Source organism: Pelophylax lessonae, assembly GCF_965119305.1.
Source record: "Pelophylax lessonae genome assembly, chromosome: 9".
Classification (NCBI taxonomy): Eukaryota; Metazoa; Chordata; class Amphibia; order Anura; family Ranidae; genus Pelophylax; species Pelophylax lessonae.
Genome location: NC_138776.1, coordinates 1762811 through 1834899, shown reverse-complemented (window position 1 = coordinate 1834899; position 72089 = coordinate 1762811). Strand labels below are relative to the sequence as shown.

General features: G+C 48.1%; 2 protein-coding genes across 2 annotated transcripts; both read left to right on the top strand.

The window, feature by feature from the left end:
• Positions 1–29141: 29141 nt before the first annotated feature.
• On the top strand, positions 29142–43119 carry CD4 (CD4 molecule; the record flags this gene model as incomplete). Its single annotated transcript, XM_082267665.1, has 6 exons — positions 29142–29286; positions 29437–29598; positions 37622–37759; positions 39084–39320; positions 42886–43044; positions 43091–43119. 6 exons carry the CDS (start codon positions 29142–29144, stop codon positions 43117–43119), a joined length of 870 nt encoding a protein of 289 aa, XP_082123791.1.
• A 5-nt stretch (positions 43120–43124) lies between these two features.
• Positions 43125–58128, top strand: LOC309564628 (uncharacterized protein). The gene is made up of 5 exons (XM_082269289.1): positions 43125–43206; positions 52190–52432; positions 54182–54312; positions 54820–54887; positions 58088–58128. Exons 1-5 carry the CDS (start codon positions 43134–43136, stop codon positions 58119–58121), a joined length of 549 nt encoding a protein of 182 aa, XP_082125415.1. The 5' UTR covers positions 43125–43133; the 3' UTR covers positions 58122–58128.
• Positions 58129–72089: the final 13961 nt, after the last annotated feature.

Genomic DNA, 72089 nt, shown 5'->3' with positions numbered 1-72089 from the left:
AGAAGCAATTCGCAGCATTATGCGGCATCGCCTGGCCCTGAGGAGCTCTGAAGTTTAGAGATGATACATAATACTGACTGCACAGAATAAGAAGCCATCGGGGGGGCAAAATCAGCTTTGTATCAATGTTCAAGAAAAATAACTAAAGCATGAAAAGAAACCATGGAAAAGAAGGTGCTAACACGATCCAGGAAATAAAACCTAGAAATAAACTTTATTGAATGAAATTAAATCCATGTAAAAAATCACATGGATGCAATAAAAAAAAAAAAATTGTACTTAATTTTCACCTGTGAGCGCCATCTAGTGGAAGGAATGCGGCACTAACTAGTAGTGCCTATAAATTGAATCTCCCTAGCACCCCCTACTGTTCCTGAAGAAGCCTTCATACACACAGCAGGTGAAACACGTCATTAACAGTAGGGATGATCGAACTGTTCGGGTCGACCATCGGTTCGACCCAAACATTGGCTGTTCGAGGTTCGGCCGAATTCCGAACTTTTTGCTGAAAAAGTTCAGAATTCGGCAACCAGAACCGACCAAAATGCAATGGGACAGGAAAGGGGCTTTAAAAGCCCGTGATTGGACCAGAACCACCAATAAAAGCCAATTGAGGGGGCAGGAGAATGCTAGGAATGTGATTGGAGTGACTAGGGGGTCCATAGGCCAATCATTAGTGAATACGCCCCCCAGTATATAAGATTGCCCCGCCAAATTCCTAGCATTGTAATACAGGGACGTGGAAGAGAGTGGAAGCAGTTCTGTGACTTCTGCTTCAAAGTGTCATTTAGCAATTATTAGTGTGAGGAAAGGGATATCTAGTGTAGTTAGGGTGCTATTTTCAACTATAGTTAGATTTAATAATCTAATTTCTGTAGGGAAAGTGCTAAGTGTCAGGGGACCGTAGTGTAGTGTAGGGTGAACTGACTCTGACTGTTATGGCAGGGTGACCAAACCCTTCCATGTCAGGATGACCGCTATAGAGAAAAGATAATTTCTCTTAGGTGACTTATAGAACCGGATAGTGGCTTCGCGCCTGTCACCCGGCTTTTTGCTGCAGGCGTTTATAGGGCTTTTTTGAGGACATGTTTGGAGTCAGGCATGACATCTGAACTTCTGTGTAGGGGTATATATACACACACACATATAGGTGTGAAAATAGCAGAAACCTATGCTTGCGCTAATGAAATAATTAACACCCATATGGCTTCACTGCTATAACACCTATATATGTGTATGTGTATAAATACATATAAGTGTGTGTGTATATATACCCCTACACAGAAGTTCAGATGTTATGCCTGCCTCCAAAGACCCCCAAAAAATGCCCAAAAAAACCACCTGCAACAACACACCTGGGCGTTTTTTTTTTTTTTTTTGGTGCAGGCGTTTTTTTGGGGTCTTTGGAGGCAGGCATAACATCTGAACTTCTGTGTAGGGGTATATATACAGAAACACTTATATGTATTTATACACATACACATATATAGGTGTGATAGGAGCGGAGACATATGCCTGTTAATTATTTCATTAGCGCAAGCTTAGGTTTCTGCTACTTTCACACCTATATATGTGTATGTGTGTATATACATATGTGTGTGTGTATATATACCCCTACACAGAAGTTCTGATGTCATGCCTGACTCCAAACATGTCCTCAAAAAAGCCCAATAACACGCCTGCAACAAAAAGCCGGGTGTAAAAGTAGCGAAGCTACTAACCTGTTCTATATTAATTCTAATACAAACAAACTTTTTTTTGTAGCATTGGACATGCTACATAGCTGAAACTTCACAGTGGCTGTGCAGTTGATTAGGAGCAAAAGAAAGGCGTGGTTAAGCAAAAAGGTCATTTTTTAAGGTTTGGCATGCTATAATTCTGGTTCTGGACATGCTACAGAGCTGAAACTTCACAGGTACACTTTTTAGACCCCCCAGACACTAAATCCAAAGAAATCTCATTTTTTTTTTTTTTTTTCGATAATTTTTTCAATAATTGGCTCTCTATCAAAAATGACAATTTTTAAGAACTTTTTGTGTGATTAATAGTCCCTGGGGTATCACCCAGAACCCTAGGCACTTTTTAGGGGCATTTATTGGGGTTTAGGGCTTCAAAATGGTGTTTTTTCATTACCGAAGTTCGGGTCCCATTGATTTCAATGGGGTTCTGAAATCCGGGCCGAACTTTCGGGAAGTTCGGGTGTTCTGGTCGAACCGAATTTTGAAAAGTTCGATCATCCCTAGTCCAGACATACATTTTTATTTTTCATAAAAATTGACAGTCAAAACGTTTAAAGCAATTGTTTAATCTTGGATTTCAGTTCCTTGTAAATAATAGTTTGAAGCTCATTTAGGAAGGTTTTCTGTCAACCAAAGCAACTGTTATGATGGCCCCTGGCTGGGGATGCGGGCTGACCGGAGGCACAGAATCTAAGAGGCAGTTGTCTTCACCAGAGCTTCTGATAGTGGAGATGGGCCAGGACCCCTAGCCATCCTGGTTTACTTTGCTGCAAACTGCCAGCAAGTTACAAGCCTCAGGATTGCCAACCAAGGGCAGTGGCTGGAATTGAAAGTCTACACTACAGAGACTGTTCTCAGGGCTGCAGACAAGATTTCTTGGACAAGGGTTGAGGGAGGCAGCATGCAATAGAGTAGTCAGGTCCAGGCGAGAGTCACAGCAGACAAGAAGGGAGTTGTCAGGTCCAGGCAAGGATCAAGTCGGGTGTCAGGCAAGAGAGAAGTTTGATCCAGGCAGGGGTTTTGGATAGTGGTAAGTAGGAGAGTAGTCAGGTCCAGACAGGAGACTTTGGCAGGTGGCAAGCAAAAGAGTAGTCAGATCCAGGCAGGAAGCTTTACAGGTGGCTGGCAAGAGAGTAGTAAGGTCCAGGCTGGGTTCTTTGCAGGTGGTAAGCAGGAGAGTAGTCAGGTCTAGGCAGGGGTCTTGGCAGGTGGCAGGAGAGAAAGCAGTCAGCTCCAGGCAGGGGTTGAGGAAGGGAAGAGCGTAGTCAGGTACAGGCAGGGATTGAGGAAGGGGAGAGAGTAGTCAGGTATAGGCAGAGGTGGAGGAAGGGGAGAGAGTAGTCAGGTCCAGGCAGAGGTGGAGGAAAGGGAGAGAGTAGTCAGGTCCAGGCAGAGGTGGAGGAAAGGGAGAGAGTAGTCAGGTCCAGGCAGGGTTGAGGAAGGGGAGAAAGTAGTCAGATCCAGGCAGAGGTGGAGGAAGGGGAGAGAGTAGTCAGGTCCATGCAGAGGTGGATGAAGGGGAGAGAGTAGTCAGGTCCAAGCAGTGGTTGAGGCAGGGGAGAGAGTTGTCAGGTCCCGGCAGGGGTTGAGGCAGGGGAAAGAGTAGTCAGGTCCAGGCAGGGGTTGAGGCAGGGGAGAGAGGAGTCAGGCCCAGGCAGAGGTGGAGGAAGGGGAGAGAGAAGTAAGGTCCAGGCAGGGGTTGAGGAAGAGGAGAGAGTAGTCAAGTCCAGGCAGAGGTGGAGAAAGGGGAGAGAGTAGTCAGGTCCAGGCAGAGGCGGAGGAAGGGGAGAGAGTAGTCGGGTCCAGGCAGAGGTGGAGGAAGGGGAAAGAGTAGTCAGGTCCAGGCAGAGGTGGAGGAAGGGGAGAGAGTAGTCAGGTCCAGGCAGAGGTGGAGGAAGGGGTGAGAGTAGTCAGGTCCAGGCAGCGATTGAGGCAGGGAAGAGAGTTGTCAGGTCCAGGCAGGGATTGAGGAAGTGGAGAGAGAAGTTAGGTCCAGGCAGAGGTGGAGAAAGGGGAGAGAGTAGTCAGGCCCAGGCAGAGGTGGAGGAAGGGAGAGAGAAGTCAGGTCCAGGCAGAGGTGGAGAAAGGGGAGAGAGTAGTTAGGTCCAGGCAGAGGTGGAGAAAGAAGAGAGAGTTGTCAGGTCCAGGGAGAGGTGGAGGAAGGGGAGAGAGTAATCAGGTCCATGCAGAGGTGGAGAAAGAAGAGAGAGTAGTCAGGTCCAGGCAGAGGTGGAGGAAGGGGAGAGAGTAGTCAGGTTCAGGCAGAGGTGGAGGAAGGGGAGAGAGTAGTCAGGTTCAGGCAGAGGTGGAGGAAGGGGAGAGAGTAGTCAAGTCCAGGCAGAGGTGGAGAAAGGGGAGAGAGTAGTCAGGTTCAGGCAGAGGTGGAGGAAGAAGAGAGAGTAGTCAGGTTCAGGCAGAGGTGGAGGAAGAAGAGAGAGTAGTCAGGTCCAGGCAGAGGTGGAGGAAGAAGAGAGAGTAGTCAGGTCCAGGCAGAGGTGGAGGAAGGGGAGAGAGTAGTCAGGTTCAGGCAGAGGTGGAGGAAGAAGAGAGAGTAGTCAGGTCCAGGCAGAGGTGGAGGAAGGGGAGAGAGTAGTCAAGTCCAGGCAGAGGTGGAGGAAGGGGAGAGAGTAGTCAGGTTCAGGCAGAGGTAGAGGAAGGGGAGAGAGTAGTCAGGTCCAGGCAGAGGTGGAGGAAGAAGAGAGAGTAGTCAGGTCCAGGCAGAGGTGGAGGAAGGGGAGAGAGTAGTCAGGTTCAGGCAGAGGTGGAGGAAGAAGAGAGAGTAGTCAGGTCCAGGCAGAGGTGGAGGAAGGGGAGAGAGTAGTCAAGTCCAGGCAGAGGTAGAGGAAGGGGAGAGAGTAGTCAGGTCCAGGCAGAGGTGGAGGAAGAAGAGAGAGTAGTCAGGTCCAGGCAGAGGTGGAGGAAGGGGAGAGAGTAGTCAGGTTCAGGCAGAGGTGGAGGAAGAAGAGAGAGTAGTCAGGTCCAGGCAGAGGTGGAGGAAGGGGAGAGAGTAGTCAAGTCCAGGCAGAGGTGGAGGAAGGGGAGAGAGTAGTCAGGTCCAGGCAGAGGTGGAGAAAGAAAAGAGAGTAGTCAGGTCCAGGCAGAGGTGGAGGAAGGGGAGAGAGTAGTCAGGTTCAGGCAGAGGTGGAGGAAGGGGAGAGAGTAGTCAGGTTCAGGCAGAGGTGGAGGAAGGGGAGAGAGTAGTCAGGTCCAGGCAGAGGTGGAGGAAGGGGAGAGAGTAGTCAGGTTCAGGCAGAGGTGGAGGAAGGGGAGAGAGTAGTCAGGTTCAGGCAGAGGTGGAGGAAGGGGAGAGAGTAGTCGGGTCCAGGCAGAGGTGGAGGAAGGGGAGAGAGTAGTCAGGTTCAGGCAGAGGTGGAGGAAGGGGAGAGAGTAGTCAGGTTCAGGCAGAGGTGGAGGAAGGGGAGAGAGTAGTCAGGTCCAGGCAGAGGTGGAGGAAGGGGAGAGAGTAGTCAGGTTCAGGCAGAGGTGGAGGAAGGGGAGAGAGTAGTCAGGTCCAGGCAGAGGTGGAGGAAGGGGAGAGAGTAGTCGGGTCCAGGCAGAGGTAGAGGAAGGGGAGAGAGTAGTCAGGTTCAGGCAGAGGTGGAGGAAGGGGAGAGAGTAGTCAGGTCCAGGCAGAGGTGGAGGAAGGGGAGAGAGTAGTCAGGTCCAGGCAGAGGTAGAGGAAGGGGAGAGAGTAGTCAGGTTCAGGCAGAGGTGGAGGAAGGGGAGAGAGTAGTCAGGTCCAGGCAGAGGTGGAGGAAGGGGAGAGAGTAGTCGGGTCCAGGCAGAGGTAGAGGAAGGGGAGAGAGTAGTCAGGTTCAGGCAGAGGTGGAGGAAGGGGAGAGAGTAGTCAGGTCCAGGCAGAGGTGGAGGAAGGGGAGAGAGTAGTCAGGTCCAGGCAGAGGTAGAGGAAGGGGAGAGAGTAGTCAGGTTCAGGCAGAGGTGGAGGAAGGGGAGAGAGTAGTCAGGTCCAGGCAGAGGTGGAGGAAGGGGAGAGAGTAGTCAGGTCCAGGCAGAGGTGGAGGAAGGAGAAAGAGTAGTCAGGTCCAGGAAGGGGTCTTGGCAGTTGTCAGGCATGAGAATAGTCAGGTCAATCCGGGTTGGCAAACAAACAGGCCATTGTCAGGTAGGTATTATAGCACTCTTAGTTATCAGGTAGCTGCAACAAGACATAATACCGGCCATTGTAAAGGTTGGAGCTTACAGTAAGTACCCTCCAATGCACAGCTGAATGTACACAAACACTGACCGGACAGGAGAGACTTATAGGGTTTCTCCTGACATATACTGTATATCCTACCTGTCAGCATTTCTTATTATTTTTAGGTTTAATTTTACCATAACATTCAGTTCATCCATGATGCTTGGTTTGCATTGCATGCTAGGCCTAATAATAAGAAAGCCCAGCACTGCCAGCTTCATTGTGGGCATCCTATGGCTACCCGGCTCAACTAGATGGTGTTTTTGCTTTGAAAAAGGACAAAGCATCCTTCCATTGTAAGTCACTCTTAGGACTTGTCTACACGTGCAGTTCAGGAGGGCGGTAAAAATAGGCGCTTGAACCCTGGCCCACAACTATTCCACTTAACCTACAAAGGCAGCCAGATGGGATTATACAGATGCCACAGCAACAAGCAAATATATTACCCCTGACAATATTACCCCTTCATGACCATCTGTCTCCCCCAAAGGGGTGAAAGGGGCCACACTGCAACCTCAAGCCAAACACCTTGCTTGAGGCTGTGGAGCACTTGATTTTTTTTTCTAATTTGCCGCACAATTCGCATTTCTTATTTCAAACTTTACAAACTGAACTCCTCCAGTAAAGTCGGTTTTTCTGTGCCAAGTATTGGGACACCAACAATAGTCTATTAGGTCCGATGTCTTCTTTGCCACAGAATAATTTTCAAATACTATGGATTCTGATGCTAATAAGTTGTTGTTGGTGTGTGTATATATCTATATACATACAAATATATATATATACTGCGGTGCGTGCGGTTAGGGGTCTTGTGTCAGGAGGTGGATATCTATATACATACAAATACAGTGGGTACGGAAAGTATTCAGACCCCCTTAAATTTTTCACTCTTTGTTATATTGCAGTCATTTGCTAAAATCATTTAAGTTGATTCTTCTTCCTCATGAATGTACACATAGCACCCCATACTGACAGAAAAACACAGAATTGTTGACATTGTTGCAGATTTATTAAAAAAGAAAAACGGAAATATCACATGGTCCTAAGTATTCAGACCCTTTGCTGTGACACTCATATATTTAACTCAGGTGCTTTCCATTTCTTCTGATCATCCTTGAGATGGTTCTACACCTTCATTTGAGTCCAGCTGTGTTTGATTATACTGATTGGACTTGATTAGGAAAGCCACACACCTGTCTATATAAGACCTTCCAGATCACAATGCATGTCAGAGCAAATGAGAATCATGAGGTCAAAGGAACTGCCTGAAGTGCTCAGAGACAGAATTGTGGCAATGCACAGATCTGGCCAAGGTTACAAAAAGATTTCTGCTGCACTTAAGGTTACTAAGAGCACAGTGGCCTCCATAATCCTCAAATGGAAGATGTTTGGGACGACCAGAACCCTTCCTAGAGCTGGCCGTCCGGCCAAACTGAGCAATCGGGGGAGAAGAGCCTTGGTGAGAGAGGTAAAGAAGAACCCAAAGATCACTGTGGCTGAGCTCCAGAGATGCAGTCAGGAGATGGGAGAAAGTTGTAGAAAGTCAACCATCACTGCAGCCCTCCACCAGTCGGGGCTTTATGGCAGAGTGGCCCGACGGAAGCCTCTCCTCAGTGTAAGACACATGAAAGCCCGCATGGAGTTTGCTAAAAAACACCTAAAGGACTCCAAGATGGTGAGAAATAAGATTCTCTGGTCTGATGAGACCAAAATAGAACTTTTTGGCCTTAATTCTAAGCGGTATGTGTGGAGAAAACCAGGCACTGCTCATCACCTGTCCAATACAGTCCCAACAGTGAAGCATGGTGGTGGCAGCATCATGCTGTGGGGGTGTTTTTCAGCTGCAGGGACAGGACGACTGGTTGCAATCGAGAGAAAGATGAATGCGGCCAAGTACAGGGATATCCTGGACAAAAACCTTCTCCAGAGTGCTCTGGACCTCAGACTGGGCCGAAGGTTTACCTTCCAACAAGACAATGACCCTAAGCACACAGCTAAAATAACGAAGGAGTGGCTTCACAACAACTCCGTGACTGTTCTTGAATGGCCCAGCCAGAGCCCTGACTTAAACCCAATTGAGCATCTCTGGAGAGACCTAAAAATTGCTGTCCACCAACGTTTACCATCCAACCTGACAGAACTGGAGAGGATCTGCAAGGAGGAATGGCAGAGGATCCCCAAATCCAGGTGTGAAAGACTTGTTGCATCTTTCCCCAAAAGACTCCTGGCTGTATTAGATCAAAAGGGGGCTTCTACTAAATACTGAGCAAAGGGTCTGAATACTTAGGACCATGTGATATTTCAGTTTTTCTTTTTTAATAAATCTGCAACAATGTCAACAATTCTGTGTTTTTCTGTCAGTATGGGGTGCTATGTGTACATTCATGAGGAAGAAGAATCAACTTAAATGATTTTAGCAAATGGCTGCAATATAACAAAGAGTGAGAAATTTAAGGGGGTCTGAATACTTTCTGTACCCACTGTATATATATATACTGCGGTGCGTGCGGTTAGGGGTCTTGTGTCAGGAGGTGGATGTGAGCAGTATATGTATATTCGGAAGTCATTGGTAAATCAGAAAATATCTCTGGTGAAGATGAAACCTACCAGGAACCCACCACAAGCCCTCCGAATATCTCTAGAGATAGGCATACATCCACCCACACACACACAGATCTATGCACAGATCTATACCCCTTTATACACAGCCTTCTATGTGCCTGAAAAGTATATGTATGTACTATGAAGAGACGGAGAGTGCGCTCCTTCTGTACTCCACCATTGTATGGGCAAAGGGCCGGAGCCTACAGCAATTGCTGAAAGATCTTTTATGATTAGGGTTGAGCGAACACCTAGATGTCCGTGTTCGACGGGTTCGGCCGAACTTTAAAAAAAAGTCCGGGTCCGTGTCCCGGACTTTTACCGAACTTTTCCCGGACACCGAACCCCATTGAAGTCAATGGGGACCCGAACTTTAAGGCACTAAAATGGCTCTAAAACACCAAAGGAAAGGGCTAGAGTGCTGCAAATGGCAGCAAAACGTAATTAAGAGCATGGCAAGTGCTCTGCAAACAAATGTGGATAGGGAAATAACTTAAAACAACAAAAAAAAAACAGAAAAATAAAACAATGTTCTTCTTCATCTCTGAAGGACGAGGCCCATATGGAGTAGGAGGGAGGTTGAGGTGGTGGTGGATGTGGCGGTGACATAGGCGTGCGCACAGGGTGTGCTGGGTGTGCCTGGGCACACCCTAATCACCTAGGGCACATAGCATTGCCAGTGAGGAGATGGGAAAGATCTCCCTGGGACCTGCTCTGCTCTATTTCTCCTTGCCTACAGGTACATGGCCCCGATACATTACTCTCCCTGCTGGCAAACACATGCATGTGTATTTCAACTTTGGGGTGCACACCTTAATGCAATAGGCTGCGCACACCTATGGGCGGTGTAGGTGGAAGCGGCGGTGGAGGAGGACCAGGGCCGGATTAACAGCATCATGGGCTTGGTGCTGAGGATTTTGAAGGGCCTTAAGGGCCGTGCCTTGCCATGCACCCAGAGGAGGAAGGGTGCAGCCATGCATGCCTAATTCAACATGGGATGCTGTCTCTGAAGCCCATAAACACATCCATGCATCGCCAACTGTCCCTCCTTGTCCGGCCTTCACGCTGTGTGGGGAGGTTCTGAGGGTGCTGCCTGGGGAAGCGAGCATAGAAGCCAGACTTCTGTGTTTACAAGTGACAGAAGAGCGGTAACAGTGAATATGGCCAACCCGGGGCCTATATAAAAGGTAGGGGCCTGGAGCTGCAGCTCCAATAGCCCCTACATTAATCTGGCCCTGAGGAGGAGGACGAGGTAGCCAACACTGCTTCTTTTCAAAAATTTTAAATGAGGGTACACCCCAAAAGAGTGAGAAAGAGCAAAAATGGAACAATGGGTGGGTAAGGTCGGTATCCATTGCTATTCTGCATAAGGTACGGAAAAGTCCCGTGGGATCCATGCCTGGTTCATTTTAATGAACGTGAGCTTGTCCACATTGTCTCTGGACAGGCGGCTGCGCTTGTCTGTTATAACGCCCCCAGCCGTGCTAAATACCCGTTCAGATAATACACTGGCTGCAGGGCACGCCAGCACCTCCAAGGCGTAAAGGGCAAGCTCAGGCCATGTGCCCAATTTGGAGACCCAGAAGTTGAAGGGGGCAGACCCGTCATTCACTACATGTAGGCGTGTGCACACATACTGCTCCACCATGTTGGTAAAATGCTGCCTCCTGCTAAGACGTTCCATCTGAGCTGCTGGTGCTGCTGTTTGTTGTGGCGTGCTGACAAAGCTTTTCCACATTTCGGCCATGCTAACCCTGCCTTCTGAGGTGCTGGCGGTGCCCTGGTTGCGTTGGCGACCTCCTCCTCCTCCTCCTCTGCCTTGTGCTTCCACTGTGGCCCCGCTGTCAGATGGGAATGCCAGCAGCATGGCGTCTACCAGCGTGCGCTTGTACTCGCGCATCTTGCGATCGCGCTCCAGTGAGTGAATTAAGGACGGTACGTTGTCCTTGTAACGGGGATCCAGCAGCGTGGCCACCCAGTAATCAGCACAAGTTAGAATGTGGGCAACTCGGCGGTCGTTGTGGAGACACTGCAGCATGTAATCGCTCATGTGTGCCAGGCTGCCCAGAGGCAACGAAAGGCTGTCCTCTGTGGGAGGTGTATCGTCCGTGTCCTCTGTATCCCCCCAGCCACGCACCAGTGATGGCCATGAGCTGGCCTGGGTGCCACCCTGCTGTGAACATGGTTCCATCTCCTCCTCCAGCTCCTCCTCCTCCTCATCCTCCAGAACTGTGCCCCTGCTGGACAATTGCGTCCCTGGCGTTTGCGTGTGCAGGAACCCACCCTCGGAGCCCCTTGCGAATGACTGCCCTGAAAGCCTTGGAAATGTTACCTCTTCATCCTCCTCCTCCTCCTCATCCTGTGCCACATCCTCTTCCATCATCGCCCGAATTGTTTTTTCAAGGAGGCATAGAAGTGGGATAGTTAAGCTGAGAACGGCGTCATTGCCACTGGCCATGTTGGTGGAGTACTCAAAACAGCGCAACAAGGCACACAGGTCTCGCATGGAGGCCCAGTTAAATTAAATAGCGGAATAGAAAATATGATCCAAAAAAAGTGTATGTATATCACACGTACACAACCACACTGGGCCCCAATTACTATTGTTTGTACCCCTAAAAGGCTAGGAGTAGGGGGAGTATGGAACAGGCAGCACCCTCAAACCTTCAGAAGTATGAGATGAACCCCAACAACTTGGAAAGGTGGATCTCTCTCACACGTACCAACACAGACTATCCCCCAATTTAACTGATCCCCAAAGGTTTTTGATTAAATAGCGGAATAGAAAATATGATCCCAAAAAAGTGTATGTATATCACACGTACACAACCACACTAGGCCCCAATTACTATTGTTTGTACCCCTAAAAGGCTAGGAGTAGGGGGAGTATGGAACAGGCAGCACCCTCAAACCTTCAGAAGTATGAGATTGTGTTCACTGTACCCCACAAAGATTGAGTTCACTGCACCCCACAATGATTGTGTTCACTGCACCTCACAAAGATTGTGTTCACTGTACCCCCCAAAGATTGTGTTCACTGCACCCCACAAAGATTCTGTTCACTGTACCCCACAAAGATTGTGTTCACTGCACCCCAAAAAGATTGTGTTCACTGCACCCCAAAAAGGATGTTGTTCACTGCACCCCAAAAAGGATGTTGTTCACTCCACCCCAAAAAGATTGTGTTCACTGCACCCCACAAAGATTGTGTTCACTGCACCCCAAAAAGATTGTGTTCACTGCACCCCAAAAATGATTTTGTTCACTGCACCCCAAAAAGGATTTTGTTCACTGCACCCCAAAAAGGATGTTGTTCACTCCACCCCAAAAAGATTGTGTTCACTGCACCCCAAAAAGATTGTGTTCACTGCACCCCACAAAGGATTTTGTTCACTGCACCCCAAAAAGATTGTGTTCACTGCACCCCAAAAAGGATGTTGTTCACTGCACCCCAAAAAGGATTTTGTTCACTGCACCCCAAAAAGATTGTGTTCACTGCACCCCACAAAGGATTTTGTTCACTGCACCCCACAAAGATTGTGTTCACTGTACCCCCCCAAAGATTGTGTTCACTGCACCCCAAAAAGATTGTGTTCACTGTACCCCCCAAAGATTGTGTTCACTGCACCCCACAAAGATTCTGTTCACTGTACCCCACAAAGATTGTGTTCACTGCACCCCAAAAAGATTGTGTTCACTGTACCCCCCCAAAGACTGTGTTCACTGCACCCCACAAAGATTCTGTTCACTGCACCCCACAAAGGATTTTGTTCACTGCACCCCAAAAAGATTGTGTTCACTGCACCCCAAAAAGGATTTTGATCACTGCACCCCAAAAAGGATGTTGTTCACTGCACCCCAAAAATGATTTTGTTCACTCCACCCCAAAAAGATTGTGTTCACTGCACCCCACAAAGATTGTGTTCACTGCACCCCAAAAAGATTGTGTTCACTGTACCCCCCAAAGATTGTGTTCACTGCACCCCACAAAGATTCTGTTCACTGTACCCCACAAAGATTGTGTTCACTGCACCCCAAAAAGATTGTGTTCACTGCACCCCAAAAAGGATGTTGTTCACTGCACCCCAAAAAGGATGTTGTTCACTCCACCCCAAAAAGATTGTGTTCACTGCACCCCACAAAGATTGTGTTCACTGCACCCCAAAAAGATTGTGTTCACTGCACCCCAAAAATGATTTTGTTCACTGCACCCCAAAAAGGATTTTGTTCACTGCACCCCAAAAAGGATGTTGTTCACTCCACCCCAAAAAGATTGTGTTCACTGCACCCCAAAAAGATTGTGTTCACTGCACCCCACAAAGGTTTTTGTTCACTGCACCCCAAAAAGATTGTGTTCACTGCACCCCAAAAAGGATGTTGTTCACTGCACCCCAAAAAGGATTTTGTTCACTGCACCCCAAAAAGATTGTGTTCACTGCACCCCACAAAGGATTTTGTTCACTGCACCCCACAAAGATTGTGTTCACTGCACACCAAAAAGGATTGTGTTCACTGCACCCCAAAAAGATTGTGTTCACTGCAGCCCAAAAAGATTGTGTTCACTGCAGCCCAAAAAGATTGTGTTCACTGCAGCTCACACACAGAAAAATGGATGTGGATCACTGACACCTGCCTATCTCCAATCCCACACCACACAGCAATATCGATTGTAGTTTGTAGAACACAGTTTCCCTAAAATTCAGCAGCCTCTCCCTAACAGGATTGAGAAGAGATCGTAGATCAGGATTGAGTGCAGATTCACCCCACCCCCCACACAGCAATATCGATTGTAGTTTGTAGAAGACACTGACCCTATAATTCAGCAGACTCTATCCCTAAAATGCCTACAACTCGCCCTGCCTAAACACTCCGACCTGTCCCTCAATTCTATCCGGACACAAATGGTTTTTTCCTGCCTATCTTTCCCTAATCAGCAGCCAGCACATTGATGTGTGCTCTGTCCCTTAGCTAAGCAGCAGAATGACGCTGCTGCGGCGGCTGCCTCGAACTTATAAAGACTTGGTCACATGCTTCAGACGGCCAATCACAGCTACTAAGACATTTGCAGGCATGGCTGGGATGGCTTAAGGCACACCAGTTAAACGATTGTTGATTGGCTGTTGAAAGCCCGCCATGAAAAGAGCGCCAAAGCATGCAAAACCCGGAAATAAAACGACCGAACACGGATTTTTACCCGAACATACAGTAAAGTGTCCGTGTCCGTGTTCGGGTACAAAAAATCCAATTATTCGGTACGAACACGAATAATACAGTCCGTGTTCGCTCAACACTATTTATGATTTGGATTACACTGATCTAAAATTTGGTTTTTTGGGCAGTGAAGTGCCAAAAACCTTTTTCAGGTACACAGAGAGGTTTAGTTAGCCTGGTAAAATGGAGATCCACCATGATGAACATTCAGTTGCTGGGATTTTGGGTTTGTGCAGACCAGGGATGAACCTGGAAGTTATCTGTATTATTGGGTCAATGAGCTGTAGGTAAGAGATTCCCCACCCCACAGCTGCAGTTATACAAAAGAACGGGTATGCTGGTGACATCATTAACCTAATATGGCCACAAATGTCAATGAGGTCAGGAACATCCCTGACCCTATGTACTGTATGTGTGGTGATAGGTGCAGCATGGTGTGGCGGTAGAAAACAACAGAGTCCAGTTGCAGAAAAACATAAATACAAACCCGAATCCAAAAAAGTTGGGACACTGTACAAATTGTGAATAAAAACAGAATGCAATGATGTGGAAGTTTCAAATTTCAATATTTTATTCAGAATACAACATAGATGACATCAAATGTTTAAACTGAGAAAATGTATCATTTTAAGAAAAAAATAAGTTGATTTTAAATTTAATGGAATCAACACATCTCAAAAAAGTTGGGACAAGGCCATGTTTAGCACTGTGTGGCCTCCCCTCTTCTTTTTATAACAGTCTGCGAACGTCTGGGGACTGAGGAGAAGTTGGTGAAGTTTAGAAATAGGAATGTTGTCCCATTCTTGTCTAATACAGGCTTCTAGTTCCTCAACTGTCTTAGGTCTTCTTTGTCACATCTTCCTCTTTATGATGCGCCAAATGTTTTCTATGGGTGAAAGGTCTGGACTGCAGGCTGGCCATTTCAGTACCCGGATCCTTCTTCTACGCAGCCATGATGTTGTAATTGATGCAGTATGTGGTCTGGCATTGTCATGTTGGAAAATGCAAGGTCTTCCCTGAAAGAGACGACGTCTGGATGGGAGCAAATGTTGTTCTAGAACTTGGATCTACCTTTCAGCATTGATGGTGCCTTTCCAGATGTGTAAGCTGCCCATGCCACACGCACTCATGGAACCCCCATACCATCAGAGATGCCGGCTTCTGAACTGAGCGCTGAGAACAACTTGGGTTGTCCTTGTCCTCTTTAGTCCGGATGACATGGCGTCCCGGTTTTAAAAAAGAACTTCAAATATTGATTGGTCTGACCACAGAACAGTTTTCCACTTTGCCACAGACCATTATAAATGAGCCTTGGCCCAGAGAAAACGCCTGCGCTTCTGGATCATGTTTAGATTTGGCTTCTTGTTTGGCCTATGGAGTTTTAGCCGGCAGCAGCGAATGGCACGGTGGATTGTGTTCACCGACAATGTTTTCTGGAAGTATTCCTGAGCCCATGTGAAAGGATTCAAACCCCAAAGGGGTTAATATAGCGCTTGCTTCTAATTATTCAGGGGCGAGCAATTCCTTGTTCGCACCCTGAATATAAAATTAGACAATCAAGTGGTAAAATATATATATATACCATTCAATATTTACAAAACTAAATAGTCGTATTCCAAGATAGTTGACATATAGTGTATATAAGTGAATACATCAAATTTTAAAGTGCAAAATAGTGCCAAATAATAAGTCCCAATAGACAGTTCATAAGTGACTTTGTGCGTGAATAAAGTGCCAAAATAGAGAAGTGCAAGTGTTGATTCCTCTAGTAGTCCAACTGCTGGTATATTAGGCATAACTTGAGATAATAGGGGTTCACACTCACCGGAATTAGTGGGTCTTAGATACCACATGGTAGAAAGACCTTTCAGGCTTATGGCTTTATGAGCCTAGAAGGTAACTGCTGGGCCTTGTGGTTCCCTGTGGTCCAGGGTCGCTCCTTTATGTAAAAAACGATCCTCCAGGTCCGATGGTTAGGGAGAAATAAAAGTGCTCCAATAGTGCAGTACCATTAAAAAAGTAGCTTTTATTTAATCTTGCTGATAAAATGTACAAAAAGAGTTCAAAATAGTTAAAAACGCTTGCTGCGGGTAATGCCTATGGATGGATAGCGGTGACTGCCGGCTTGCGTTCCACCAGGGTACCCGAAAGCGTGCAGCGTGCGTTCCACCTGAGGTCCTCTGAAGACGTCATACGCTCTGACGAAACGCGGAATTGCTCGCCCCTGAATAATTAGAAGCAAGCGCTATATTAACCCCTTTGGGGTTTGAATCCTTTCACATACCCTTTATACTATAGCAGCTGCTATCACTACCTCACCATCACTTTATTTATTTATATATTTATATACACATCCCCAGTTAGGTCATCCATAGGCACGAGGGATATATACTTATTGGAGTATATATACATCTACTAATTCCTGAGCCCATGTTGCGATTACCATTACAGTAGCATTCCTGTAAGTGATGCAGTGCCATCTAAGGGCCCGAAGATCACCGCCATCCAGTATGGTTTTCCGGCCTTGACCCTTACACACAGAGATTGTTCCGGATTCTCTGAATCTTTGGATGATATTATGCACTGTAGATGATGAGAACTTCAAACTCTTTGCAATTTTTCTCTGAGAAACTTCTTTCTGATATTGCTCCAATATTTTTCGCTGCAGCATTGGGGGAATTGGTGATCCTCGGCCCATCCTGACTTCTGAGAGACACGCCCACTCTGAGAGGATCTTTTTACCCAATCAATTAGTCCATTCCTTTTTTACTCACAATTTGTACAGTGTCCCAACTTTTTTGGAATTGGGTTTGTATATTGTATTGAAGTTTGGCAATGCACAACAACCTTGACCAGGAGCATTCTCAGATGTAACAGCAAGGAGTTAGTAGCACAAGGTCACAGGTGTGCTGACAACATCTGTCTTGAGGAGCGGAATGCGTCCTGGCCAGTCCGTACCCAAGTGGAGAGGCTTCCAGGAAAGATGGCGTGTCTCTGAACTTTCCCTACTTCTCAGGAACCTCTTACTGATGCTAAGCCCTGTCTCAGCACAGACAAGTAACCTGTCCCTACTCTAGCCACACACAATATGCGTGTCAAGACTGGGAGCCGGGGTCTTAAACAGACTCTGCCTGACCCAAGATGGCTGTCAGAGTCACATGGGACGCCAGCATCAATTCGGAATGCTGGCTCCCTGTAACCCAGGCAACCATAGAGGAACCAGGCTCCTCTTGGCTTCCTCTCCATCTGCAAAGCTACTGCAGTTGAGCGCCACCTGCAGTGGAGAAGAGTAATCTCCCAGCTGCAGTTCATTGGGTTGGCAGGGTTGCGATTGTGTGGCAGTTTCCAGTAAATTTGGGCAATCTGGGTTTGGACCAAAGTTGGTTTCAAACACAGCTCAGCCCTAATGTAGAGCAATTTCCTTATCACAAGTCATCAGCAATGTGTCTTCAACTTGCGTTTTTTTCCACCCTGATTTCCTTTTTGTTTTTTTTTTTTAAATGTATTTCTACTCCACTGAACTGTCTATGTGAGTTGCAGGTCGTTGTTGATAAAGGGGTGAGTCCATGAAAAGATTTCCAAGGCAGTGATAAACTTGGCTTCCAAAAAGAGCCGAGAATGGGAGAATGAAGGGAGGGAAGTGGTTGGGATGGGGAGGTGTTGGGGAACCAAGAGGAGGTCGGTGGTCTGGAGGTCCATGCCGGTGTGAAGGACGCATACACATATCTACTCTGGCACCTTTGGGCTAGGAAAAGGCTCAATTTAAATTTGAACATTTTTTTTCCTAGGAGGGGGTATGAGTATTGGAGAATTGGGGGAGGGGAGGGGGGGGGCTTAAAAGGAAATTTATATGAACCATTGATTGTGAAATTTCTCTTCAGTTACGGGAGATAGTCAGTTCTACAAATCGCCCTACTGATTTTTTATTGCCAACAGTGGCAACCAAATTGATAGGAGGACCGGAGAACCTCAGCTAAGAACTTGTTCTCCTGTGGGGGGCGGTGTTTAAGGGGAGATATGTTCCCTTTACATCTGGCCAGATCTTCAAATCTGACCATACACATGGCAATTTCATCGTTAGATTGCCCTTTCGAAGCCTTTCTTAACCACTTTAGCCCCGGAGGATTTTCCTGCTTAACGTCCAGGCCACTCTTTGCAACTTGGCACTGTGCGAATTTAACTGACAATTGCGCGGTCGTGCAACGCCGTACCCAAACGAAATTTATGTCCTTTTTTCCCACAAACAGAGCTTTCTTTTGGCGGTATTTGATCACCTGTGCGCTTTTCATTTTTTGCGATATTAATAAAAAAAGAGAATGAAAATCTTGCAAAAAAATTGACATTTTCTACTTTGACAGTTAAAAAATATCCAATATATTCAATTTTTGTCATAAATTTAGGCCAAAATGTATTTAGTTACATGTCTGTGACAAAAAAAAATTATCGATGAGTGTATTTTTAACCGCTTTAAGACCGGAAGATTTTACCCCATTCCTGACCAGGCTATATTTTGCGATTCGGCACTGCATTACTTTAACAGACAATTGCGCGGTTGTGCGACGCTGTACCCAAATGAAATTTATGTCCTTTTTTTCCCCACAAACAGAGATTTCTTTTGGTGGTATTTGATCACCTGTGCGATTTTTACTTTTTGCGCTATAAACAAAAAAAGAGCGACAATTCTGAAAAAATAACAATATTTTTCACATTTTTTTTATATGAAATTCCCCAAAAAGAAAATGTTAAAATCTAAATCTTTTAACATTTTAGGCCAATTTGTTTTCTGCTACATATTTCTGGTAAAAAAAAATCACATTAAGCGTATTTTGATTGGTTTGCGCAAAAGTTATTGCGTTTACTAACTACGGGAAAGATTTCTGTCATTTTTATTGTTTTTTTTTTTTACTAGTAATGGCGGCGATCTGCGATTTTTAGCGGGACTGCGACATTGCGGCGGACAGATCGGACCCCTAACTGACATTTTTGACACTTTTGGGGGGACCAGTGACATTACTACAGTAATCAGTGCTAAAAATATGCACTGTCACTGTACTAATGACACTGCCAGGGAAGGGGTTAACTTTATTTCTGATCAAGGGGTTAAATGTATGCCTCATGCTTACTGAGGTGTGTGGGGGGAGGGGACTGTGTGAGGTGTGTGGGGGGAGGGGACTGTGTGACGTGTGTGGGGGGAGGGGATTGTGAGACACAGACACAGATTGCAGGTTGAGCTATGCTGAATCCTGTGATCTCTCCCTGTCTGTCACATAGGAGATCCGTCCGCTTTGTTTACACAAGTGGGTGGATTTCCTCACTCGATCCCCGATGATCGGGGAAGAGCGGAAGTGATCACCGCTTCTCCTCCCGTGGCCCAACTCCCGCTGTGACTGAATACAGTGGGAGCGAGCCGCCGGCGGCGCACGCGCGCCGCCGAGAGAGAGGGGGGCGGGATCCAGCGACGTAGGTCTACATCGCTGGACGATAATGAGCCACTTTGACGCAGTACCCTCCATGTGAGCGGTCAGCAAGTGGTTAATCAAAATTGCAAAGCAGTTGGGAACCTAAAATGGCGGTTTTTATATCAAATGAAAAGGAGATGAGATTAGAATTCCCTAAACCGAACTCGGTGGAAAAATACAATCTTTTTCGACACAATTTTTATAATTTTTATGGTATTATTTTTTCTGGTTTTGATTGATGTTTTTCAATAAAATGGAACAAATTATCAATTTAATTCTCAGTTCAATCAGATGATGGAATTCTGGTGATCGGTGTGGAAGATCGCTTGGTTTCAGACACTTTTTTCTTTTATGCTTAAATCCCGCTTGAAATTGCCTAAAAATGTTGCCATGTGAATGACCAGCGGTGAAAATGCGTCATCGGTTTCCATGGGAACCGGTTTTAGCCAGTTCGTTTGGTTGTTTCAGGAAAGGGTCTGTGTTTCTAAATGATCAAAATATATCTGACGATCAATAGTTAGAAGTAATAACGTCAGGGATTGTTGGGGCAAGGAGAATCCAATTGCCTTAGGGCAGCCATTCTCATCCAGGGTTCCATGGAATTCTAGGGTCCCTCCAGAGGTTTCTAGGGGTTCCCTGATCTGTGGAGGATTACCCTCCAATTTATTGGAGCCCGCCTAGTTCTATGGCCAACACCACTTGGCATAGCCAGCAGAAAGCCACCAATGATCTTTTTATCTACCTGTAAGAGTTGCATTCTAATCACCACTGTAAGGGGGGCATCACTGGCCACCTAGGGCCGGACCAAGGGGGGTGCTGGGGTGGGCTGTGACCCCCTAGATTTTAGTCCTGCCCCCCAGGTCTCTTAGAGTGTATCAACTGATCCCTCAGCCAGTCTTATGCAAACAGTTGTTGTAAGAATGCACAGTGATGGGGACAGTCCATGTAAGGGGGCACAGTGATGGGGACAGTCCATGTAAGGGGGCACAGTGATGGGGACAGTCCATGTAAGGGGGCACAGTGATGGGGACAGTCCATGTAAGGGGGCACAGTGATGGGGACAGTCCATGTAAGGGGGCACTATGATGGAGATAACCGATGTAAGGGGGAACTTGAATAGGGACATTGATGTAAGGGGAAACTCTGATAAGGAAACGTAATGTAAGGAGGACATCTAAAGTAAGGGGATACTCTGATGGGGATCCTGATGTAAGGGGGGGATCTGAAGGGGATCCTGATGTAAGGGGACACTGATGAGGTCACCTGATGTAAGCAGACACTCCGATGGGGCTCCTGATGTAAGGGGACACTCTGATGGGGAAACCTGATGTAAGGGGGCACTGACAAGGACACATGATGTAAGGGGACACTCTGATGGGGATCCCGATGTAGGGGGACATTCTGATGGGAAAACCTGATGTAAGGGGACATTCTGATAGGGACTCCTGATGTAAGGGGACACTCATAGGGACACCTGATATAAAGGGACACTCTGATGGGGACACCTGATTTAAGGGGACACTGATGAGAACTCCTGATGTAAAGGGACACTCATGGGGACACCTGATATAAGGGGACACTCTGATGGGGACACCTAAAGTAAGGGGACACTGATGGGGACACCTGATGTAACGGGAACCCTGATGGGAAAACCTGATGTAAAGGGATACTCTGATGGGGACACCTGATGTAAGGGAACATCTAAAGTAGGGGGATACCCTGATGAGGACCCTGTTGTAAAGTAGGACTCTGATAGGGAAATCTGATTTGTCAGTGGCTCACACACAGTGTTGGTATTTTGCCTCCTGACTTTTTTTTTTACTGCACCCCCAGATGAGATAGACGAGATCCGGCCTGCTGGCCTCCAATGTAAGGGACGTTTTTCCACTTCACCAAGTCATTGGTTTTTGAAAGGGGTACCTCCCTGAGACCTAAAATTATTTCCAGGATTTCTCTGGGGTAAGAAAGTTGGGGAAGCCGGCCTTAGAAGATCTGGAAGACATTTTTTCCCTGTTGGAGCAAATTGGACAATGGAAGTTTTCTCACCTTCTTCTGCATCGATCATAAATCCCTTTTTATGTATAACCGTTATTATACCCCCTGCTCTCTATTATACCCCTTGCTCTCTATTATACCCCCTGCTCTCTATTATACCCCCTGCTTTCTATTATACCCCTTCTCTCTATAATACCCCCTGCTCTCTATTATACCCCCTGCTCTCTATTATACCCCTTCTCTCTATAATACCCCTTCTCTCTATAATACCCCTTCTCTCTATAATACCCCCTGCTCTCTATTATACCCCCTTCTCTCTATAATACCCCCTGCTCTCTCTTATACCCCCTGCTCTCTATAATACCCTCTGCTCTCTATTATACCCCCTGCTCTCTATTATACCCCCTGCTCTCTATTATACCCCTTCTCTCTATAATACCCCCTGCTCTCTATTATACCCCCTTCTCTCTATTATACCCCCTGCTCTCTTATATGCCCTGCTCTCTATTGTACCCCCTGCTCTCTATTATACCCCCTGCTCTCTTATATGCCCTGCTCTCTATTATACCCCCTGCTCTCTATTATACCCCTGCTCTCTATTATACCCCCTGCTCTTTATTATACCGCCTGCTCTCTTATATGCCCCGCTCTCTATTATACCCCCTGCTCTCTATTATACCCCTGCTCTCTATTATACCCCTGCTCTCTATTATACCCTCTGCTCTCTATTATACCCCCTGCTCTCTATTATATCCCCTGCTCTCTATTATATCCCCTGCTCTCTATTATATCCCCTGCTCTCTTATATGCCCTGCTCTCTATTATACCCTCTGCTCTCTATTATACCCTCTGCTCTCTATTATATCCCCTGCTCTCTATTATATCCCCTGCTCTCTTATATGCCCTGCTCTCTATTATACCCCCTGCTCTCTATTATACCCCTTGCTCTCTTATATGCCCTGCTCTCTATTATACCCCTGCTCTCTATTATACCCCCTGCTCTCTTATATGCCCTGCTCTCTATTATACCCCTGCTCTCTATTTTACCCCTGCTCTCTATTATACCCCCTATGCTCTTCATTCCTTATACTTTTGCATTTTGCAATTTGTACCTAAAATTCTATTGTAAGAATCTCCTTTGCATTCTTTTCTCTTTTTGGTTCTCCTCATAATAACAGGAAATGTTAGATGGTTTCTCCCCTGCGTGTGAGCGGAAGACGGGGGAGGGAGGCACCCACAAAACCACTTCAGACTCCCCCATTCCCCAGCTCTGTCTATAGAGATGCAGGGCGTGCAGACGGATTAAATCAATGCTTCTGTCTTATCACAGACATCACCCCCAGCAACACTTTGTAGCATGAATCTTCTTCCGTGGTGGAAAATATTTGCATGCCATCCTCCATGTATACCAATTTATACCCATTTATACCAATGTATACCAATGTATAACCATATATACCCATTTATACCCATGTATAACCATATATAACCATTTATACCCATTTATACCAATGTATAACCATATATAACCATGTATACTCATGTATACTCATATATAACCATGTATACTCATGTATACTCATGTATAACCATTTATACCCATTTATACTCATGTACAGGGCTGCTGATAGGGGGGGGGCCACCAGCCCTCTTGTAGGGGGCCCCAAGCTCACAGGGGGGGCCCACACAGAGAGGAGGATTAGTGATGGACAACAAATACAAAAATCTTCCTCCAGCACCTGAATCTGATCTGTCCCTCTCCCTGCTATCAGCTTTTATCTGTTGAGAAAGAGACAGTCGTCCCTCACTAATCCCCCTCCCTGTGTGGGCCCCCCTCCCAGCACAGGCTCTAATGTTATCTCTACTCAGGAGTTTATTTGTAACTTTGTTTCTCTCTCTCTCTCTCTGATCTCTGAGCTCCAACTGCCCAGCCTGTATGTTTTTCTCATCTCATCTTCATTTTTATTTAACATAGTTTTTTTTTTAGATTTAGCCGGGATTATGTGAGTTATGTTATATTTGTGTCTGCTAATAGTGATTTTGTTGTAATTTTAGCTAAATATATCTTTAATATTTTCTTGGGGGGGCCCTGCCAGGTAGTCTGTACGGGGCCCTGCGATTTCTAGCAGCAGCCCTGCTCATGTATACTCATGTATAACCATTTATAACCATTTATACCCATTTATACTCATGTATGCCCATGTATACTCATGTATAACCATTTACTGTATAACCCTGTAGAATCATATATAACCATGTACAGTGGGGGAAATAAGTATTTGATCCCTGCAGATTGTGTAAGTTTGACCATCTACATAGAAATGGCAGGTGTATAATTTTTATCATAAGGGTATTTTATATGATAGAGACAGAATATCAACCAAAAATCCAGAAAAATCACATGATACAAATGTTATAAATGGAGTTGCAGTTCAGGGAGTAAAATAAGTATTTGATCCCCTTAGTAGTTGGTGGAGAAACCCTTGTTGGAAGCACAGAGGTCAGACGTTTCTTGTAGATGGGAAGCACAGAGGTCAGACGTTTCTTGTAGTTGGTGACCAGGTTTGCAGACATCTCAGGAGGGATTTTGGTCCACTCCTCTTTACAGATCTTCTCTAAATCCTTAAGGTTTCTTGGCTGTTGCTTGGCAACTCAAAGTTTCAGCTCCTTCCATAAATTTTCTATAGGATGAAGGTCTGGAGACTGGCTGGGCCACTTCATTACCCTAATGTGCTTCTTCTTGAGCCACTCCTTTGTTGCCTTGGCGGGATGTTTTGGGTCATTGTCATGCTGGAAGACCCATCCATGACCCATCTTCAGTGTTCTGGCTGAGGGAAGAAGGTTCTCATCCAGAATTTTACAATACATGGCTCCATCCATTGGACCCCTCAATGTGACAAAGTCGCCCTGTACCTTTCCATGATGCAGTGCTGTATCACAAAAAATGGTCTAATCAGGAAGGGGGTAATACCTGTTTGACTGATAATTGTGCGGTCGTGCGACGCTGTACCCAAATAAAATTGACGTCCTTTTTTTCCCACAAACAGAGATTTCTTTTGGTGGTATTTGATCATCTGTGCGATTTTTATTTTTTGCGCTATAAACAAAAAAAGAGCAACAATTCTGAAAAAATAATAAACAATATTTTTCACTTTCTGATATATAACATCCCCAAAAAAAAATTTAAAAATCTAATTTTTTTCATCATTTTAGGCCAATTTGTTTTCTGCTACATATTTTTGGTAAAAAAAAATCCCAATAAGTGTATATTGATCGGTTTGGGCAAAAGTTATCGTGTCTACAAACTAGGGGAAAGATTTGTCATTTTTATTTTTATTACTAGTAATGGTGGCAATCCGCGATTTTTAGTGGGACTGCGACATTTCGGTGGACAGATCGGACCCCTGACTGACATTTTTGACACTTTTGGGGGGGCCAGTGACATTACTACAGTAATCAGGGCTACAAAAAAAGCACTGTCACTGTACTAATGACACTGGCAGGGAAGGGGTTAACCCTGTGGGTGATCAAAGGGTTAAATGTGAGCCTAGAGGGTGTTTTCTAACTGTATGGGGGCGTGGCTTGTGAAATGATCATAGAGACCTGTGATCCTATATAGAAGGCGCTCTGTGTTAATTCCAGAGAGAAGAACGGTCAGCTGTGATTACATCATCCGACCGTCCTTCTCTCTCAGCGGGGAGCAATCGCAGGTGTCAGGTGGCAATCGGAGTCCACGCTGCTGAGTGGGGTCGGGAGCGTGCTGCTGGAGGCGTGCGTTCGCCCTCCAGCACCACGCACGCGACTGACTTAGGGCTACATCGTTTCACACAGCTGAGCCAGCCTGTAGCAGTAAAACTGTGGTGGGTGGTTGGCGGGTGGTTAAAGTAACGCAGTGCCGAATGGGAAAAAATGGCCTGGTCATTAAAGTGGAAGTAAACCCATCGATTTAACAGCTTAAAAAAACATTCCGGAAATGCTAACTGTCACATTGGTCGTGCTCTCGACCGAACTGCCAAACCATCCAATGGTTGGTGTCATAACTGATCACATGTGCAGCATCATGGCAGTTGAAGATAAAACAGAGGCCAAGATAGCGGCTTCCTTGGCTGAAGTCGATAGGAGGGTTTACTTCCACTTTAAGGGGGAATATCTTCTGGTCCAGAAGTGGTTAACCAGGCAGTAAAAACCCAGAAATATGCGATAATAACTTCCAATAATTGTATTTTGTCCCTCAGATCCTCCAATCCCCGGAGACTCCAACCGGAAGATTGAGGCAAAGCGGACTTGGAATTCCCAAGATGAAGAAATTCCCCCGAATCCTCTTCTTCTTCTTCCTCCACTTCCACAACTGTGAGTATAAAATATTCATTCTTCGGATAGAGCAGTAAATGGGTGAACCCCCTTTTTTTTTTGGGGTATTAACAGAGCATCCGGAAAGTTCTCACAGAGCTTCACTTCTTCCACATTTTATGTTACAGCCTTATTCCAACATGGATTCCATTCATTATTTTCCTCAAAATTCTACAAACCCCTCCCCCATAATGACAACGTGAGAGAAGATTGTTTGAAATCTTTGCAAATTTATTAAAAATAAAAAAGTAAAAAATCCCATGTACATAAGTATTCACACCCTTTGCCATGTACATAAGTATTCATCCCCTTGCCATGACACTCAGAATTGAGCTCAGGTGCCTCCTGTTTCCACTGATCATCCTTGAGATGTTTCTACAACTTGATTGGAGTCCACCTGTGGTAAATTCAGTTGACTGGACATGATTTGGAAAGGCACACACCTGTCTATAGAAGGTCCCACAGGTAACAGTGCATGTCAGAGCACAAACCAAGCTATGAAGTCCAAGGAATCGTCTGTAGACCTCGGAGACAGGATTGTATGGAGGCACAGAGCGGGGGAAGGGTAAAGAAACATTTCTGCAGCATTGAAGGTCCCAATGAGCACAGTGGCCTCCATCATCTGTAAATGGAAGAAGTTTGGAACCACCAGGAGTCTTCCTACAGCGGGCCGGGGGAGGGGGACCTTAGTCAGGGAGGTGACCGAGAACCCGATGGTCACTCTGACAGAGCTCCAGCGTTTCTCTGTGGAGAGAGGTAATGAATGTGACCGGTGTTTTTGCACTGAAGTCACTAGGAAGCGTTTTTGCATTGAATTCTATGGGACGGGATTTCACATTGAAGTCTGGGTTGCGACTTTGCATTGAAGGCACTAAGGGGTGTTTTTGCATTCAAATCAATGGGATGTGATTTTGTATTGAAGTCACAAGGGGGGGTTTGCATTGAATTCTATGGGACGGGATTTTGCATTGAAGTCACTAGGGGGCGTTTTTGCATTGAAGTCTATGGGTCTCGACTTTGCATTTAAGTCACTAGGGGGCGTTTTTGCATTGAAGACTATGGGATGCAGTTTTGCATTTAAGTCACTAGGAGGCAACTTTGCATTGAAGTCTACGGGACGCAGCATGAAATGATAAGCATCTTTTTTTTTTCCTTTTGCTAAAATCCAGATAACCTTATTTTCAGCCGATAATTTTCGGCGGCCAATCTATCGGTGCATCCCTACAGTTAACCTCCCAGCATGTCTTTGGAATGATGCAATAATAACAGCCTAAAAAATGGAAAGAGACAAGCATGTACCCAGTGTTTTTAAAGTCGCTATTTTCACACTTTTGTTTTCCTGTTGTCTATGAAACCTCAAAAAAGCAACAAAATGGCCAAAACAAAAAATTAATACAAAAGAACTAAGAACACACAAAATGTAAAGTAGATCACAGACATTTTAAACAAAAAAAATTCCTCCCTCTATGATAACTCTTCCTCTATGGTAACTCTTCCTCTATAGTAACTCTTCCTCTATAGTAACTCTTCCTCTATAGTAACTCTTCCTCTATAGTAACTCTTCCTCTATGGTAACTCTTCTTCTATAGTAACTCTTCCTCTATGATAACTCTTCCTCTATGATAACTCTTCTTCTATAGTAACTCTTCCTCTATAGTAATGGTAATTCTATGGTAATTCTTCCTCTGTGGTAACTCTTCCTCTATGGTAACTCTTCCTCTATAGTAACTCTTCCTCTATAGTAACTCTTCTTCTATAGTAACTCTTCCTCTATGGTAACTCTTCTTCTATAGTAACTCTTCCTCTATAGTAACTCTTCCTCCATAGTAACTCTTCCTCTATAGTAACTCTTCCTCTATGGTAACTCTTCCTCTATGGTAACTCTTCCTCTATAGTAACTCTTCCTCTATAGTAACTCTTCCTCTATCATAACTCTTCCTCTATAGTAACTCTTCCTCTATAGTAATTCTTCCTCTATGGTAACTCTTCCTCTATGATAACTCTTCCTCTATAGTAACTCTCCCTCTATAGTAACTCTTCTTCTATAGTAACTCTTCTTCTATGATAACTCTTCCTCTATAGTAACTCTTCCTCTATGGTAATTCTTCCTCTATGGTAACTCTTCCTCTATGGTAACTCTTCCTCTATGGTAACTCTTCTTCTATAGTAACTCTTCCTCTATAGTAACTCTTCCTCTATGGTAACTCTTCCTCTATGGTAATTCTTCCTCTATAGTAACTCTTCCTCTATGGTAATTCTTCCTCTGTGGTAACTCTTCTTCTATGGTAACTCTTCTTCTATAGTAACTCTTCCTCTATGGTAACTCTTCTTCTATAGTAACTCTTCCTCTATAGTAACTTTTCCTCTATGGTAACTCTTCCTCTATGGTAATTCTTCCTCTATAGTAACTCTTCCTCTATAGTAACTCTTCCTCTATAGTAACTCTTCCTCTATGGTAATTCTTCCTCTATAGTAACTCTTCCTCTATGGTAATTCTTCCTCTGTGGTAACTCTTCTTCTATGGTAACTCTTCCTCTATAGTAACTCTTCCTCTATGGTAACTCTTCCTCTATGGTAACTCTTCCTCTATAGTAACTCTTCCTCTATAGTGACTCTTCCTCTATGGTAACTCTTCCTCTATAGTAACTCTTCCTCTATGGTAATTCTTCCTCTATGGTAATTCTTCCTCTATGGTAACTCTTCCTCTATGGTAACTCTTCCTCTATAGTAACTCTTCTTCTATAGTAACTCTTCCTCTATGGTAACTCTTCCTCTATGATAACTCTTCCTCTATAGTAACTCTTCCTCTATGGTAACTCTTCCTCTATGGTAACTCTTCCTCTATGGTAACTCTTCCTCTATAGTAACTCTTCCTCTATAGTAACTCTTCCTCTATGGTAACTCTTCCTCTATGATAACTCTTCCTCTATAGTAAGTCTTCCTCTATGGTAACTCTTACTCTATGATAACTCTTCCTCTATAGTAACTCTTCCTCTATAGTAACTCTTCCTCTATGGTAACTCTTCCTCTATGGTAACTCTTCCTCTATGGTAACTCTTCCTCTATAGTAACTCTTCCTCTCTGGTAACTCTTCCTCTATGGTAACTCTTCCTCTATAGTAACTCTTCCTCTATGGTAACTCTTCCTCTATAGTAACTCTTCCTTTATAGTAACTCTTCCTCTATAGTAACTCTTCCTCTATGGTAACTCTCCCTCTATGGTAACTCTCCCTCTATAGTAACTCTTCTTCTATCCTCTTCCTCTGCTTCTGCTTGGAACCCATTATGGTGAGTACGTTTTGAAATATTATTGTGCTGGTGGAATTTTCGCATTGGATTCCATGAATATCTGCCAGGCTTTGGCCCAGGAACAGTTTTGGGGACTCTTGCTCAAAGCTGACAGACTTTGTGGTTAACTATTTTAAAGTCAATGGAAGGGAGGTGGCGGTAAATCTTGTTCTGGTTCAATTTTGGGAATTTGTGGGGCTAATAAGCAAGTAGAGATGAGCTTTGGTTAGGGCTTGGATTCCGTACGAACCTATGTTTGGCTGAACCTAGAAGATAGCAGTCAGTGCTGAGCCAATCAGCTATGGACAAGGGATTCCCCACCCTCCACCTGCATATACACAAAGGGGCCCTCAGGCTCGTAACATCATTGACCTATTCTGGCCATGTGGCCAAGGTCATTAAACATTTCTTCAAATATTCGGCTCTTGCAGCTCAGCTGACCGAGGGTAAAGGCTAAGCACTGGACTCTAGACTGTTCCTTATTCCTGACGGCCAACTGGCAATGTTTTTGGCCAAGGTTTGTGAAGTTATGGAATGTTGGATTCACCGCAAACCCAAACCTTATCCCTATCACTGACCTGTACATTGTTTTTCAGGTGTACCACTGGATTCCAGTGAGAACATAATAACAGAAGTGGATAAGAAGGTCAATCTGCCATGCGGGGTGGATTCCAAAGGGAATATTGACTGGAATAAGAATGGATCTTTACTCATCAGATACAAAAACTACCAGAAGCTGGCAAATAGTCGAATAAAAGGTAAAAAGTGGAGGCTAACAAAAATGAGAACTTTTTTTCCTGCCCCACCTTTAACGGATGAATCTGCAGACAACTAATACTTTATCTATGGTTAGATGTGAGAATAAAGTGTGGGCCTAGAAAAAATAAGGTGGGATGAAAGGTACGGGGGTTCCATCTTCCTTGCAATAGCGATTCTAGTAAACCAATGAAAAACCCCACAGTGTCCCCAGAAACAAAGAGAGAATGGACTATCCAATCCAATGTACCCAAAATTTACATTAACAAAGTAATAAAAATACGTTCTTATTAATACAAAATGTTATCAATTTTTCACGGGCCATTTGTCGGGGTGATGGCTGGTGATGGCGCTTAAATCATCGCGGCACCATGGTTGGTATGGTGTCAGGAATGGTTGAAGCGCATTATTTCTAATATTACATTGTAATATAAAATGAAATAGTTTAACTCACCATAATGCAGAATCAGTGGGTGCCCTGAGCTTGTCACTTGCCACGTCACCTGCCACCAGACTCAGGTTGTCACTTGCCACGTCACCTGCCACCAGACCCAGGTTGTCACTTGCCACATCACCTACTACCAGACGCAGGTTGTCACTTGCCACATCACCTGCCACCAGATGCAGCTTGTCACTTGCCACATCACCTGCCACCAGACGCAGGTTGTCACTTGCCACGTCGCCTGCCACCAGATGCAGCTTGTCACTTGCCACATCACCTACTACCGGACGCAGGTTGTCACTTGCCACGTCGCCTGCGACAAGACTCAGGTTATCACTTGCCACGTCACCTGCCACCAGACCCAGGTTGTGACTTGCCACGTCGCCTGCCACCAGATGCAGCTTGTCACTTGCCACATCACCTACTACCAGACGCAGGTTGTCACTTGCAACGTCGCCTGCCACCAGACTCAGGTTGTCACTTGCCAGGTCACCTGCCACCAGACTCAGGTTGTCACTTGCCACGTCGCCTGCCACCAGATGCAGCTTGTCACTTGCCACGTCACCTGCCACCAGACGCAGCTTGTCACTTGCCACATCACCTACTACCAGTCGCAGGTTGTCACTTGCCACGTCGCCTGCCACCAGATACAGTTTGTCACTTGCCACATTGCCTGCCACCAGATGCAGCGTGTCACCTGCCATGTCGCATACCACCAGATTCAGCGTGTCACTTGCCACGTCACCTGCCAGCAGATGCAGCTCGTCACTTGCCACCAGATGTTAATTCTCATTTGCCACGTCACTTGCCACATTGCCTGCCACCAGATTCCGCGTGTCACCTGTCATGCTGCATACCACCAGATTCCGCGTGTCACTTGCCACGTCACCTGCCCCCAGATGCAGCTCGTCACTTGCCACCAGATGTTAATTCTCATTTGTCACGTCACTTGCCATGTTTTGCCTGCCACCAGATGTGGATTGTCACTTGCCACCTCACGTGCCACCAGATGCAGATTGTCACTTGCCACATACCCTGCCACCAGATGTGAATTGTCACTACCCTGCCACCAGCTGAAACTTCCCACTGTTGCCTACCACTAAAAAATACCAGATGCAGCTTGTCACTTTTTAAATGTAAAGGCAATTTGGTGGCAGGTAACAGTGGGAAGCTTCAGCTGGTGGCAGGGTAGTGACAATCCACATCTGGTGGCAGGGTAGTGACAATCCACATCTGGTGGCAGGGTAGTGACAATCCACATCTGGTGGCAGGGTAGTGACAACCCACATCTGGTGGCAGGGTAGTGACAATCCACATCTGGTGGCAGGGCAGTTACAATCCACATCTGGTGGCAGGGTAGTGACAACCCACATCTGGTGGCAGGGTAGTGACAATCCTCATCTGGTGGCAGGGTAGTTACAATCCACATCTGGTGGCAGGGTAGTGACAATCCACATCTGGTGGCAGGGTAGTGACAATCCTCATCTGGTGGCAGGGTAGTGACAACCCACATCTGGTGGCAGGGTAGTGACAATCCACATCTGGTGGCAGGGTAGTGACAATCCTCATCTGGTGGCAGGGTAGTGACAATCCTCATCTGGTGGCAGGGTAGTTACAATCCACATCTGGTGGCAGGGTAGTGACAATCCACATCTGGTGGCAGGGTAGTGACAATCCTCATCTGGTGGCAGGGTAGTTACAATCCACATCTGGTGGCAGGGTAGTGACAATCCACATCTGGTGGCAGGGTAGTGACAATCCTCATCTGGTGGCAGGGTAGTGACAACCCACATCTGGTGGCAGGGTAGTGACAATCCTCATCTGGTGGCAGGGTAGTTACAATCCACATCTGGTGGCAGGGTAGTGACAATCCCCATCTGGTGGCAGGGTAGTGACAATCCTCATCTGGTGGCAGGGTAGTGACAATCCTCATCTGGTGGCAGGGTAGTTACAATCCACATCTTGTGGCAGGGTAGTGACAATCCACATCTGGTGGCAGGGTAGTGACAATCCTCATCTGGTGGCAGGGTAGTTACAATCCACATCTGGTGGCAGGGTAGTGACAATCCACATCTGGTGGCAGGGTAGTTACAATCCACATCTGGTGGCAGGGTAGTGACAACCCACATCTGGTGGCAGGGTAGTGACAATCCACATCTGGTGGCAGGGTAGTGACAATCCTCATCTGGTGGCAGGGTAGTGACAATCCATATCTGGTGGCAGGGTAGTGACAACCCACATCTGGTGGCAGGGTAGTGACAACCCACATCTGGTGGCAGGGTAGTGACAATCCTCATCTGGTGGCAGGGTAGTTACAATCCACATCTGGTGGCAGGGTAGTGACAATCCACATCTGGTGGCAGGGTAGTTACAATCCACTTCTGGTGGCAGGGTAGTGACAATCCACATCTGATGGCAGGGTAGTGACAATCCACATCTGATGGCAGGGTAGTGACAACCCACATCTGGTGGCAGGGTAGTGACAACCCACATCTGGTGGAAGGGTAGTGACAATCCACATCTGGTGGCAGGGTAGTGACAATCCTCATCTGGTGGCAGGGTAGTGACAATCCACATCTGGTGGCAGGGTAGTGACAATCCACATCTGGTGGCAGGGTAGTGACAACCCACATCTGGTGGCAGGGTAGTGGCAATCCACATCTGGTGGCAGGGTAGTTACAATCCACATCTGGTGGCAGGGTAGGGACAATCCACATCTGATGGCAGGGTAGGGACAATCCACATCTGGTGGCAGGGTAGTGACAATCCACATCTGGTGGCAGGGTAGTGACAACCCACATCTGGTGGCAGGGTAGTGACAATCCACATCTGGTGGCAGGGTAGTTACAATCCACATCTGGTGGCAGGGTAGTTACAATCCACATCTGGTGGCAGGGTAGGGACAATCCACATCTGGTGGCAGGGTAGTTACAATCCACATCTGATGGCAGGGTAGTTACAATCCACATCTGGTGGCAGGGTAGTGACAATCCACATCTGGTGGCAGGGTAGTTACAATCCACTTCTGGTGGCAGGGTAGTGACAATCCACATCTGATGGCAGGGTAGTGACAACCCACATCTGGTGGCAGGGTAGTGACAATCCACATCTGGTGGCAGGTTAGTGACAATCCTCATCTGGTGGCAGGGTAGTGACAATCCACATCTGGTGGCAGGGTAGTGACAATCCACATCTGGTGGCAGGGTAGTGACAATCCACATCTGGTGGCAGGATAGTGACAATCCTCATCTGGTGGCAGGGTAGTGACAATCCACATCTGGTGGCAGGGTAGTGACAATCCACATCTGGTGGCAGGGTAGTGACAATCCACATCTGGTGGCAGGGTAGTGACAATCCTCATCTGGTGGCAGGGTAGTTACAATCCACATCTGGTGGCAGGGTAGTGACAACCCACATCTGGTGGCAGGGTAGTGACAATCCACATCTGGTGGCAGGGTAGTTACAATCCACATCTGGTGGCAGGGTAGTGACAACCCACATCTGGTGGCAGGGTAGTGACAATCCACATCTGGTGGCCGGGTAGTGACAATCCACATCTGGTGGCAGGGTAGTTACAATCCACATCTGGTGGCAGGGTAGTGACAATCCTCATCTGGTGGCAGGGTAGTGACAATCCACATCTGGTGGCAGGGTAGTGACAATCCACATCTGGTGGCAGGGTAGTTACAATCCACATCTGGTGGCAGGGTAGTGACAACCCACATCTGGTGGCAGGGTAGTGACAATCCACATCTGGTGGCAGGGTAGTTACAATCCACATCTGGTGGCAGGGTAGTGACAACCCACATCTGGTGGCAGGGTAGTGACAATCCACATCTGGTGGCAGGGTAGTGACAATCCACATCTGGTGGCAGGGTAGTTACAATCCACATCTGGTGGCAGGGTAGTGACAACCCACATCTGGTGGCAGGGTAGTTACAATCCACATCTGGTGGCAGGGTAGTGACAACCCACATCTGGTGGCAGGGTAGTGACAATCCACATCTGGTGGCAGGGTAGTGACAATCCACATCTGGTGGCAGGGTAGTTACAATCCACATCTGGTGGCAGGGTAGTGACAACCCACATCTGGTGGCAGGGTAGTTACAATCCACATCTGGTGGCAGGGTAGGGACAATCCACATCTGGTGGCAGGGTAGTTACAATCCACATCTGGTGGCAGGGTAGGGACAATCCACATCTGATGGCAGGGTAGTGACAATCCACATCTGGTGGCAGGGTAGTGACAACCCACATCTGGTGGCAGGGTAGTGACAATCCACATCTGGTGGCAGGGTAGTTACAATCCACATCTGGTGGCAGGGTAGGGACAATCCACATCTGGTGGCAGGGTAGTTACAATCCACATCTGATGGCAGGGTAGTTACAATCCACATCTGGTGGCAGGGTAGTGACAATCCACATCTGGTGGCAGGGTAGTTACAATCCACTTCTGGTGGCAGGGTAGTGACAATCCACATCTGATGGCAGGGTAGTGACAACCCACATCTGGTGGCAGGGTAGTGACAATCCACATCTGGTGGCAGGGTAGTGACAATCCGCATCTGGTGGCAGGGTAGTGACAATCCACATCTGGTGGCAGGGTAGTGACAATCCACATCTGGTGGTAGGGTAGTTACAATCCACATCTGATGGCAGGGTAGTGACAACCCACATCTGGTGGCAGGGTAGTGACAATCCACATCTGGTGGCAGGGTAGTAGGGACAATCCACATCTGGTGGCAGGGTAGTGACAATCCACATCTGGTGGCAGGGTAGTGACAATCCACATCTGGTGGCAGGGTAGTGACAATCCTCATCTGGTGGCAGGGTAGTGACAATCCACATCTGATGGCAGGGTAGTGACAATCCACATCTGGTGGCAGGGTAGTGACAATCCACATCTGGTGGCAGGGTAGTGACAATCCTCATCTGGTGGCAGGTATCAGTGACAGCAGATCTGACAGTCTCTCCCCAGATTTTCAGCACATGGCTCCCAGAGTGAGGGCGGGCGATGAGAGATGATGTAATCTCTCTGCTGCCCGTGGCTGCACAGTGAAGGCGGAACTATGACGCCCGCCGGCCCGCAGCACTCACGGCCCGGTTGCAAAGAAGGCCACGACCCGGTACCGACCCATGGCCCGGTGGTTGGGGACCCCCGATGTAGAAGAATTGCTGTACATTGAGGATTGATTACATCTTGTGCCCTCAGCTGATGTCTGAGGATATCACATGACCGGCAGAAGTTGTTCTCATTAGTTCGATAACGTGATTTGCAGATGCTATTGTTGCTTTTATTCATGTATGTGGACACTTTCTCTTTTTAATATTTTGTATCATTAAACTTTTATTTTTTAACTTTATTTAAGAACTTTATTTGTGTAACATCAGAATAAACGCCATCATTCAGGCCAATGTGTTTCTGGCCAATCCTGGTCTTAATCACCCGCACTGGTGACAGTATGTGAAAAAAAAACAAAAATTATTTAATATATTTTCATTTCCCAAATAATTGTGACAAAAAAATTACAATTTCGAAAAACCCGCCATGCCTCTTACTAATTACCCCGGACTGTCCACTTTCCAAAAATGAGTCATTTGGGGGATATTTGTACTGTCCTGACATTTTAAGGTCTCAAGAAATAAGATCGGCCGTCAGGACCTCAGGATTGATTGACTTTTAGATATACACTATATTGTCAAAAGTATTGGGACGCCTCTCTATATACACTATATAACCAAAAGTATTGGGACGCCTCTCTATATACACTATATTACCAAAAGTATTGGGACGCCCCTCTATATACACTATATTACCAAAAGTATTGGGACGCCTCTCTATATACATTATATTACCAAAAGTATTGGGACACCTCTCTATATACACTATATTACCAAAAGTATTGGGACGCCTGCCTTTACACACACATGAACTTTAATGGCATCCCAGTCTTAGTCCGTAGGGTTCAATATTGAGTTGGCTCCGCCCTTTGCAGCTATAACAGCTTCAACTCTTCTGGGAAGGCCGTCCACAAGGTTTAGGAGTGTCTATGGGAATGTTTCACCATTCTTCCAGAAACACATTTGTGAAGTCAGGCACTGATGTTGGATGAGAAGGTCTGGCTTGCAGTCTGCGCTCTAATTAATCCCAAAAGTGTTCTATGGGGTTGAGGTCAGGACTCTGTTCAGGCCAGTCAAGTTCCTCCACCCCAAACTCACTCATCCATGTCTTTATGGACCTTGTTTTGTGCACTGCTCCAAATCATTTGGTAGAGGGGGGAATTATAGTGAGAAGTTGCTTTTCAGGGGTTGGGTTTGGACCCTTAGTTCTTAAGGCGTCAGCATACCAAGACATTTTGGACAATTTCATGCTCCCAACTTTGTGGGAACAGTTTGGCGGTGGCCCCTTTCTGTTCCAACATAACTGCACACCACTGATCTGCCATGTTGTCATCCTTTGTGATATTCTAATATTTTGAAACAGATTGAAACATAATTTTTATGAAAAAATCCAAGAAAGGAAAAGCCATAGGGAAGGCCCTGAACTTCAAGCATTCATAGGGGAGGCCCTGCACTTCAAGCATTCATAGGGGAGGCCCTGCACTTCAAGCATTCATAGGGGAGGCCCCGCACTTCAAGCATTCATAGGGGAGGCCCCGCACTTCAAGCATTCATAGGGGAGGCCCTGCACTTCAAGCATTCATAGGGGAGGCCCCACACTTCAAGCATTCATAGAGCAGGTCCCACACTTCAAGCATTCATAGGGGAGGCCCTGCACTTCAAGCATTCATAGGGGAGGCCCCGCACTTCAAGCATTCATAGGGGAGGCCCTGCACTTCAAGCATTCATAGGGGAGGCCCCACACTTCAAGCATTCATAGAGCAGGTCCCACACTTCAAGCATTCATAGAGCAGGTCCCACACTTCAAGCATTCATAGGGGAGGCCCCGCACTTCAAGCATTCATAGGGGAGGCCCTGCACTTCAAGCATTCATAGGGGAGGCCCCGCACTTCAAGCATTCATAGAGCAGGTCCCACACTTCAAGCATTCATAGGGGAGGCCCCGCACTTCAAGCATTCATAGGGGAGGCCCTGCACTTCAAGCATTCATAGGGGAGGCCCCGCACTTCAAGCATTCATAGAGCAGGTCCCACACTTCAAGCATTCATAGAGAAGGTCCCACACTTGAAGCATTCATAGGGGAGGCCCCACACTTCAAGCATTCATAGAGGAGGTCCCGCACTTCAAGCATTCATAGGGGAGGCCCCACACTTCAAACATTTATAGGGGAGGACCCGCACTTCAAGCATTCATAGGGGAGGCCCTACACTTCAAGCATTCATAGGGGAGGCCCCACACTTCAAGCATTCATAGGGGAGGCCCCACACTTCCAGCATTCATAGGGGAGGCCCCGCACTTCAAGCATTCATAGGGGAGGCCCCACACTTCCAGCATTCATAGGGGAGGCCCCGCACTTCAAGCACTTTGCTTTGTAGAAACATTGCTCATTGTCCTACCCTAAAAGATACAAAATATTTGTATCCCCATTTATTAAATCTTTGACCTGTTGATATCTGTCTGCAGATTCAAACCGATTCAATATACAGGACCAGTCAACAAGTGACCTGGAGGTGAATAATGTGCACCTGAGTGATTCGGGAATATACACCTGCCTGAAAGACAAGACCGTTCATCGCAAAGTGCAGCTCCTAGTCTTTGCAGGTAAGTACATTGTTGCTTTTTTAAAGAGTAACTCCAGCCAATGGGTGAGCTTATAATTCTATCCGGGAAAATATCAGCACATACTGCATATGGGAACTGTGATACTGTATACCCAGTGCTATGGCTCTACACCAATAATGGGGCACTATTCCCCCCCCCCAACACCAACAACGGGGCACTATTTTCCCCTCCCCCTGCCACCAACAATGGAGCACTATTTTCCCCTCCCCCTGCCACCAACAATGGAGCACTATTTACCCCTCCCCCAAACAATGGAGCACTATTTACCCCTCCCCCTGCCACAAACAATGGGGCACTATTTCCCCTCCTCTCGACACCAACAATGGGGCACTATTTCCCCCTCCCCCTGCAACCAACAGTGGGGCTCTATTTCCCCCTTCCCTTGACACCAACAATGGGGCAGTATTTTCCCCCTCCCCCCGACACCAACAATGGGGCACTATTTCCCCCTCCCCCCGACACCAACAATGGGGCACTATTTCCCCCTCCCCCTGACGCCAACAATGGGGCACTATTTTCCCCTCCCCCTGCAACCAACAGTGGGGCACTATTTCACCCTCCCCCCGACACCAACAATGGGGCACTATTTCCCCCTCCCCCTGACGCCAACAATGGAGCCCTATTTACCCCTCCCCCTGCCATAAACAATAGGGCACTATTTCCCCTCCCCTCGACACCAACAATGGGTCACTATTTCCCCCTCCCCCAAACAATGGAGCACTATTTCCCCCTCCCCCGACACCAACAATGGAGCACTATTTACCCCTCCCCCAAACAATGGAGCACTATTTACCCCTCCCCCTGCCACAAACAATGGGGCACTATTTCCCCTCCCCTCGACACCAACAATGGGGCACTATTTCCCCCTCCCCCTGCAACCAACAGTGGGGCACTATTTCCCCCTCCCCCTGCAACCAACAATGGGGCACTATTTCCCCCTCCCCGACACCAACAATAGGCCATATCATGGAGATAACCCCCGAAGATCAGCTCGAAACTGCAGCCACTGACAGGCTTCATGTGAAGTGCCTTCCTTCCCTCGATGCCCTGACACTATCTAACTTTAGGTTCTGCAATAAAGCATCAGAAAAGCCACCTCTAGAGGCCTAGACTGTTCATTGAGCCAAAGGAGTGACTGTGTGCCTGGCTGTGGGTGCAAGGACACCGGACAACCTTGCCCAGCTCAACACAAGACAAGGCAAAAAAGCCGTTTTCCCCATCTTACCAGTTAACTCCACGACACAACTTCTGTGGTGACCAAGATTTTGTACATAAGTTTTTTTTTTTTTATTATTTCTTGCAGTTTCAGCAACGCCTTCCAAAACCCTCATGTCATCCGAGGACCTGAAACTGAAGTTGTCTCCTGAGGATGTCCCGGGGGTTCAGGTCGATTGGATGAAGGATGGCTCCAAGCATCTTGACAGAGGAAGGAGTGTAGAGATAAAGGAGGTGGAGTTGCAGAGCAGTGGTCAATATTGGTGTCATATTAGGATGGAAAGTGGCGATGAATTCCAGATCTCTACAACTATCAGAGTACTCGGTAATCTTACTCCTAAAGAAACACTAGAAGGATTTATTTCAGTTCTACTTTCCGGAGTTAATTTTAAAGTCAGATTTCAATTTAGTTTTAGTCCTAGTCTTCTAACTAAAACACCATTTTAGTTTTAGTCTTATTTTAGTCGACTAAAATCTAATGTGTTTATTTAAATTGTAACACATTATTTAAGCATTTCTCTAGAATTTTCAAACTCATGATAAACTCCTGGAGTAAAGATCAGATAAGAGGTTATTATTTCTTGTATGAAGGATTGAACTCGCACTACAGACACAGATTTAGCCGTTGTGATATATAACTGGTGTTAATTTTGATGTCAGATTTCGATTTAGTTTTAGTCATAATTATTGGTGTCATGCCGCTGGCTCTGGCAAGTGGCATTGGACACAGAATTCTGCAGGCACAATCAGATGGAAGATCAATCAGCTACAGCTCAAGGAACCCCTGGCAGCCTCAGGAGGAAATCTGGGGTTGCACAGAATCCTGGTTGAGAATGACGGTACTAGAGGAACCATGATACTGGTGTCACTCCAGAAAAATGGATACCAGATGCCAGTGGCGGCCCGGCCATTGGGGGGGCAGGGGCACCCCCATCCATGCGTCTGGCCCCCTAATCTACATGCAGGGCGCCGGACGCATGGATTCCAATGGGTTTTTTTTTTTTTGCACATGATTAAAGCCAGAGGCTCTAATAGGCTTCAAAAAAGGGTGGGCGCGGGGGGCAGAGCACTGCCCCCTGAGCCCACCCAGTTGTGTGACAATAGCGAATGAATATTCACTATTGCCACACTGATTCTCCTCCTGGCCAATCAGGAAGCGGGTCCTGAGAACCGTTTCCCGATTGGCCGTAAGGAGAGGCCATGCTATTGGTCAAGGAGAAGGAGGGAGGAGGTGCAGGGGAAGCCTGCCCAGGGTAAGTGAGCCGGCGACTGGGGGGGGGTTAGGTGTGCGGGCTGGAGCTGGTGTGGTCTGGGGGGGGTTAGGTGTGTGGGCTGCAGCTGGTGTGGTCTGGGGGGGTTAGGTGTGCGGGCTGCAGCTGGTGTGGTCTGGGGGGGGGGGTTAGGCGTGCGGGCTGGAGCTGGTGTGGTCTGGGGGGGAGGGTTAGGTGTGCGGGCTGGAGCTGGTGTGGTCTGGGGGGGGGGGTTAGGTGTGTGGGCTGGAGCTTGTGTGGTCTGGGGGGGGGGTTAGGTGTGCGGGCTGGAGCTGGTGTGGTTCGGGGAGGTTAGGTGTGTGGGCTGGAGCTGGTGTGGTCTGGGGGGGGGGGTTAGGTGTGTGGGCTGGAGTTGGTGTGGTCTGGGGGGGGGGTTAGGTGTGTGGGCTGGAGTTGGTGTGGTCTGGGGGGGGGGGGGGTTAGGTGTGTGGGCTGGAGCTGGTGTGGTCCGAGGGGGGGTTAGGTGTGTGGACTGGAGCTGGTGTGGTCTGGGGGGGGAGGTTAGGTGTGCGGGCTGGAGCTGGTGTGGTATGGGGGGGGTTAGGTGTTTGGGCTGGAGCTGGTGTGGTCCGGGGGGGGGGTTAGGTGTGTGGGCTGGAGCTGGTGTGGTCTGGGGGGGGGGTTAGGTGTGTGGGCTGGAGTTGGTGTGGTCTGGGGGGGGGGTTAGGTGTGTGGGCTGGAGCTGGTGTGGTCTGGGGGGGGGTTAGGTGTGTGGGCTGGAGTTGGTGTGGTCTGGGGGGGGGTTAGGTGTGTGGGCTGGAGCTGGTGTGGTCTGGGGGGGGTTAGGTGTGCGGGCTGGAGCTGGTGTGGTCTGGGGGGGGGTTAGGTGTGTGGGCTGGAGCTGGTGTGGTCTGGGGGGGGGGGGGTTAGGTGTGCGGGCTGGAGCTGGTGTGGTCTGGGGGGGGGTTAGGTGTGCGGGCTGGAGCTGGTGTGGTCTGGGGGGGGTTAGGTGTGCGGGCTGGAGCTGGTGTGGTCTTCGGGGGGGGTTAGGTGTGTGGGCTGGATCTGGTGTGGTCTGGGGGGGGGGTTAGGTGTGCGGGCTGGAGCTGGTGTGGTCTGGGGGGGGGGGGTTAGGTGTGTGGGCTGGAGCTGGTGTGGTCTGGGGGGGGGGTTAGGTGTGCGGGCTGGAGCTGGTGTGGTCTGGGGGGGTTAGGTGTGCGGGCTGGAGCTGGTGTGGTCTGGGGGGGGGGGTTAGGTGTGCGGGCTGGAGCTGGTGTGGTCTGGGGGGGGGGTTAGGTGTGCGGGCTGGAGCTGGTGTGGTCTGGGGGGGGGGTTAGGTGTGCGGGCTGGAGCTGGTGTGGTCTGGGGGGGGGTTAGGTGTGGGGGCTGGAGCTGGTGTGGTCTGGGGGGGGGGGGGGGTTAGGTGTGCGGGCTGGAGCTGGTGTGGTCTGGGGGGGTTAGGTGTGCGGGCTGGAGCTGGTGTGGTCTGGGGGGGGGTTAGGTGTGTGGGCTGGAGCTGGTGTGGTCTGGGGGGGGGGGTTAGGTGTGTGGGCTGGAGCTGGTGTGGTCTGGCGGGGGGTTAGGTGTGTGGGCTGGAGCTGGTGTGGTCTGGGGGGGGGGGGGGTTAGGTGTGCGGGCTGGAGCTGATGTGGTCTGGGGGGGGTTAGGTGTGCGGGCTGGAGCTGGTGTGGTCTGGGGGGGGGGGTTAGGTGTGTGGGCTGGAGCTGGTGTGGTCTGGGGGGGGGGGGGGTTAGGTGTGCGGGCTGGAGCTGGTGTGGTCTGGGGGGGGGGGGTTAGGTGTGCGGGCTGGAGCTGGTGTGGTCTGGGGGGGGGGTTAGGTGTGGGGGCTGGAGCTGGTGTGGTCTGGGGGGGGGGGTTAGGTGTGCGGGCTGGAGCTGGTGTGGTCTGGGGGGGGGGGGTTAGGTGTGGGGGCTGGAGCTGGTGTTGTCTGGGGGGGGGGTTAGGTGTGTGGGCTGGAGCTGGTGTGGTCCGGGGGGGGTTAGGTGTGCGGGCTGCAGCTGGTGTGGTCCGGGGGGGGGTCCATCTGCCGCCCCGGCCCATGGAGCGCCAGCCGCCACTTCCAGATGCACTCTAGACACAGGAGCCAGGACATTGAGCTTGAGGAATTTCCCTGGCTGACTTATTGGAATATGAAATGGGGGATCCTCCTAACAGTCATTTCCACACCAAGGTCACAGATAAAGACTTGGCGGAGGATCCAACGCTCATTATGGTTGCCACCTCATCCCTTTAGACCAGGACACACATTAATTACACCGGTTCTGGGGCTGATTAAGGTGGTAATTAAACTCACGTGGTGCCTTATATCAGCCTCAGAACCTGTGTAATTAATATTTGTCCTGGATTTAAGGCAGTGGTCCTCAACTCCGGTCCTCGGGGCCCACTAATAGGCCAGGTTTTAAGTATTACCTTGGGGAGATGCAGACTAGAGTACTGCAATCACTGAGCAGCAAATGATATCACCTGGGATGTATTTCAGTTATCTTGCAAACCTGGCCTGTTAGTGGGCCCTGAGGACCAGGGTTGAGGACCACTGATTTAAGGGATGAGTTGGCAACCCTACCTCCTGCACGCCTCCAAGAAATCTTTTAGGAGAATAGGACTTTTCTTTTGTAAGCTCGTTGCTTTACCCTTCCCTCATCATCTTTTCTTTTTTAGGTTCCAGCAGTGCTTCTTCAGGCATTGTGTATTTACGGGACCCGAAGTCAGTAATCCTCCCCTGGAAGTTCAATTTCAGAGTCCAGTCCAAAGAAGTGAAAGTTGTGGAAGGGAAGGTCACTCACCCATCCAATGAGGTTCAACAACTTTCCACCGCCGGTGCTGCTGTCTGCTGGCCGGAAAGCTGCAATAATGATGTCAGCAGCTTGGATCTTCATCTTTCCAATCCCATGATTGGAGAATACCGGATGGAGATTGTTCTGGAGATGGAGGGAAGAAGGAAGAAGCTGCAGAGGAAAGTCTGTGTGGCCAATCTCACAGGTGTGTACCTATTAACCTCTTCAGCCCCGGAAGGTTTACCCCCCCCCTTCATGACCAGGCCATTCTTTGCGATTACTTTAACTGACAATTGCGCGGTTGTGCGACGCTGTACCCAAATAAAATGTGACTCCTTTTTCCCCACAAATTGAGATTTCTTTTGGTGGTATTTAATTAACTCTGCGATTTTTATTTTTTTGTGCTATAAACAAAAATGACCGACAATTTTGAAAAAAAAAAAAATTCATTTTACTTTTATGCTATAAAACATTCCCAATAAAAAAATGTAAAAATGTCTTCATCAATTTATTCCAATTTCTATTCTGCTACATATTTTTGGTAAAAAAAATCTCAAAAAGCGTATATTGATTGGTTTGCGCAAAGTTATCAAGCCTACAAACTATGAGAAAAATTTATGGATTTTTTTTTTAATTGTTTTTACTAGTATTGGCTGCGTCCAGCGATTGCGACATTGCGGTGGACAGATCTGACTTTAAATTACACTTTTTGGGGACCAGTGACACCATTACAGTGATTAGTGATAAAAAAAAAAAAAAGCAAGAGCTTCACTATTCCTCCCACTGACACCAATGATGGGACACTACTCCTCCCACTGACACCAATGATGGGGCACTATTCCTCCCTCTGACACCAATGATGGGACACTATTCCTCCCACTGACACCAATGATGGGACACTATTCCTCCCACTGATACCAATGATGGGGCACTATTCCCCCCCACTGACACCAATGATGGGACACTATTCCTCCCACTGACACCAATGATGGGACACTATTCCTCCCACTGACACCAATGATGGGACACTATTCCTCCCACTGACACCAATGATGGGACATTATTCCTCCGCACTGACACCAATTATGGGGCACTATTCCTCCCACTGACACCAATGATGGGGCACTATTCCTCCCACTGACACCAATGATGGGGCACTATTCCTCCCACTGACACCAATGATGGGACACTATTCCTCCCACTGACACCAATGATGGGACACTATTCCTCCCACTGATACCAATGATGGGACACTATTCCTCCCACTGACACCAATGATGGGACACTATTCCTCCCACTGACACCAATGATGGGACACTATTCCTCCCACTGACACCAATGATGGGGCACTATTCCTCCCACTGACACCAGTGATGGGACACTATTCCCCCCACTGACACCAATGATGGGACACTATTCCTCCCACTGATACCAATGATGAGACACTATTCCTCCCACTGACACCAATGATGAGACACTATTTCTCCCACTGACACCAATGATGGGACACTATTCCTCCCACTGACACCAATGATGGGACACTATTCCTCCCACTGACACCAATGATGGGGCACTATTCCTCCCACTGACACCAGTGATGGGACACTATTCCCCCCACTGACACCAATGATGGGACACTATTCCTCCCACTGACACCAATGATGGGACACTATTCCTCCCACTGACACCAATGATGGGGCACTATTCCTCCCACTGACACCAGTGATGGGACACTATTCCCCCCACTGACACCAATGATGAGACACTATTCCTCCCACTGACACCAATGATGAGACACTATTCCTCCCACTGACACCAATGATGGGACACTATTCCTCCCACTGACACCAATGATGGGACACTATTCCTCCCACTGACACCAATGATGGGGCACTATTCCTCCCACTGACACCAGTGATGGGACACTATTCCCCCCACTGACACCAATGATGGGACACTATTCCTCCCACTGATACCAATGATGAGACACTATTGATCTTTTATTGAAAAGAATCAAGCAACATATTTTATACAAAAGTAAAAAACAGAACTATAGTACAATATTCCAACAAAAAAAAAAAAAAAACAAAGGAATTCACATCCATGTGCAGAATATATACAATATATACATAATCCACTTCCAACATTCTTAGAAAACTATTTACATAAAGCAGCAGAGAGGGCCTAAGAGGCACAACCCATCACCTATGTATGCAGCCATTTATCAAAAACTGAGCATTAAGAAAAAATCTAGGGTGATAAGAGACAGAAAGCCACACCCGGGAAAGAGACTCCTGGCAGTCAGGGAGGCTTGAAACCCCTCCACGCCTTCAGCCAAGCCCTCTGACCCCACTTGTCTCTCTCAAGCGCCCGAATCTTCCTCACCTCATGCAGAATGTCACACACCACCACCTGAACAGGAAGGATTTTACGCCGAAGGGTGACCTGACACCGTGCGTTCCAGGTGTAATAACGGACTACTAAACTAACTAAAAAAAGTGTATCCAAACAAAAGCCCCCACCAGTATTGAATGCTCCGTACACCCACTCAGCATAACCCAGCCTGGAGAGGAAAGGAACACCGAGGGCCCGCCCAACCTGTTTGTATACCTCTATGTTAAAAGGGCAATGAAGCAAAAAATGGTCCATAGTCTCCTCCTCACCTGTACATTCCTCCCGAGGACAACCACGATCCATCCCACTGCGGAATTTCAAATTGCCCCGAACATAGAGCCTCCCGTAGAAGCACAACCAGGCCAGATCCCTGAATTTAAGGGGGACTCTAGCCAAATTAATCAGTCTTAACCCTTCCCTCAAAATTGGGCCTGGGCAATCCCTTAAGGCCAGTGGGTCATGAAAGACTTCGCTCAAGACTCGGCTCATAAGGACTTTCCTCGGAGCGGATCTGAGATCTTCAGCCGACAGTCGCCACTGCCGCAGTAACTTCAGACACGGAGCGACATAGGCTGGGAGCTGACCACGATGACCCCTGAGATTCTTCACTTGGCCACCTTCTTCCCAAAGTCGCAGAAAAGGCCTAAACCAAGATCTAAACATGCCTGCCCATCCAGGAGGTTCCACTGTAAGCATACTACCAATGTTAAACTTGAGAAATAGCAGTGAAAAGAAAAGAACGGGGTTGACCATACCTAAGCCACCCTCCCTCCTGGATAGATAGGTGACATTCCTCTTGATGGGGTTCAGTCTGTTCCCCCACAGCATCTGGAAGAACACACTATAGATCCTAGCATAGAGAGACACTGGCAAGATGCAGACAGGGCTGACATACAAGAAGATCGGTATCAGGTAAGTCTTAATCAGATCAACCCTTTCCCTCAGAGATAACTTCCATCTCTTCCAGTTGACCACCTTAGTATTGGCAACTTCCAGCCTGCCTTCCCAGTTTTTGAGGCCATAATCGCCAGGTCCAAATTCAATGCCTAATATCTTAATATTTTCCTGGGGCACTGGAAAGGTGTCCGGGAGATCAAACCTCTCACCTTCCTTTCCCATCCAAAAAACTTCACTCTTTTCCTGATTGATCTTGGAGCCTGATGCTTCAGAGTACCGTGATGTCAGAGAGACCACCTCCTCCGCTTCATCTGTCCCAGTGACAATCACTGACACATCATCCGCATAGGCAACAACCCTCAAAGGCGGCTCACCCAGGATTCCCACTGGTACCCCACACAACATGCTGCTCTCTAGCCTCCTGATGAAGGGGTCGATTGCAAACACATAGAGCAGGGGACTCAGGGGACAACCCTGGCGCACCCCAGAACCAACCTCAAAGGACTGTCCAACCCAACCATTAACAAGAGGGAAGCTTTCTGCCCCCTTATACAAGACTTTTAACCAATCGACAAAACCACCCGGCAGACCGTACTTACTAAAGAGCAACCACAGGTACTCATGGTTGACACGATCGAAAGCCTTTGCCTGATCCAATGCCAGTAAATACTTTCCCCAGCCTGCAGCCCTGCACTGCTCCAAGGCCTCCCGGACAGCTAAAACCGCTGTGAAGGTGCTCCTACCCTGGATCGAACAGTGCTGATGGCGAGAAAGCAAAGACTCTGCTACTGCCGATAGGCGCCAGAAAAGTATCTTCGCCAGCACCTTTCTATCGACATTGAGAAGGCTGATGGGGCGCCAATTCTCAATCATCGAAGGATCTTTACCTTTTGAAAGAAGAATCACAGCTGAGAGTCTCATGGAAGGGGGAAGCACCCCCTCAGCAAGACAACTGTTAAAAATCTCTACCAAATGTGGGGCCAGAATAGACTTAAAGGCTTTGTAAAACTCAGCCGTCAGACCATCCGGTCCAGGTGACTTTTTGATGGCAAGCTGTTCAATTGCCCTCGTCACCTCTTCAACTGTGATCTCTTCTGTCAAATTCATCAAGAGGACATCTCCACCATTTAGACCTGGAGTAGAGTCCAAAAAGCTTTCCATCTTGTCACGGTCAAGCTCTTTCCTCCCAAGAAGTTCAGCATAAAAAGACCTCACGACCTCCAGGATCCCTGACCTGGACTTTGTCAAGGAACCTGTACTATCCTTAAGGCCAACGACCATCTTAACAGCTACACCCTGTTTGCAGTTCTGGTAAGGGTCAGGCGAGTGGTATTTCCCATAGTCCCTCTCCAGAACCAAAGAGGTATGCCGGTCATATTGACACTTCCTGAGGAGGATTTTCACTTCAGAGATTGCCCCAGGATCTCCTCCTCTCGAGACAAGAATATCCAGCTTCCTCCGCAAACGTTGGTAGGTCATGTATCTATTAAACTGTTTTTTATTGGCTAGGCCCCTGAAGAATCCAGCAATCCTCTTTTTGGTCAGCTCCCACCACTCAGCCTTGCTGCTACAAAAGTCCAGGATGGTCACCTGTGCCTGAAAGAATTCCTCAAAGGATTGTCTAACATGTTCTTCCTCAAGGAGAGTCGAATTTAATCTCCAGATGCCTTTGCCCCTCTGAGGGAAGTCTGAAGCATTCAAGACCACAGATAGCATACAGTGATCAGAGAACTCCACTGCCTGCACCACTGGGGGTGAGAAAGCAGAGGCCTCCTTCAAAAAAAACCTATCTATTCTACTCTGACTTTTACCTCGATGAAATGTGAACCCTGTGTCATCCGGAAGGTGCTTAATGTGCACATCCACAAGACCAGCATCCCTAACCATACTATTTAAAAAAACGCTATCATATCCCAGCCTGTCATTGAAGTCCTTCCTGTCCTTGGGCCTAGTCACAGTATTAAAGTCACCTCCAAAAACCACTTGCCGGGATGTAAAAAGAAATGGCTTGATCCTTGTAAAAAGGCATTTCCTGTCCCACTTTGTGTGTGGCCCATAAATATTAATTAGGCGCAGGTCCTGCCCTCCCACAAGAACGTCTAAGACCATACATCTCCCAATCTCCACCTCAATAACCCGCCGGACAGTTACCATGCCGGTTTTAAACAACACCGCCACCCCGCCGTAAGGCTCGGCCGCAAGAGACCAGTAAGATGGACCATACCTCCACTCTCTCTTGGCCATATGAATATCTGCCAAGGAGGTGAGCCTAGTCTCCTGCAAAAATAAAATTTCAGCATCTAATTGGCTGAACAAAAAGAAGGCCATAGAACGAGCTCTTACCGACTTAATGCTGGCAACATTTATTGTCACCACTTTTAACGGAGGGGGAACCGCCATTTGGGTTATTGGGTGGATTGCTTCTTAGCTCCCCTCTGCTGCTCATCACCAGAAGCCTCTCTCTTTCTTGAGGCCTCCTCCAATTCCATTTCTGAATCAGAATTTTGCTCAGAAGAAGCTCCAGATGTGGAGATATCCCATGCAGAAGCCCTAGAATGGTTGGGGACAGACACTGGGGCATCCTGTCCCTGTTCCGTCCTCACCGCCTGTCTCTTCCGCCTCACAACCTTCCTTCTCTCCTCCAGGTACTGCAGGTCAGATTCAGAGATGTTATCTCTTGTTTTCTTCTTTTTTGAAGTCTTCACAGAAGACTTCTTTACAGAGGAAACCGCAGCACCCTTTTTGGTACCCTCTACCACTCTTGGTGGGGGGGGACCTTCCCTTAAGTCAGACCTAGGAGGGGATGACTCATGGGGCAAGACTGACTCGGGGGGGACAGACTTAGAAGGTTCTGACACAAGAGGAGCGGGTACAGTAGGCTGGGGGGACACAGAGACAGTCACAGAAGGAATACCCACAGACACAGGAGGGTTGGCCACAGAAACTGGGGAGGGATCCTGAACAGGACCTGGGGGGTCAGTCACCGCTGAGGAGGATGGTACACCAGGGGCCTCATCCTCCATCCCGTCCAGCCTCAACAGTTCATCTACTACCTCCTTCTCCATGTTGTGCCAGGCCTCCGGACATCGGCTGTAGGGGTGGCCAAGGCGCAGGCACAGGTTGCACCTTATCGCCTGGGTACAGTCCCTGGCCACATGACCCTGTCCCCGACATACTGAACATATTAAGGCTGAACAGGAGGAGCTAAAATGCCCCTTTTCTCCACAGCGGTGACATAGCTTTGGCTGACCAGGATAAAAAATAGTCATCCTATCCCTCCCTATGAAAGCCGAGGAGGGCAGGTGACGGACAACATTCCCATCCCGGGCCAACCTAACTGTTACTGACCAACCCCCGGTCCAGATGTCACGTTCATCAAGGATTTTTTCTAGCCTTGTCAAAACCTCACCATAGTTCCTTAACCAGACCTCTAGGTCCCGAGCAGGAACACTCTCATTATTGAGGATGATGGTTATTTTTTTAACCGTTGATCTCTGCGAAACAGCAACTGGTGCCAGATCTTCCCATTCGGGTCTTGACCTGCACCGAGCTTCATATCGTTCCCAGAACAGGTCAAGACCCTCCGGCCTGGTGAAGCTGATTGTGTACTCCCGGCTCCCAGCTACATGTATTAGGGCATAAAGGTCATTCGCCCCAAAGCCCATCTCCAAAATCATATCCACCACCACACGCCGTGCTGGAGAGACTGCACCACCTTCCCATTTAAGTATAACGACATTACGTCTTGGACCCCCAGCAGAAGCCAGAGACCCAAGACCGGAACCAGGGGTGCTCAAAGTGGCAGTTTGTGGTGTAAATCTCTGCCTGGAAGCAGGGTTCCTCATTGGCTGCAGCCCTGGCTTAATAATATTACCAGGAGCAGAGCGTACCACCTGAGCAAAAGAAGGCTTATCAGGGCCAAGACCCCACACCGATGTAACTTTAGCTGGTACATTACTATTATTATCCTTATTATTAACTGCTTGTACTGAGCCAGCAGGATTGTCTATTACACAAACATTAGTAGGATTATTCAGAACACCTGTGTTGGAAGTAATGTCAGAACAATCAGTATTCACTATCACAGTTTCTGCTGTAGTACCACAGGTGTCCTGATGCTGCAGTATAGAGACAGCAGCTGTGACTGGACAAACAGCCTTTGACTCAGCAAAAGGGGGGTTAACTGGTTGTTCTGGCTCTTGTAGTTCCTTTGCTGCAATGTCATTTTTTAAACGCAATTTTTCCTCAGTGGAAACATCAGCAGCTGAAGTATTGCTGGATATAATATTACCAGCCTGGGTGTCATTGGGCAAAACATCAGTATTAGCCAAGGTGTTAAATGGCACAAAAATAGTTTTATCAGTCACTTGTGACTTGCTAGGTTTTACCTTATCAGGCACATTGTCAGGAAAGTTCTCCTCACCAAACACCAGCTGATCCGCCTGTAATGGAGACTCCACTGCCTGGATCACTGTCAGCATGCCTCCTGAGCCCTGAGAAGGCAACGGGTTGCTTACCTCACCTTGGGGGGTCAGGGGGTCAGAACTGGGGGTCTCCTCGTCCACCTCCATCTTTGCCATCCTTGCAAATCTGCGGTCATTGCAAAACTTTTCCTTAAAGGGCCCCTCTTTACCTTCCATCATGGCCACAATGGTTTCCTGGTGTTGAACCCGGACCTTTGCCAACTGGATTTCCGGATCCATAGATCCACGGTTGCGGCTGTACAAACCTTCACGTTGCTTTCGCAGACGCTTCAACTCCGCTCTCAGTTTGTAGAGCTGGTCTCTCTCCCTATTCAGGACCTTGATCCCGGCCACCACTCGCTCCCGAATGGACTCGGTATCCTCATCCTCACCAGGGGCAGAGAGATCCCCAGCCATGGCTTGTCCAGGAGCAGGTATGTCATTCATCAGCCCAGGGGATGGCTGAGAGCCTCCAGCAGGAGAGGCCCTGCTGGCCTGCATGGCCTCCCCAGATAGGGGCCAGCAGAGCTGGGAGAGATTTTACCAGACTCCCCTCTCAAACAGATCACCTGGAGCAGCTCCAGACACACAGCCAGAGAACCTTCCTGCAGCCACACCCGAAGCTGAATGATGGGAAACTACTCCTCCCACTGACAGCAATGATGGGGCACTATTCCTCCCACTGACACCAATGATGGGACACTATTCCTCCCACTGATACCAATGATGAGACACTATTCCTCCCACTGACACCAGTGATGGGACACTATTCCCCCCACTGACACCAATGATGGGGCACTATTCCTCCCACTGACACCAATGATGGGACACTATTCCTCCCACTGACACCAGTGATGGGACACTATTCCCCCCACTGACACCAATGATGGGACACTATTCCTCCCATTGATACCAAAGATTGGGCATTGTTTACTCCCACTGGACACCAGGACATTTTCTACTCCAAGTGGCCCTAATCCGGCCCCCCTAAAGTATGAAGGACAGTAAACTGGCCCATTGATTGGAAAGTTTGGACATCCCTGGGTTAGACCATTGTGATCGGCATGTACATTGTGTTATGTTTGTATATTCACAACGTCTCTAATAATCAAAAAATGACTGTAGAAAATAATTCTATTTTACTAAAGGCAAATAGACGGTGCACTTTGTAGGAGTAGTTGCTCCAGAGCTTAGTAAATGAGGGGAATCTCTGCTGACTTCCATCATCCAATCATCTGCATTTCTTTCATTGTTCCTTGCATGTGATTGGGTATTGTTTGTAAAGCGAAGCTTCCCCTCATGTACTAAGCTATAGTAGGCGATGATAACTCCAAATATTCGCTGATTAAGTAACAAATCGCAGATTCTGGTGGTGAGATCTTCTCCAGTGGTGTCCTCTGAGAAAATAATGCAGTTCTATCCTATAATTTGCAGCGTCCTCCTCCAATGCCGACCTCTCCATGGAGTCCTCCGTCACCCTTCTGTGTGAAACCAACTGCCTGGATGAGAACGGGAAGCTCTGCTTGGAAAATACCAACATAAAGCGGGAGAATTGCGCTCCTCCGGGGAGATTAAACCTGACCGAGGATGTGACCGTTCTACCAGAGACCTTGGGGATTTGGACCTGTCACATCGTGGTGGAAGAGAAGACGCTTCTCAGCGCTAATCTGTCCCTCGGTAGGTGTTTGTCCCACAGAGACTGCCTGTGAGATGAGTGCAGAGTCAGAGCAACACTCCTACATTACTCTACAAGGACACCACCCATGGCTTGGGGGCCACATGTGGCCCTCAGGGACCCTGCAGACACTACTCTGTGTTTTCCTATTGCTCTGGTATAGCTTTTATGTCTAGCAGTCTCATGTAATATCTCTCCAGTCAATGACCGTCTCCTGAAGCATGTCCCCCTGTCTCCAACATCTCCTATATCATACCCACAGTCTCTGACCATCTCCTGTATCATGTCTGCAGTCTCTGACCATCTCCTGTATCATGTCTGCAGTCTCTGACCACCTCCAGTATAATGTCTGCAGTCTCTGACCTTCTGCTGTGTCATGTCTGCAGTCTCTGACCACCTCCAGTATAATGTCTGCAGTCTCTGACCTTCTCCTGTGTAATGTCTGCAGTCTCTGACCATCTCCTGTATCATGTCTGACGTCTCTGACCATCTCCTGTATCATGTCTGCAGTCTCTGACCATCTCCTGTATCATGTCTGCAGTCTCTGACCACCTCCAGTATAATGTCTGCAGTCTCTGACCTTCTCCTGTGTAATGTCTGCAGTCTCTGACCATCTCCTGTAGTATGTCTGACGTCTCTGACCATCTCCTGTAGCATGTCTGACATCTCTGATCGTCTTCTGTAGTATGTCTGCAGTCTCTGACCATCTTCTGTATCATGTCTGCAGTCTCTGACCTTCTCCTGTGTAATGTCTGCAGTCTCTGACCATCTCCTGTATCATGTCTGCAGTCTCTGACCATCTCCTGTATCATGTCTGCAGTCTCTGACCACCTCCAGTATAATGTCTGCAGTCTCTGACCTTCTCCTGTGTAATGTCTGCAGTCTCTGACCATCTCCTGTAGTATGTCTGACGTCTCTGACCATCTCCTGTAGTATGTCTGACATCTCTGATCGTCTTCTGTAGTATGTCTGCAGTCTCTGACCATCTTCTGTATAATGTCTGCAGTCTCTGACCATCTCCTGTATCATGTCTGACGTCTCTGACCATCTCCTGTATCATGTCTGCAGTCTCTGACCATCTCCTGTATCATGTCTGCAGTCTCTGACCACCTCCAGTATAATGTCTGCAGTCTCTGACCTTCTCCTGTGTAATGTCTGCAGTCTCTGACCATCTCCTGTAGTATGTCTGACGTCTCTGACCATCTCCTGTAGTATGTCTGACATCTCTGATCGTCTTCTGTAGTATGTCTGCAGTCTCTGACCATCTTCTGTATCATGTCTGCAGTCTCTGACCATCTCCTGTATCATGTCTGACGTCTCTGACCGTCTCCTGTATCATGTCTGCAGTCTCTGACCACCTCCAGTATAATGTCTGCAGTCTCTGATCGTCTTCTGTATCATGTCTGAAGTCTCTGACCATCTTTTGTGTCATGTCTGTAGTCTCTGACCATCTCCTGTATCATGTCTGCAGTCTCTGACCATCTTTTGTGTCATGTCTGCAGTTTGTACATTTTTTTTACCTGTTTCTCTGGGATGGCTATGTGTGTTGTTATTGCCTCATATTTTCCCCCTGGTAATGTGGACCTATCAGACAAGGGTGAGGCTTTAAGCCCCTCTGCCAGGGAGAAAATACAAGTAAATAATAAAAGTTGAGCATTCCATGGGAAGAAAGACGTTAGAAGTTAGTATAACAATGCACACATGTAGACACATGAAATTATTTCTAGTAAGTCCTGTCCTCTTCCTTCTAGCTGTAGGGGTGCAGGCGGAGTTCCAGCATCTGTCAGGCTACCTGTTCTGGGTGACGCTCGGAGTCGGAGTTCTCCTTCTCCTTATAATTGTGACAATCATTGTCATTGTGGTGGCCCGCTCTCGCAGAATGGTGAGTAGAGGAAATACTCGATCCCTTGATGGATCTTCACTTTACAATCCGATTCTAAGTGTGCCAATCAATCATTTCTTCTCTGAATTGAGGGAAAGATACATTGTATACAGATATTACATATCCCTAACAGATACATTGTATACAAATATTACACAAACATTGTATACAAATATTACACATCCCTAACAGATACATTGTATACAAATATTACACATCCCTAACAGATACATTGTATACAAATATTACACATCCCTAACAGATACATTGTATACAAATATTACACATCCCTAACAGATACATTGTATACAAATATTATACAAACATCACACATACATTGTATACAAATATCACCCATCCATAACACATCCATTACACATCCATTGTATACAAATATTACACATAGATTACACATCCATTACACATACAGTATCTCACAAAAGTAAGTACACCCCTCACATTTCCGTAAATATTTTATTCTATCTTATTCTATTTGTTTTTTTTCAGCGGCGGGCCCGGAAGAGAGCATGGCTGATCCAGAATATATACCAGCAGAGGAGGTGCGAGTGCGGGGGGTAAGTGTGCAGCTCTAAGGGTGTATTTATCAGAGGATAGGAGGATGTGCAGTATCAGCACATCACTGCGACAAAATTAAATTTACTTGGATTTTATTGTTTATTTCTCCAGTTAATTATTTTTGGGCACCGGGAACTCGCTGATCGTGTTCAGTGTTGGGTTTTTATTGTAGAAAAAAAGGGGAAGAACAGTTCTGCCCCCTTTATGTCTTGACCTTTAACCTTAACCCAACCCTTCGACCATCCCTAACACTCAGCCTCTCCTCACCTGAGCTGGAAAACTTAACGCAACCCCTAAAATGAACCTGTAATGTTCAACCTCCCCCAAAGAACGTAACCGTTACCCCCTAACCCAACTCTGTAATGGAGTTTTAACGTCTAACACCTATTCTGACCCTAACACTTAATACCACTCTAAGGGCTCATTCACACTAGTGGTTGGGGGGAGTAAAGCTGCACACATTATTCAGACTCAGTAGAATTTGGCCACTGAGTGTAAATACCGAGAACTCTGATGTAAGGGGGGGGGGGCTTTGGTGAGCAGGAAACCCTTTTACATCAGAATTCCACTTTACACCAGAGTCCACAGAGTTCCCCCTTACAAAAACAATTGCCAGGCCTTGGTAAAGTGTTTGACTTTGGCCTGAAGAAAGGTTGCAACCCTCCCCCCTATAGAACCCCCAACCCCTAACAGTATCTCACAGTGCCCCCCCACCTAGTCCCTGCAGTGCACTCCAGGCTACCCCCGTGCCTCTGTAAAGCCCCTTGCCTCCTGGAGAGACCCACAGCCACCTCCAGAGACCCCATTCTCACAATTGCCCCCAGCTCTCTTACAGAGCCACTGAGACTGCTGCAACCCCCCTTCCAAACCCCATCCCCCAGCAGTGACACCCAGTCCCTTCCGGAGCCTTCCAACATTTCAATACATATTTTGTATTCCTATACTTTTATGGTGTTAGTGCAATTTAATATTCTATAGTGGTCCACCCTGCCCTCTATCTCCCCACTTTTATGGTGTTAGTGCAGTTTAACCTTCTATAGTGGTCCACCCTGCCCCCTATCTCCCACAATGCCCTCCAGTCCCTTAAGAGCCATCAGCCCCCAGCAGTGCCCTCTAGTTTGTGCAGAGCCCCCACCCCCATGGAACCCCCAACCTCCAACAGTGTTCCATAACCCCCAGTCCCTGCAGTGCACTCAAGTGTACCCCAGCACCTCTGCAAAGCCCCCCAGTTTCCTAGAGAGGCCCAAAGCCTTCCAACATTTCAATATACTGTATATTTTGTATTCCACTACTTTTATTGTGCTAGTGCCATTTAACCTCTTATAGTGGCCCACCATGTCCCCCAATCTCCCACAGTGCCCTCCAGCCCCCTGCAGTACCCCCTAGATCATGGCAGAGCCTCCAGCCTTTCACAGTGCCCCCAACCTCCAACAGTGTCTCATAGTGCCCCCAGTCCCTGCAGTGCATTCCAGTCTACCACTGTACCTCTGTAAAGCCCCAGCAACCTGGAGACACCCACAGCCCCTTACAGAGACCCCATCCCCTACAGTTTCCCCCAGCTCCCTCCAGAATCCCCTACAGAGCCACATATTTACATATTATGTATTTTTATACGTTTGTTGTGTTAGTGCCACCCAACCTCCTATAGTGGCCCACCATGCCCCCCAACCTCCCACAGTGGAGCCCCTTACAGAGACCCCATCCCTCACAGTTGTCCCCAGCTCCCTCCAGAATTCCCTACAGAGCCACATATTTACATTTTTTGCATTCCTATACTTTTCATAGTGGTCCACCCTGCCCCCTAATTCCCACGGTGCCTTCTAGCCCCCTGCAGTGCCCCCTAGCTTGCTGCAAAGCCTCCAGCCCTTCATAGTACCCCCAACCTCCAACAGTGTCTCACAGTGCCCCTCCAGTCGGCGCAGTGCATTTCAGTCTACCACAGTACCCCTGTAAAACCCCCAGCAACCTGGAGCCACCCACATCCCCTTACAGAGTCCCCATCCCCTACAGTTGCCCCCAGCTCCCTCCAGAATCCCCTACAGAGCAACATATTTACATTTTTTGCATTCCTATACTTTTCCTATAGTGGTCTACCCTGCCCCCTAATTCCCACGGTGCCCTCGAGCCCCCTGCAGTGCCCCCTAGCTTGCTGCAGAGCCTCCAGCCCTTCAAAGAACCCCCAACCTCCAACAGGGTCTCATAGTGCCCCCCAGTCCGCGCAGTGCATTCCAGTCTACTACAGTACCCCTGTAAAGCCCCAGCAACCTGGAGACACCCACAGCCCCTTACAGAAACCCCATCCCCTACAGTTGCCCTCAACCCCCCCCCCCCCCCGCAGAATCCCCTACAGAGCCACATATTTACATATTATGTATACTTTTGCTGTGTTAGTGCCATCCAATCTCCTATAGTGGCCCACCATGTCCCCCAACCTCCCACAATGCCCCCTTAGAGACCCCAGCCCCCACTGAGCCCCTCCAACCTTCCACATACTTATATAAACTTTTTTGTCTTGTTGGGGCATGGAAAGTTTGAGAAGTAAATTCTTCTTCTGTGCCAACTCAATATTGAACCCTACGGACTAAGACTGGGAGGCCATTAAAGTTCATGTGTGTGTAAAGGCAGGCGTCCCAATACTTTTGGTAATATAGTGCAGTGATGGCCAACCTTAACACCCCAGAGGTTTTGGAACTACATTTCCCATGATGCTCCAGTACACTGCAGAGTGCAGGAGCATCATGGGAAATGTAGTTCCAAAACATCTGGTTCACCACCACTGATATACCGGTAGTGTATTTTGTATTCCTATGGTAAACTGTTGGGGCATGGAAGGTTTGGGGGGGGGGGGGGGTTGGGTTGAGGACCACTGGCATAGATATTTTTGTGGGTTTCATGTTTCATTATGTTTGAACTTTTTTCAAACACTAGGGCGGACGGGCGCCACCCCCTGTGTCCAACACTAGGTGGAGCTATGACCTTTGACCTCTGAGCAAAAAACTCCTGACCTTTGACCTTTGGGTTGGGTCCATGACCTGGGGTGGGTCCATGATCCATTTCCTGTGTCAAAACCATCCCCTGTGTCTTTACCGGCAATAGGCAACCCTAACCCCAACCCCAACCCCAACCCCAAACCTAACCCCAACCCCAAACCTAACCCTTTCCCTGAAGTCATGAAATTCTCTTCTTTTCTCTTTCTCAGGTTTCCAATCCAACGACTGAAAGAAAACGTTTGAGAACTTCCCGCAGAAAATTCTAATGATTGTTCCGAGGACACAATTGTATTGCCAAGCAGGCTGACTCTCCCTAAGGGGCCCTATAGGAGGCGCCATCTTCCCTGCACAGGCTGGCCCTCCCTAAGGGGCCCTATAGGAGGCGCCATCTTCCCTGCACAGGCTGGCTTTCCCTAAGGGGCCCTATAGGAGGCGCCATCTTCCCTGCACAGGCTGGCTCTCCCTAAGGGGCCCTATAGGAGGTGCCATCTTCCCTGCACAGGCTGGCTCTCCCTAATGGGCCCTATAGGAGGCGCCATCTTCCCTGCACAGGCTGGCTCCCTAAGGGGCCCTATAGGAGGCGCCATCTTCCCTGCACAGGCTGGCTCTCCCTAATGGGCCCTATAGGAGGCGCCATCTTCCCTGCACAGGCTGGCTCCCTAAGGGGCCCTATAGGAGGCGCCATCTTCCCTGCACAGGCTGGCTCTCCCTAAGGGGCCCTATAGGAGGCGCCATCTTCCCTGCACAGGCTGGCAGCTGGTTGATCCTGCCAGGAATGTGCGACTTCCTGCGATCTGCTTTCTATACTCTATGCAGGGAATTACTCACCGAATCTCCGGTTGCCATAGAACTGCTAATCCTATAAATAAGAAACGTTGATTAGAAGAACGCGCGATTCATCATCACTACGGCGTGAGACCGCTTCCCGCGGCGCGCTTTTCACCGCTTTCTACCCCGCCGCTGTATATAATCACTTTAACCCTTTCATTGCCAGAATCTGTCAGAGTGTTGATGCAATTAAACCCTTGTGTAGATTTAGGGCTCATCCATATAACCGCTGGGCTGCAGAAAAAAAAAATAGCAATATATTGCATGCTCCCAGTTCACAGCAATGTCCTGCACTGGTCTGCACTGGTCTGCACTGGGGAAAAAAAAACCAGAACATTGTACATTTTATCACTTGGCGGTCCAATGCGTCACAATGCAACAAAGTGACCGTTCAATAATATGTTACCCCAACATTTCCTCTTCCTAACATGTGACTGCTGTACCATATACTTGTGTTATAAAGTCTCCTTTTCTCTTTGTATTTCTTCCTTTGTGTGAAATCCCCGGTGATCCTGCCAGTCCCTCTGCTTACCTAATAAAAACTGACCACGCTAAGCAGGAGAGCACAGCCTGAACACTGACCACGCTGGGACGGAGCACATCCATCTCAGCGTGGTCAGTGTTCAGGCTGTGCTGACATGCACCCCTGCACAGCCTTTCACCAACAAGATCAGTGTACAGCTGTTTCTCCTCCCCCAGCTCTTTAAAGTGAATGTAAAGTCTTGTTTTTTTTTTAAATAATAAACATGTTACACTTAACTCCTCTGTGAAGTTGGTTTTGCACTGAACAGCCCAGATCCTCCTCTTCCTGGGTCCCTATTTGCTGCTCCTGGCCCCTCCCTCCAAGCAGCGTGCAATGGGGGCACCTGAGCCGACCCGCAGTTCTGTGTGTGGGGGGAACGGGAAGGAATTTTTTTCCCCTGCTGTAATTGGATTGGGGATACGGGTGGGAGAGAACCAGAAGGAAACAAACTGACATGTTCCTGCCAGAGGAGGAGGAATATATACCCCCCAGACTCCTCCTACAAAGGCCCGCCTTCATACGTGTCCACTCAGACACAGAGCTGTGGTCCGGCCCCGCCCACTCTCTCTCCTGATTTACCAACTGACTTTGATTGACAGCCACGGGAGCCAATGGCTGTGTCTCAGCCAATCAGGAGGGAGAGTCTAGGGTGGCTGAGGGACTTGTGGATAGAGGGGGGGCTCGGGTAAGTATTAGGGGGGGGTGCTGCACACAGAAGATTGTTTATCTTAATGCATAGAATGCACCTTCAGACTTTACATCTCCTTTAAGCCTCTCATGCAGCTGAGAGCGGAGGTCAGGAAATCACTGAAAGAAAAAAAAGTATTTTTATATCGATAAATAAATGTTTCACCTTTCATTTCCATTCTAAATGGAATTGTTTGTTACACGAGGTGAGGATTCACATTGACTGTAGCACACAGCCAGGTGTAGAAAATGCATGTGTTGATGCAAGAACTGCGGTGTGAATGAGCCGTAGAGCGGGGGTGTCAAACTTGACTTCATCAGGGGCCGCGTCAGCATTGTGGACGCCCTCAAAGGACCGATTGTATCTGCAGGACTAGATGTCCACCCCACCCCCCCTTACATACATCAGATGTCAAGCAGTGGCTGGTGCTCCATCAGTCGGGGGGGGGGGGCGGCAGACAAACCTGGCCACGGGCCCCCCCCCATATCACTCCAGCCTGCACCACCACATCCCCCCCCGTCAGTTTACTTACCTTGCGCCTCCGGACCGACTGCCGGCGGCAGCTTCCCCCGCAGGCTCCTTCATGTCCCTTCTCAGCGGCCGTCTCCTCCCCACTTCTTGGCCAACAGCATGCCTTCTCCTTTTCGGCCAATTGGGAAACAGGTGTCAGGACCCGCTTCCTGATTGGCCTAGAGGAGAATTGATGTGACAATAGCAAAAATTCATTCGCTATTGTCACACTACTGGGTGGGCTCGGGGGGCAGTGCTCTGCGCCCTGAGCCCACCCTTTTTTGAAGCCTATTAGAGCCTCTGGCTCCGATCACGTGCTTCAAAAAAAAAAAACCCAATGAAATCCATGAATCCAGTGCCCTGCATGTAGATTAGGGGGCCAGATGCATGGATGGGGGGGGGGTGTGCCGCCCCAATGGACGGGCCGCCACTGGTTTAGAGCCCCCCCCCCACCCACCAGGAGTCCCCCACCCTTCCTTTCATCACAGTGCACCCCCTTACAATATGCTGCTGCAGGGAAGAAGCGGGGGTGGAGCTGGAAAGCAGAAAGTGCAGGGTCTGGTGGAGGACCAGAGGAGGGCTGAAGTCAGCTGAATGCTGAGAACAGGGAGGGATGGGGTGCTGTGCAGGGGAGGACTGGGCCGGGGGACGGGGGGCGATTGCCCCCGCACCACTCCTGCCACAGACATGCCTAAAGGATTTCTGGTGAAGAGAAGTAAAAAGTCCCCACCGCTGACCTACTGAGTGCGGGGTGAAGACAAGGACGGAGCGCAGCCCTCCTCCCCCCCCCCCAGCATGGATGGTGTACACTGTGTCCAGTTCCATGCCCCACTGGAGACTCTCCTCCCCTAGCCCCTAGCTAGCCACCACCGAGCTTTCCCAGCTCCCCCAAACTGCCCCCTGCTGGCCAGGTCAGGAACCCAAATTCACCCGGTGAGTAGAGAGTACCCAGAGCGGAGCTTCAGCCTGGAATGGGGGTCAGGAGGAGACCGGGAAGAGGGGGAGTGGGAGGGGCCGACTGCCCCATGGTCCTCTGGTTTGTACAAAAGTCTCCAGTCAGCCCCGGGTGCTGTGGCTGCACAGAGGCGTAGGATCTGTAGGAGTAGTTCTGTCCTCTCTGCTTCCCACTGCTGAGACAAGAGGAGGTGGAGACAGGAAGGGGGGGGAGAGTGCCGCATCTACGTGCGAGATGTGAGGGCCACATGAAAGGACTTGGAGGGCCATATGGTGACACATGGGGTTTAGGGGTTTGTTATGCATAGTGTGCGGGAACCGAAACTCTCTTTTATAGGCTGTTCACTTCCAACCTTCCCCCTGGGTGGGAGGGCCACATGAAATGGCCTGGAGGGCCGGATTCAGCCCCGGGCCTTGTGTTTGACACCTGTGCCATAGAATATATGTGAACCCAATTCATAGAATTGTATTGTATTGAATTGTATCGGTATTAATATGTTACAATGTTTCAAATATGTTTTCAATACTTAAATCTGCAGCTTTTATTCAAATAATTCTTGGTAAGTCCGCCATAAAGGTCCTTGTGCATGCCGGCACTTCCTGGTATACCGGGACAAGGTCATCTAGAGCCTGGGGGGGGGGGGGGGGGGGGAGACATGCCAAACTGCACCCCCCCCCGCCCCCCCAAAAATCTATGAGCATTATGTGTCAGCGAAAATCCCCTCCCTCCAAAAAAAAAAAAGCATTATTCTGCATGCTCCTCCCCTAAACATAAATACCCCCTTTTGCCCCCCCCCTCACTCCCTGGCTCAATTCCTCTCTGTATATGCCCCAAGCACAACGCCCACAAAATAAAAAATTCCCCCTCCTAGCACAAATCCTCTACCTGTCAAATTTCCCCTCCAAACACAAATCCCCCCCCCCCACTCCAAATACCCCCCCTTCCAACACAAATTCCCCTCCCCCAATCCCTCATCCTAGCACATACCCCCCCCCCCACACACACACAAATTGTCCCTCCCCCAAAAAATAATATTACCATATTACTTTTAAAGCACAAACTCCTCAAATTCTCCCTCCTAGCCCGAATCATCTTCCCCCCATCCCCCTCCCAACATAAATTCCCCCAAATCCCCACCAAATTTGCCCTCCTAGAAGCATTTTTACCCCCTGCCGCTCCTCAAATTCCCCTTCTCAATACAAATCCCCTTCCCCCAATCTCCTTGTGGTGCTCCCCCACCTCACATGATACCACAGTGCCCAGGGCAGCCGCCCCTCCTCTTGGCTCTGATGAAGAAGGTTCTCTCTCGAAACGCGTCAGCCCTACCAGTTCGGACGCCATCCACACCCCTCTGTAGCACTGGATGTATCCATGTCCTAGAGGTCGCCTGATTATATTGGGATGTGTATTCCTATTTGCTACCTTTGTCTGTGAGAATGATGTATGAAACTTTTTTTACTCTTCAATAAATGTTTTAATGGTACTGCACTAGGTCGGGGCGCCCTTCTCTTGATTTTTATTGTTTTCCAGCCGCCCCTCCTGCCCGCCCCTTGTCCCAGCCCTGTTATAGGGTGACAACAGCCTGAGCCTGGTTTTACAACGGCACTCCTGCAGCGTCACCATAGCAAAAACTAGGGGAAGGGGGAGCAGGGGGGCATGCGCCCCGGGCGCAGCATCGAGGGGGGGAGGCCGCCATTGATATCAATCCTCCTGCAGCAGCTGAGAGCCTGCTTCTCCTCCTCTCTGTCCAGCTGGCATTCTGCTGCTGCAGGAATAAAATGCAGCAGATCGGTATCAGTAAATGCCCCCCCCTCCTGTCCATGCCCCTTCTTCTTCTGCTGAAAGACCACCCCCTTCCCCATTTGCTCCCCTGGTCCCTCTGCAGCGTTGCCAGCTCCCCTCCTATTTAATCACCGCTGTGGTTTTTATTTTTTGCTAAACAAATGTAAAAAGACCGAAGATTTAAAAAAAAAAAAAAGTTGTTCTTAGTTTCTGTCAGTAAATTTTGTAAATAAGTAATTTTTCTCCACTGATTAGGTGGCACTGATAGGTGGCACCGATGGGCACTAATAGGTGGCACTGATGAACACTGACAGGCAGCACTGGTGGGCACTAATAGGCGGCACTGATAGGCGGCACTGATGGGCACTGATAGGAGTGACTGATGAAAACTCATAGGTGGCACTGGTGGGCACTAATAGGTAGCACTGATGAACACTGACAGGCAGCACTGGTGGGCACTAATAGGTGGCACTGATGAACACTGACAGGCAGCACTGGTGGGCACTAATAGGTGGCACTGATGAACACTGACAGGCAGCACTGGTGGGCACTAATAGGTGGCACTGATGAACACTGACAGGCAGCACTGGTGGGCACTAATAGGCGGCACTGATGGGCACTGATAGGAGTGACTGATGAGCACTCATAGGTGGCACTGGTGGGCACTAATAGGTAGAACTAATGAACACTGACAGGCAGCACTGGTGGGCACTAATAGGCGTCACTGATGGGCGGCACTGATGGGCACTGATAGGAGTGACTGATGAGCACTCATAGGTGGCACTGGTGGGCACTAATAGGTGGCACTGATGGACACTGACAGGTGGCACTGATGGGCACTAATAGGTAGCACTGATGAGCAGACACTGATGGGCACTGACTGGAATCACTAATGGGCACTGATTGAGGTCACTGATGGGTACTACTAGGGTTTCAGTGTAATCATGGCACTGATGATCAGTGCCCTGATTACCTGTCCTGATTATCACTTGTAGAAGATGCCGCTGATCAGCTCTCCTCTACACACTCTGACAGTGTAAGGGGAGGAGTGCCGATAATTGGCACTTCCGCATTTACATGTAACCAGCTGTGATTGGACACAGTCGATCACATGGGTAAAGAGCCGCGTCATTAGCTCATAATCGAGATCGGGGTCGCACTGTGTCCTAGGAACATGGCACAGCCACAATCGCCGTGCTGCGCGCTCCCACAGGCGCGTGAGAGCGGCCGTTCTGGGGTGGCATCATTCGACGTCGTGCCAGAATGAGAGCCGCACCGTTCTGGCGTCATTTGATGCCGGTTGGGTGGGAAGTGATTAATCACCACTAGGGTTTGTTTGTTTTTTGCTAAAAAAAAGAAAAAAGGCCAAAAATTAAAAAAAAAAAAAAGGTTTTCTACTTTTTTGTTGTACAATTTTGCAAATAAGTAATCTTTCTTCTTCACTGATGAGTACTGATAGGCAGCACTGATGGACATTAATGAGGTGGTACTGATGGGCATGGATGAGACTGCACTGATGGGCACTGATAGGCTGCAATGATGGGCATTAATGAGGCGGAACTGATGGGCACTGATGAGGCTGCACAGATGGGCATTAATGAGGCAGAACTGATAGGCATTGATGAGGCGGTACTGATGGGCACTGATGAGGTTGCACTGATGGACACTGATAGGCTGCACTGATGGGCATAGATAAGGCGGAGCTGATAGATGAGGCAGTACTGATGGGCACTGATAGGCTGCAATGATAGGCATTAATGAGACAGTACTGATAGGCATAGATGGGGTGGTACTGATGGACACTGATGAGGCTGAACTAATGGGCACTGAAAGGCTGCAATGATAGGCATTAATGGGGCAGAACTGATAGGCATAGATGAGGCAGTACTGATGGACATTGATGAGGCTGCACTGATGGGCACTGAAAGGCTGCAATGATAGGCATTAATGAGGCAGAACTGACAGGCATAGATGAGGCGGTACTGATGGGCACTGATGAGGTTGCACTGATGGGCACTGATAGGCTGCAATGATAGGCATTATTGAGGCAGAACTGATAGGCATAGATGAGGTGATACTGATGGGCACTGATAGGCTGCAATGATAGGCATTAATGAGGCAGTACTGATGGGCATATAGGAGGTGGTACTGATGGGCATTAATGAGGCGGCACTGATGTGCATAGATGAGGCAGTACTGATGGGCACTGATAAGGCTGCACTGATTGGCACTGATAGGCTGCAATGATGGGCATTAGTGAGGGGGCACTGATGGGCATAGATGAGGTGGTACTTATGGGCATAGATGAGGCAGTACTGATGGGCACTGATAAGGCTGCACTGATGGGCACTGATAGGCTGCAATGATGGGCATTAATGAGGTGGCACTGATGGGCATAGATGAGGTGGCACTGTTGGTGCTACACTCATGTGCATAGATGAGGCGGTACTTATGGGCATAGATGAGGCAGTACTGATGGGCACTGATAAGGCTGCACTGATGGGCACTGATAGGCTGCAATGATGGGCATTAATGAGGCGGCACTGATGGGCATAGATGAAGCGGCACTGTTGGGGCTGCACTGATGACCAGTGCCCTAATCCTCAGTATAAATGTCCCCTGTCACATTTGCCGGGTTACCGGCTCTCCTTTCCCGATATCCGGCAAGTTTGTTTACATGTGATCAGCTGTGTTGGCCCCTTTACCGTGATCTGCTGTGTCTGAATGACATGATGACAGAGCACACTCGATGTCCATCCCAGGGGAGCGCGGTGTGTGGTTCTGGGAGGACCTTGATGGACGTCCTCCCAGAATGAGAGAGCCATCCCTGAAGCCATCCTTTAGCTATAGTGCAGCAATATAGTGGTTAAAGTGATAGTAAACCCTTCCGTATACCCAGTGCAGTGACCGGCCTCAGGTGACACACAAAGATGAAACAAATTCTCCTACATAAGTTGCATCTGTTTATCTGCAGTCTTCTCTACATCCATTTAAAGTCCAGAATTAATAAAGCTTTTCTGAGCTGTCAGAAAAAAGGGAACAGGGAGAGGAATTTACACTCTGCAGAGCTCAGTGAGGAGAGCTGATTGGAGGGAAGGGGCACGCCCCCTTCACACTGCACACAGGAACAGAGCTAAGGCTGTCAATCACAGGCTGTGTGTTGGAGATCTTCCCCTTTCACCATTGTTCTCTTTGAAACAAAACAAAAAAAAAGTGCAGTAATGTGGGGAGAGAATTAATGATGACAAATCACCCATAGCAACAAAGTAAATCAAATAATGTCCATTTATAATCACAGTGATGTAATATCCATCATATCCATAATGTAGCACCCTCTAGTGTGCTACTAGTGGTAGTGCAGGTTAAGTTATCTGGTCCATGGATAAACCTGAGGAATGGAATCTGGGTCAGGGTTATTAGAGGTTAGGACTGGATGACCTAGCAGCTCTCTGGTGCCTCCCCCTGTTTCTAGAATGTTTAAGAATGTTCTAGAAGTTAGTAGGCAAAATCTAGGAGGGGTTGGCTTAAATTTTTAGGGGCCCTCAGCCAATTAATTGTGAAAGAAGACAATAAAATGTTACATCACAAACAAGTCCATGTGAAGTCCATGCAAGGGATGTCTGACCCCCCAGCTTGGACACAGGCTGGGGGAGAAGCGATGGCTGCTGCTGGAGGATCCAACGCTGCAAGGAGTGATGGAAGAAGCGGTCCAGGAACCCCACCAGAAAGCCACCAGCTCTACACCGCAATGCACCCCTATATTTATTGTAGTTTTATTGTTCTGAATTTCCATGGATCTGAACCTAGCTGGAAACAATTTGACTTTATATCAGCCTCTTGCAATCCTCTGTACAGCAGCATTCAGAATGGTAGAGGGACTGACAGCACCTGGAGCCAATCAGGTGTACCCCATACCAACAGTGCCAGGACAAGGTCATCTAGAGCCCATGGCAAACATTCCAAACTAGCCCCCCCCCCCCTTCACCAAGATATATAAGCATCATGTGTCAGCAAAATTCTCCCCACAAAAACACTGGCCACTAATCTCCATGCTTACCCTCCTCCCAGTACAAGTCCACCCCTTACTGAAATCCCCCATCTCACCACAATTCTCCCCCCTCCCCATTCCCTAAATCCCCCCAATTAAAAATTCCCCCCTCCTAGCACAAATTCTCTACCCCTAAAATCCCCCCCAGTACACATCTTCTCCACTCCACTTTAAAACCCCCCTTCCAGCACTATTTGCCCCCAAATTCCCCCACCTAGCACAAATCCTCTCCTCCACCCCCCTCCAAACACAAATCCTCCTAAATCACCACTCTGAGCACCTCCCCCAAATGTCCCCTCCTAGAAGAATACTTACCCCCCCCCCCCCAAATTTCCCCCTTCTAACACAAATCCCCTCCCCCATCTCTTTGTGGTGCCCCTCCCCCCACCTCACATGATATCACTGTGCCCAGAGCAGCCACCCCTCCTGCCCACCCCTTGTCCTAGCCCTGCATACCAACACCGTGTTGGTATGGGGTACGCCGAATTGGCTCCAGGTGCCGTAAGTCCCTCTACCATTCTGAATGCTGCTGTACAGAGGATTGCAAGAAGCTGATATCAAGTCAAATTCAGGTCCAAGCATGAGATAGATCAAATTTAGGGGTAAGGTGAGATCTGTGTATATGTCGGGGGGGGGGGGGGGCGGAAAGCAACACTGAATTATGCAAAACAATTAATTCCCAATATAATACTCTCAACCAAAAAAAAAATATATATGAAAAATCCCCATAGCAACAAAGTAAATCAAATAATGTCCATTTATAATCACAGTGATGTAATATCCATCATATCCATAATGTAGCTCCCTCTAGTGTGCTACTAGTGGTAGTGCAGGTAAAATTATCTGGTCCATGGATAAACCTGAGGAATGGAAACTGGGTTAGGGTTATTAGAGGTTAGGACTGGATGACCTAGCAGCTCTCTGGTGCCTCCCCCTGTTTCTAGAATGTTGGAGAATGTTCTAGAAGTTAGTAGGCAAAATCTAGGAGGATTTGGCTCTAATTTTTAGGGGCCCTCAGCCAATCCCCAGGAGTGGGCCTGGCAGGGGACTAAGAAACCCTTAAATAGGGATGGGCAATGCCAGTCAGGGAGTCAGTTGGAAGATGGAGACGTGGCAATGAGGGGAGTCTGTTGGTGGCCCTTAAGGGGACCCCTGCTGGAGAGGGGTTTTACCTCAGGCTAGAGCTCAGGAGGCTGGCCTGGAAGGATCCAGTTGGAGGTACTCTAACCGAAGAGGCAAAGAAAGACAGTGAGTAGATCAGCTTGGTGCAGGGACTGACAAGAAGAGAGAGTGCCAGCTGTATCAGGTCTCTCTTGAAGACAGTGAAGGGCCAAGTTTTCATCTTACTTTGCCCTTGGAGGTCTCCATTAGTGATCGACCAATATCATTTTTTGTTGCTGATACTGATACCGATATTTTGGCCATCGCATATTGGTATTGGCCAAATTTTTGAACATTTAAAATTTTGCAAAATAAACACAAATTTCGACACAAATATTTTACTGAACATATCAAACTTTATTTATTAACAATTTTAACATTAAGGGCTCATTCTTCACACCTTAACTGCATGAGAACTGATAGGAAAACTTCAATTGCAGGGACATTTAGTTTCACATCATTCTGATTGTGCATTAATGCATAATAAACTGCTGCAAGAGTGCACTCACTCACTGCAATCATTTTAAATCACTACTGCAGTGCAGTCAGTCCAAAACTGCTAGAAAAAAAGCTAGGCTAAGACCTTTGATAGGGTTAATTATGAGTACCAATGGCTCCTTCTTGGCAAGTATAGCCTGGAGGGGGGTTTCATTGATTGGCTCAAGATTTTGTACAAAGGGGCTGAAAGCTTTTCTCTGGTTAATGGTTAGGTTGGGTAGCCCTTTGTGGTTGGCTCGGGTGTGCGTCAGGGATGTCCTTTGAGTCCTCTGCTATATGCGTTTGCAATCGACCCCTTCATTAGAAGGTTAGAGAGTGGACCATTGTGTGGGGTACCTTTGGGCATCGCTGGTGAGCCTCCTTTGAAGGTTGTGGCTTATGCTGATGACGTTTCTGTTTTTGTCTCTGGGACTGTGGAAGCGCAGGAGGTGGTCTCAGTGACAAGGCAGTATGCGGAAGCATCAGGTTCAAAGGTCAACCAGGACAAGTGTGAAGCTTTCTGGATGGGCGTAGAAGGTGAGAGCTTTGTTCTCCCAGATGACTTCCCGCAGCCCCAACAAAAAATTAGAGTTCTAGGCGTTGAATTTGGCCCAGGTGACTATGGTCATGCAAATTGGGAGAACAGGCTGGAGAATGCCAATGCCAAGGTGGCGAGCTGGAAAAGTTGGCGGTTTTCCTTAAGGGAAAAGGTTGATCTGATCAAAGGTTACCTGATTCCAATTTTTCTGTATGTCAGTTTTGTCTGCGTTTTGCCAGTGTCTCTCTATAACAGGATCTATAGTTGTTTCTTTCAGCTGGTATGGGGGAACAGAATAAACCTTGTCAAAAGGAGTGTGACTTATCTTCCTAGGCGGGAGGGTGGTCTAGGAATGATCAACCCTGTAGTCTTTTTCTTTCTGATGTTCGTAAAGTACAACCTGGGTAACATGTTGGCAGAGAGACCGCCTGGGTGGGTGGGTATTTTCCAGTCCTGGTTTAGGCCCTTTCTGCGAAACTGGGAAAATGGTGGGCCAGTGAAAAGCCTGAGGGTCAAGCATGATAAGCTCCCGGCTTATATTGCCCCGTGTTTGAAAATACTGCGGCAGTGGCAAGTAACAGCAGAGGAGATCAGATCTCTTCCAAGGAAACTTCCTGAGAAGCGGATCATGAGCTCTGTTTTTTGCGAACCACTGGCCTTAAGGGATTGCCCAAGCCTGGTTTTGGGGGAGGGTTTGCATTTGATTAATTTGGAGAGAATCCCAATGAAGTTTAGGGATCAGGCTTGGCTCATTTTCCATGGAAAACTATATGTGAAGGGCAACCTGAAGTTTCTTTCTGTGTGTGATCGGGGCTGCCCGAGAGTAGAGTGTGGAGGAGTGGTGGAGTCCATGGATCATTTTCTGCTTCAGTGCCCTTTTAATATAGAGGTGTACAAGAGGGTAGGGAGGGCTCTGAGTGTACCCTTCCTCCCCCATATGAGTTATGCAGAGTGGGTGTATGGGGCATTCCAGACTCGCCGGGATTATGATTGGGAAACACTTTTTTTAGTTAGTCTAGTAGTCCGTTATTTCACGTCGAGTGCACGGTGCCAGGTATCCTTACGGAGTAAAATCCTCCCTGTCGAGGTGGTGGGAAGATTCGGGGTCTTGAGAAAGACAGGTGGCAGCAGGAGGCCTGGATAAAGGCGTGGAGTAATATCAGGACTCTGTAGCTGCTGCCTATTGATCTCGGGGTGCGGCTTTTCTTTCTGTCCTTGCTTCACTCCCCTAGATTTTTAGATGAAATATATTTTTGATAAAAGGCTACATGCATGGTGACGGTGATGTTCCTTAGTCTGGCTCTCTCGTAGGGTTTATGCTGTGCGCAATTTGGTTTATTTATTATGTTCTTGTTTGGTTTTGTATAGTTATATTCAATTATTTTGTAAATATGTTATTTATAATTTTATTTATTATGGTTTTATTGTATATAAGTTGTTGTTTGTAAGAATTTCCAATAAACAAAATTAACCCCTCATAATGGGCACAGCAGGTGTACAGACCCAGGAACTCAGCACAAGGATGGGGGGAACCCCTCATAATGGGCACAGCAGGTGTACAGACCCAGGAACTCAGCACAAGGATGGGGGGAACCCCTCATAATGGGCACAGCGGGGGTACAGACCCGGTAACTCAGCACAGGGATGGTGGGAAACTGCCATTCCACTCCCTGACAGCGAGGTGTGAGGTTGCTGATTCCTTAGCTCGTGTGCTTCCAGAAGCCAGGGGCTAGAGTTGTTTCTCTGCCCCAGGAGGGATGCTGGATCCTGGGGAGGACCCCGGCGGGGGCCCCCTGGATAGGCCTGAGACTAGGCCTCAGCCTATGGAAGACATGGAGCTCGGCCCAAGGAGGGGTGAATCCCTATCTACCTTTAGACGGAGGATTGTGGACAAGCTGACAAGGATTGAGAAAGAGGAGGAGAAATTGGCAGCTTTAAAAACTGAATTTAAAAAGAAAAAGTTGTATTGTGCCAAACTGTACAGTAAGAAGAGACCGGCTCTGAGGCCTGAATTAAAGGACTTGGAGCAAGCTTTGAGGAAGCAGAAAGAGTTGGTGAGCTCTCTGAAGGAAAGTAGCGGAGCTTTTAAGGAAAAATACAGGAATGAGGAACGTTTCAGCCGTATGAGGAGAGGAACCGTTTCCAGCATGGAGAGTGACCCAGCCAGTGAAGAGATTCAGGTACCGACAGAGTCAGCAGAGAGTGAGAAAGTGGGCCCGGAGGATGAGCCCAGCTCTTCAACACCTCAGACATCTGCTGAGCCCCCAATGGCGGAGGCCTCTGTCTCCCTCCCTCTGCAGCAGCAATGTGGAACATCTGAGCAGGAGGTTGAGGGGGGTACTGGCATGTTGGAGTTCATCGCTGAGCTGGAAACCCCTCTGGATGGAAGAAAGTTACATTTTTCTGCAGATTCCCCAGATGAGGAGATGGATACCGTTCCTCGCCCTATGAAAGAGAGACCTGTGGAGAGAGGAACATTCACCATGAAGCCTGCAACAACCAGGAGGAAGTTTGATCCCACCATCAGCCATGACACTGCAGAGGTAACAACACAGCAAGCAGGTACAGTGTGTGTGCAAGGTGGTGATGTGAACTTTAATGACAATGTGCTTGCTGAGGGTTGTAGTGCTATGGGCTGTCAGCCCACACCCATAGACAATGTGCAGCATGCAGTGCAACCTGATGCACCTGCTAAAAAAAC

What these genes read in the sequence shown, in the direction of transcription:
- LOC309564628 (XM_082269289.1), top strand. Translation starts at nt 43,134, where the DNA reads ATGGAGATTGTTCTGGAGATGGAGGGAAGAAGGAAGAAGCTGCAGAGG. An exon ending in CAGCGCTAATCTGTCCCTCG is followed by an intron (nt 52,433 to 54,181) that starts GTAGGTGTTTGT and finishes TCTTCCTTCTAG; the next exon opens with CTGTAGGGGTGCAGGCGGAG. An exon ending in AGGAGGTGCGAGTGCGGGGG is followed by an intron (nt 54,888 to 58,087) that starts GTAAGTGTGCAG and finishes TCTCTTTCTCAG; the next exon opens with GTTTCCAATCCAACGACTGA.